General features: G+C 36.8%; 3 protein-coding genes across 3 annotated transcripts; 2 read left to right on the plus strand and 1 right to left on the minus strand.

Annotated features, from left to right (window-relative positions):
- Positions 5,775-6,563, plus strand: LOC110266923 (protein FAR1-RELATED SEQUENCE 5-like). The gene is made up of 3 exons (XM_021112003.1): positions 5,775-5,873; positions 5,979-6,268; positions 6,422-6,563. Exons 1-3 carry the CDS (start codon positions 5,775-5,777, stop codon positions 6,561-6,563), a joined length of 531 nt encoding a protein of 176 aa, XP_020967662.1.
- Positions 31,778-32,388, plus strand: LOC107615882. Its single transcript, XM_016317901.1, has 2 exons — positions 31,778-31,966; positions 32,056-32,388. Exons 1-2 carry the CDS (start codon positions 31,778-31,780, stop codon positions 32,386-32,388), a joined length of 522 nt encoding a protein of 173 aa, XP_016173387.1.
- LOC107615881 lies at positions 38,485-39,333 on the minus strand. Its single transcript, XM_016317900.1, has one exon. It carries the CDS (start codon positions 39,331-39,333, stop codon positions 38,485-38,487), a length of 849 nt encoding a protein of 282 aa, XP_016173386.1.

A 62,076-nucleotide genomic window follows, 5' to 3' on the forward strand; every position in this document is an offset into this window, starting at 1 on the left:
ATCACTTAGTTCATTGATGAACAAGGGAGGTTCAACTTCCCAAGTATCAATGCCAAATAATTTGGCATTCAGCTTCATGATTGCACCAAGAAACTTGGCAGTTTGCCCTTTAGTAACATCCTCATTCTCTTCAAAAGAGGAATACTCATCAGAGCTCATGAAGGGTATAAGAAGGTTCAATGGAATCTCTATGGTCTCTAGATGAGCCTCAGAGTCCTTTGGTTCCTCGGAGGGAAGCTCCTTATTGACCACTGGACGTCCCAGGAGGTCTTCCTCCTTGGGATTCACGTCCTCTCCTCTCCTCACAGGTTCGGCCATGGTGCTTATGTCAATGGCCTTGCACTCTCCTTTTGGATTCTCTTCTGTATTGCTTGGGAGAGTACTTGGAGGGATTTCAGTGATCCTTTTACTCAGCTGGCCCACTTGTGCTTCCAAATTTCTAATGGAAGACCTGGTTTCATTCATGAAACTCACAGTGGCCTTAGATAGATCAGAGACTAGATTTGCTAAATTAGAAGCATTTTGTTCAGAGTTCTCTGTCTGTTGCTGAGTGGATGATGGAAAAGGTTTATTATTGTTAAACCTGTTTCTTCCACCATTATTAAAGCCTTGTTGAGGCTTTTGATCCTTCCATGAGAAATTGGAGTGATTTCTCCATGATGAGTTATAGGTGTTTCCATAAGGTTCACCTAAGTAATTTACCTCTGCTATTGCAGGGTTCTCAGGATCATAAGCTTCTTCTGCATAAGAAGCCTCTTGAGTACTGTTGGATGCAGCTTGCATTCCATGCAGACTCTGAGAGATCATATTGACTTGCTGAGTCAATATTTTGTTCTGAGCCAATATGGCATTCAGAGTATCAACTTCAAGAACTCCCTTCTTCATAGGCGTCCCATTACTCACAGGATTCCTTTCAGAAGTGTACATGAACTGGTTATTAGCAACCATGTCAATGAGTTCTTGAGCTTCTGCAGGCGTTTTCTTTAGGTGAATGGATCTACCTGCAAAAGTGTCCAATGACATCTTTGATAGCTCAGATAAACCATCATAGAATATATCCAGGATGGTCCATTCTGAAAGCATGTCAGAAGGACACTTTTTGGTCAACTGTTTGTATCTTTCCCAAGCTTCATAGAGGGATTCACCTTCTTTCTGTCTTAAGGTTTGAACATCAGCTCTAAGCTTGCTCAGCTTTTGAGGATGAAAGTACTTGGCTAAGAAAGCCGTGACCAGCTTATCCCAAGAGTTCAGGCTATCTTTGGGTTGAGAATCCAACCATAATCTAGCTCTGTCTCTTACAGTAAAGGGGAAAAGCATGAGCCTATAGACTTCAGGATCTACTCCATTAGTCTTAACAGTATCACATATCTGCAAGAATTCAGTTAAAAACTGAAAAGGATCTTCAGATGGAAGTCCATGAAACTTGCAGTTCTGCTGCATCAGAGAAACTAATTGAGGTTTCAGCTCAAAGTTGTTTGCTCCAATGGCAGGAATGGAGATGCTTCTTCCATGTAAATTGGAATTAGGTGCAGTAAAGTCACTTCCTTACATTATTATTATTTTCGGCTGCCATCTCCTTTTTCTGTTCGAAAATTTCTGAAAGGTTATTTCTGGATTGTTGTAATTTAGCTTCTCTTAATTTTCTCTTCAGAGTCCTTTCAGGTTCTGGATCTGCTTCCACAAGAATGTTCTTATCCTTGCTCCTTCTCATATGACAAAGAAGAGGGCACAGAAAAATAATAATAATAATAGAGATTCTTTATACCACAGTATAGGGATCCCTGTGTGAGTAGAAGAAGAGGGGGGAGACAAAGAATGTAATATAATGGAAGAAACACAACTGTGAGGATGGCAGAGATGTGAGATGAGATGTTAGGATATGAATGAATAAATAGAATAAGATGGGGGAGGGATACTTTTCGAAAATTATTTTGAAAAAGAGTTAGTGATTTTCGAAAATGGTTTTTGAAAATTGTTAGTATTTTTTTCGAAATTTTTTTTTAAAATTAAAAATAAATATAAGAATAATTAGTTAATTAAAAAGAAATTTTTGAAAAAAAGGAAGATATTTTCGAAAATTAGAGAGAGAGAGAGTTAGTTAGGTAGTTTTGAAAAAGTTAAGAAACAAACAAAAAGTTAGTTAGTTAGTTGAAACAAATTTTGAAAAGATAAGAAGTTAGGAAGTTAGAAAAGATATTTTGAAATTAGATTTTTGAAAAAAAAAAGATAAGATGAGAAGATATTTTGAAAAGATATGATTGAGATTAGTTTTGAAAAAGATTTGATTTTTTTAAAAATCACAATTAATGACTTGATTCACAAGAAATCACAAGATATGATTCTAGAACTCAAAGTTTGGTTTTAGATCAAAACAATGAATGCATGCATGAATGATATGAGTGTCAAGATGAACACCAAGAACACTTTGAATGTCAAGATGAACATCAAGAACATATTTTTGAAAAATTTTTGATGCAAAGAAAACATGTAAGACACCAAACTTAGAATTCTTTAATGCTTAGGCACTAAGAATTCAAGAGTGCATATGATAAACATGAAAAGACACAAAACAAAAAATCATCAAGATCAAACAAGAAGACTTACCAAGAACAACTTGAAGATCATGAAGAACACTATGAATGCATGAAATTTTGGAAAAATGTAAGATGCATATGCAAGTGACACCAAACTTATGATATGACTCAAGACTCAAACAAGAAACACAAAAATATTTTTGATTTTTATGATGTTCTAATTTTTTTGGATTTTTATTTTATATTTTTCGAAAAATTCTTTTGAAAAAGAAAATAAGGATTCCAAAATTTTTTAATATGAAATCCAGGAATCTTACGCCATCATTCTAGCTTACGCCACGAAGATTCCGGTTAAGAGATCTAAGAGATATTCATTCTAGCTTATTTCATGTAGAACGGAAGTGTTTGTCAGGCACGTGTTCATAGGGGAGATGGTGATGAGCGTCACACATAATCATCACCTTCATCACGTTCTTGGGTGCGAATGGATATCTTAGAAGCGAAATAAGATGAATTGAATAGAAAATAGTAGTACTTGCATAAATCTTTGAGGAACAGCAGAGCTCCACACCTTAATCTATGGAGTGTAGAAACTCTACCGTTAAAAATACATAAGTGAAAGTCAAGGCATGGCCGAGATGGCCAGCCCCCTAAAACGTGATCACAGGATCAAAATACAATCCAGGATCTAATACAATAGTAAGAGGTCCTATTTATAATAAACTAGCTACTAGGGTTTACATGAGTAAGTAATTGATGCATAAATCCACTTCTGGGACCCACTTGGTGTGTGCTTGGGCTGGGCTTTGAGTGTTACACGTGCAGAGGTCCTTCTTGGAGTTGAACACCAGCTTTTGTGCCAGTTTGGGCGTTCAACTCTGGTTTTGGCTCCTTTTCTGGCGCTGGACGCCAAATTTGGGTAGAAAGCTGGCGTTGAACGCCAGTTTACGTCGTCTATTCTTGGCCAAAGTATGAACTATTATATATTTCTGGAAAGCCCTGGATGTCTACTTTCCAACGCAATTAGAAGCGCGCCATTTCAGTTCTGTAGCTCCAGAAAATCCACTTTGAGTGCAGGAAGGTCAGAATCCAACAGCATCAGCAGTCCTTCTTCAACCTCTGAATCTGATTTCTGCTCAAGTCCCTCAATTTCAGCCAGAAAATACCTGAAATCACAGAAAAACACACAAACTCATAGTAAAGTCTAGAAATGTGAAGTTAACATAAAAACTAATGAAAACATCCCTAAAAGTAACTAGATCCTACTAAAAACATACTAAAAACAATGCCAAAAAGCGTATAAATTATCCGCTCATCAGCATGTGATAGTAAATAAATATATATTTGTATGGTATAAGATACAATACAAAATCAAATATAACTTTAGCCATTATTAATAAAATTCATCCAAAAAGAATTAGATATTAAATAAACAAATAAGCATTGGCATATGTTTTATATTACACTAACCGTCGTCCAAATAAGTATGTTTGATTCCTCATCTGCCATGCATTTTAGATCCTCATTTCCATCTATTTTATAACATATATTCCACAGTTTCACATTTTCATCCATTTTATAACATATATTCCATAATCCCACATATCCAACACAAACAATAGAAAGCCATGTCAATATATTAAAATTTTGCTTCTATTTCTTTTTTTTTTTACTTTTTTTTCCTCTCGAGTCCACTTACCCATTTGCCTGTTTTAGGATCAATGTTTCATAGCAACACTCAAAAACCTCCTCTGTGAATACTACACTCTCATCTATAGTCACATCCAACTCCTAGAGAAAGATTCCCTATGACAAGCCAAAAAGAAAAGAAGGGAAGAAAATAAAAAAAATATACCGTAAAAGTAGCAAGTAACACCTAAGATATAATCAGCATCACTTCTATTTCACTTACAACATATTATCTATTTTCTTCTGCCACTCGAAGTCTGGTCCATTGTGTATGGTGTCTAACACCTGATAAGCAAAAAGTGAAGCTCACAGATACAGACAAGTGCAACGGATCGTTCAAATAATACCACGGTGAGTGGATATTGTTCCAACTAGGATTAAAAGATTGAGCACGCAAATATCAAATTAAACTACTAATTAGATCAATACAACCTGTGTTGGTGATTGTTGAAAACCCTAGAATGCTTGAAAAATTTAATGCTGAATGCTTTGAGATAATGATTGTTGAATTGGAAGAAATCAATGGCAGTGAATGTCTAGGGTTTTGGAGATGCTCATGTTATAAGGAGAATCAACTTTGTTAACCTAATTCTAAAAGTTGCAAGTCTTTGTTCACAGCGAATCTTAAGTAACCGATTTTTGATGTCTCGACTCCTCGGTTTCTTCTCAATTAACCAACGGCCAATGCCTTGATCAATCAATTAATTGAAAAAGTTAAGTGCAAAATCCGATTCAGTTTCTCATAAGATGAGTACTTAGGTCGGGTGGCATTTACGTAGGTCCCTCATAATGTTTGTCTAACACAATTGATTTTGTTTTTTTTTTTTGCAAAAACACCCATAGTCTATTATTGCAACATTAGTACCATATCTCTTCTTTATTACAAGAATAACTTAATATTGATAATGTCCCTACTTTTTTATTGTGTTATTCAAAAATATATTAATGACTAATTTAAATATTAAATAAAATAATTAGTCTTCTAAATAACAAAACAACAGAAACCTGAAACCTCTTAGGGTTCATATAGAGCACGCAGATTTTAATAGAGGCAGCAATGGCAGTTCAGATGGTGGCACAAGAGAAGTGCGACTACCGGTAAGTTCTCTCTAATGCATGAATATTGTATTTTATCACATAGTTTCTTCTTCCTTCCACATTAATGAATCTCTGTTCATTTTTCGTAGATTTAAATCTGTTTCTTGCACATAGTTATTGATATTTCTTGCTTGGACATTAATGTTTCTTCTTTCTTTTGTTTTTTAATCGATATTGGTGTTTGATAGCATAAGGGAAATTGTCTTCTACAGTTTTAATGCTTTCTTCTATTTTTTATTTTAAAATTTTAAAAAATATAGAACCAGAACAGTGCTATTATTTTCATGTTAGTGGTCTCTGCACTTTGTTTTATTAGAATACTATTTGTTTTATGCTTTTTTTATTACAAATAAAATTGCTGAGCAGGATCTTGAAGTGGATGATAAACTGGAAGAGAGAGTATTCTTTGATGAGATGATGGAAGAGTAAGTTGATACAGAAGAATTTCAAGAAATGTATCAAGATAAAATTGAGCAGGAAGCTGTGAATTCTGAGGATTTAGGGAAGCAAGAATTTCAAGCAATGTTTGATGGGAACGATTTTTCACATCAGGTGGATCAATTATATTGAATAGTAGGTATTGAAAATATTGCCATGGTTGATTTTCTAAACATAGGTGCTCATGAGATGGAATGTTTTTATTTTCCTAATTTTTAGATAGCATTTGATTTCTATAACCATTATGCAAAATCTGTTGGTTTTGGTGCTAGAAAAAGTAAGACTTGGAAAAATAGCAAAGGAGAATATGTGAAGCAATTGTTTGTGTGCTCTCGTGAGGGATTTAGACCAGAGAAATATTATAATATAAAAAACAGAAAAAGAAAACCGAAATCTGAGACTCGTTGTGGTTGCCTGGCTAGGTTTGTAGTTCGTTTTATGGCTTACACTGGAAGATGGCATGTGGCTTTGTTGGTTGAATCGCACAATCATGATTGCCTTAATCCTAGGTTAGTTGGTTTTCTTCCTACACATAGAAAAATAGCAGAAGCTTATGCTAGTCAAATGAACAACATGAAGGATGCAGGCATTAGCACACCCTATATATATGCTATGTTAGTTAATCAAGCAGATGGTTAGGAGAATGTTAATTATACCTTAAGGGATATGTATAATGAGATTGCCAAGCGAAGGCGTCATGTCCTAGGTGATGCTAAAGCAGCATTGCAATACCTCAAAAACAAGAAAGCTGAAGATCTTTGCCTCTATTATGAGCACATAGTTGATGCTAAAGGGGTATCATGAGCTCTATTTTGGTGTGATGGAAGAAGCCAATTAGATTATGAAGTATTTTGAGATGTGCTTACCTTTGATGCGACATACAAGAAGAACAAGTACTTGTGTCCGGTAGTAGTATTTTTCAGTGTGAATCATCACAACCAAACAATGGTATTTGAAAGTGCTCTAGTTACCGATGAGAGTAAGGAGGTCTGTGTGTGGTTATTACAACAACTATTGGCAACCATGAAGGGAAAAATACCTATATCTGTGATTACAGATGGTGCTCCATCAATGAAGTTTGCAATTGAGGTGGTATTCCCAAATGCCCATCATAGATTATGTGCTTGGCACCTCATTCGGAATACCACAAGTAATGCTGGAAACCCAAAATTTACATCTATGTTTAAGAAGCGTATGCTAAGAGATTATGAGATTAGTGTGTTTGAGCAGAAGTGGTTTGGAATGGTTGAGGAGTTTGGTGCAGCTGAAAAGAATTGAATTATTGACATGTACGAGAAAAGGCATATGTGGGCCACTGCACATATTTGAGGCAAGTTTTTTGCAGGATTTAGGACAATTTCTCGATGCGAAGGTTTGCACTCTATTATTGCAAAATATGTTAAATCGCAATACAATTTGGTTGATTTCATAAAGCATTTTAAGCGGTGTCTTACCTACCTACGATATAAGGAGGTTGAAGCTGACTATGTTTCTATATCTGGCCTTCCGGTACCTGAAACAGCATTGGAACCTCTGGAAATGTCTGCATCAAATTTCTATACACAAGAGATTTTTTTATATTTCGAGCAATGCTTGTTAGGGCTACAAAAATGAAGGTTGTGCAAGATGTGGCATTTGAGTAATTTGTACTTTATACAATATCTAAATATGGAAGTCTAAATAGTTCATGGGAGGTGTTTGTGGATAACAAAATGACAAAATTCAATTGTTCATGCTTAAGGATGGGTTCTTTTGGAATTATGTGTGAGCATATAGTTTGTGTACTGGTATTTCTTAGCATCATTGAGCTGCCAAAGTCTCTTGTGTTGACAAGGTGGTCGAAGAATGCCAAGACAAGCACTTTCGATTCAAGTGGCGTTACTTGGAAGTCTATAATATTGAGTCAATATGGATACTTGATGGATTGGTGTCAGCAACTGTCCTATGTCGCTAGTCGAAGGAAGCAGAGATTCCACCTTGTTCGAGACACTATTATGAGCCTAATCGAAGATTTCAATATTGAAGATGAACAAGAAAAGCAAGTTGGTGCTGAAGTTGATGGTTCAGATGGTATTTTTCCTAAGAATCCACAAAATTGTAGGTCTAAGTCTCGTCCAGGTGAGAAGGTAAAACGAAAACCACAATGATGTGGTATTTGTCGCATGGAAGGGCACAATAAAAAATCTTGTCCATTGGCAAAGGACATTCAGTATACCAATGAGAGTTGTACAACTTCTCATGGCATAAATAGGAACCCTTTTGAGGAAGGTTTGAATGCAGATACAGAAATGGTAATATTTGGTTTAATGATTTGTGTACCACAGCATGTTAATTATATTATTTTTATTTATAAGAGTAGAGATTGATTAATATTTTGTTTGCAGGAATTTTGGGCATCTGATATTTAAGAAGATTATGAAGAACAAGGGTTTTGGGCAAGAGGTTCTTATGCAAGTGTCGATATGGAACTTAGTAAAGAGTTCTCATTATAATATTAAATGAATTTTTATTATGTTCTAATTGAATAAAACTTGGGTAATAGAACTTGGTGAATGGATCTCTGAATTTGTTTTGGTGAATGAAACTTGGTGAATAGATTTTTGGGCATCATGCAATAGAATTTTTCTTGCTATCTAATGATTTGCTTATCTTGGAGGAATATGTGCATGATGCATGAAATGTGTGTATTTCATTTTGAATTTCAACATGAAAATTTTTTTATGCATTTCAAAGTTTCGTTCACAAATAAAGTGTGTGTATTTCATTTTGGTATAAGATGGGATTAGAGGAATATGTGCATGATGCATGAAAGGCTTCCTAGCTATGGTATGAGGGTATTATGACGATGTGGTTATGTATTTGTTGAGACACAAGTGTCTGAATGCTGAAATGACAAAAAATTATGTGTGAATCTTTAACTAATCATTTTTAACTTGGAATGGCAAAGAACACATGATGAATATATTCTTAGATATCTAAATACTATTATCATAATATATTCTTAGGTTATGGACACCTCACCAAGGATTTCATAATTTCTTGTCTTGGCTCAACTTGATCGTCATTTAGATTAGAATCAAATTGATATAATTTTCATCCAATAAGCTAATGACCATAAGATACCAGTGGTCACCTTCCTCCTTAATTGGCACATAAATATATAGCAGATAGTTAAGTGTGGGTCATTTCACATTAAACTCGTAAATTTAGATTTAGTGTGGTTTTGCACAGATTAATCCATCAAAGAGTTCACATGCACTCACAAATATAAAATCCGGTGCAACAGGCATAAAGCGATATATATAGGTAGCAATCATTTTATCTAGTGAATGTCCCATGAAATGTTCCACCTAAAAGGATTAAAGAGATCTCATTCTAATGAATTACGCATAATTCAAAGAAAAGTGATATAAGTTAACATGATATGAAGTTTATTTACCGCAAAAGATGGCAGAAGCATCCAAAAAGTCTTATTTTCTTGGTCCCATGTGGCCTTCATTACCACAAACTTGATTATCTACAAATGAGAGGAAAGCAATTTATGATCGGAGACAAATATTCATACACAAAATAAAACATATACATGCAAAAAATAACTTGTGTAGCCATGTGGGTACCTTGTCCGAGATTGGTCTTTTGGGAGCTAGACAAGCAATTTCTTCCCTCGTTACTATCGTGTCATCCACATTAATCATGGTCTCACTGAAATTCAAAGATTTCATATAAGATAGTTCAACAACAATAATCCTACAAGTGTGAGCTGAAAAAGGAGAAACAAAAATTGTTTGTCACAAGTAACAAATCCCTAAAAATAATAACCAAAGTATTCAAACCTCGGGTCGTCTCTTAAGAAATTGCAGGGAAGTGTACTTATAATTGGTTATGAGATTGTATCTTTTGGGGGTTTTGAATAAGGAACAAGAAAAGTAAATTGCAAGAATTAAACTAATAGCTAAGAAAGCTCTTGGCAAGGTATGAAAATTAGAAGTCCTATCATAGTTATTCTTATCAATTGTGATGAGAATTGTCCGTTGCTCCCACTTAGTTAACCTCTAACTATGGAAGAAAGTCAAGTGGACTAATCAATTTGATTCCTCAAGTCCTAGTCAACTCCTAAGGAAAGACTAGCTTTAAGGGGATCCAAATCAACTAGCAACCTTCAATTAACAATCAACAAGGGAGTTTGATAACTCAAGAGTCACCAATTACTCAACCATAGCCAAGAATTTAAAAATCTAACTTAAAACCTGGTGCACGAAATTGTGATCTCTGGTAATGGCTCCAAAGGCTTGGTGCTCTAATCTCAATTCATAATTTGTCACAACTTCGATACAACTAACCAGCAAGTACACTGGGTCGTCCAAGTAATAAACCTTACTCAATCCCACGGAGATTGTTGGTATGAAGCAAGCTATGGTCACCTTATAAATCTCAGTCAGGCGGATATAAAATAATTATGGAGTTTTCGAAAATAGGATAATATAATAAGGATAGAAATACTTATGTAAATCATTGGTGAGAATTTCAGATAAGTGCATAGAGATGCTTTCGTTCCTTTGAACCTTTGCTTTCCTGCTGTCTTCATCCAATCAGTCTTACTCCTTTCTATGGCTGGCTTTTTGTAAGGATGTCACCGGTGCCAATGGCTACTTTCAATCTTCTCGGGAAAATGGTCCAAATGCTCTGTCACAGCACGGCTAATCGTCTGGAGGCATCACCCTTGTCGATGGTTGCATCCTATTCCTCTCTGTGAAAATGGTCCGATGCGCTGTCACTGCATGGCTAATCATCTTTGAGGTTCTCGATCATACTGGAATAGAATTTACTATCCTTTTGCGTCTGTCACTACACCCAGCACTTGCGAGTTTGAAGTTCGTCACAGTCATTCAATCCCAGAGTCCTACTCGAAATACCACGGACAAGGTTTAGACTTTCCGGACTCTCATGAATGCCGCCATCAATCTAGCTTATACCACGAAGATTCTGATTAAGAGATCTAAGAGATACTCATTCAATCTAATGTAGAACGGAAGTGGTTGTCAGGCACGCGTTCATAGGGAATGATGATGATTGTCACGTTCATCACATTCAGGTTGAAGTGTGAATGAATATCTTAGAAGCGAAATAAGATGAATTGAATAGAAAATAGTAGTACTTTGCATTAATCTTTGAGGAACAGCAGAGCTCCACACCTTAATCTATGGAGTGTAGAAACTCTACCGTTTGAAAATATATAAGTGAAGAAGGTCCAGGCATGGCCGAATGGCCAGCTCCCAAACGTGATCACAGATAGCATACAACTGATCAAAGATGTCTAATACAGTAGTAAAAAGTCCTATTTATAATAAACTAGCTACTAGGGTTTACAAAAGTAAGTAAATGATGCATAAATCCACTTCTGGGGCCCACTTGGTGTGTGCTTGAGCTGAGCTTGAAGTCTACATGTGGAGAGGTCATTCTTGGAGTTGAACGCCAGCTTTTCTGCCATTTTGGGTGTTGAACTCCACTTTGCAACTTGTTTCTGGCACTGGACGCCAGAATTGGGCAGAAAACTGGCGTTGAACGCCAGTTTACGTTATCTAAACTTGGGCAAAATATGGACTATTATATATTGCTGGAAAGCCCTGGATGTCTACTTTCCAACGCAATTGGAAGCACGCCATTTTGAGGTCTTTAGCTCCAGAAAATCCACTTTGAGTGCAGGGAGGTCAGAATCCAACAGCATCAGCAGTCCTTCTTCAACCTCTGAATCTGATTTTTGCTCAAGTCCCTCAATTTCAGCCAGAAAATACCTGAAATCACAGAAAAATATACAAACTCATAGTAAAGTCCAGAAATATGAATTTAACATAAAAACTAATAAAAACATCCCTAAAAGTAACTAGATCCTACTAAAAACATACTAAAAACAATGCCAAAAAGCGTATAAATTATCCACTCATCAAAACCCTCCCAAGCATTTTGTCAAACACTTGGAAGGCATAACATAGGAACATAGAAAAGTAACAGAGAATGTAAAATCCAAACAACCAATTGAGAGCATCAATAACATAAAAACAATCATAAATCTGAAATACCTCAAATTGCATTAAATATAAAATCAAATCTAACATGGAGGATTCATAAACCAAATTGAGAAATAAATAAATCAACAAAGAAAATAAATACACTAGAATGCTAGAACAAATAAAAGTATAAGAGAATTAAATTAAAAGAACATTGAACCTGGAATTGGGAAGAAATAAACCTAAAACTAAGAGAAATCCTAAAACCTAGAGAGAGGAGAGAGCCTCTCTCCCTAGAAACTACATCTAAAACCTAAATTTATGTGAATTAAAGTTGTCTACATGAATGATTCAATGTGTGTTGAGTCTTTGCTTGTCCCTGGCTTTAGTCTGTGTTTCTGGGCCGAAAACTGGGTCCAAACTCAGCCCAAAATCGCCCTCAGCATTTTCTGCAATTTCTGCACGTCGCGCATGTCACGCGTACGCGTCAGACACGCGCACGCGTTGTCGTGCAAACTCCAATTCACGCGCACGCGTGGGCCAGGCTTGCGCGTCGCTTCTCGCTGGTTATCTCCTTTATTTCTTGTGCTCCTTCCATTTTTGCAAGTTTCATTTCCATCCTCCAAGCCATTCCTGCCCTATAAAGCCTGAAAACACTTAACGCACAGATCACGGCATCGAATGGTATAAAGAATGATTAAAAATATACAATTTAAAGATCTAGGAAGCGAGTTTTCAATCATAGAACAAAACTAGGAAGGAATTGTAAAATCATGCAATTGTATGAATAAGTGTTGATGACAAGTCATCTTAGCCTAGTTTCACTAGCCTTTTTCTTTAGTTTTCAATTGAATTATGCACTTTCTTGAGCTACAAGCAAGCCAATTTGGGTAGATTTTCATGCTTCCATCTGTTGATTGCTCTTCATCTACTTTCCTTGCAATTTACACTTCCCTTGCAATTGTTCTTGTTGGATCTAGGAAGGCATTGAGATCTAGACTCGGTTTTCTAGTCTCTGGGTCCTGAGATCTGAACTTTCAATTTCTAATTCTCTGTTTACTGTTTTCATGTTCATTTACTTTTCTGCTTCAAGATCCGATTTAACCCAAACCCTCTTCTACTTCTCTGCTTGATGCAAATTTACTTTTCCTTGTTTAATTTCTGCAAATCCAAATCCCAATCCCCCTTACAATTCAAGTCATTTACATTTCTTGCACTTTAAGATTCCGCAATTTACATTTCTTGCACTCTAAGTTTCTGCCATTTAATTTCTTGTTCTTTAAGATTCAGCAATTTATTTTCTGTTCTCTTTAATTCCATGCAATTTAATTTCTGCAAATCACAAAACACTCAACTAAATCTTGATTCGCTTGACTAAATTAACCACTAAGCTAAAATTGATCAGTCCTTCAATCCTTGTGGGATCGACCTCACTCCCGTGAGTTATTACTACTTGATGCGACCCGGTGCACTTGCCGGTTAGATTTGGGTGTTTTGGGAGAAATTCATTTTTCCACCAAAATATCTCATCAAGTTTTTGGCGCCGTTGTCGGGGATTGATTAGATTGACAATGATTAAGTGAGGTGGTGATCTAGATCTAGCATTTTTATTTTCTGTTCCTTTAATTTTCAATTAACCCACTAACTGTTTGAATTTTTGCCTGAGATGACTGAAACTTCGCGTTAGCAACGAAGTGAAGTTTTCCTGGAAATTTCTGGCTATATGCAATGCTCTTGCTTACACAAGAGAAGCAATTTCTGCCATTAATCTCCCAAGTCCATCAACTGTTTGATGCTTTGTGCCAGCTAACCTTCTGAATCACATTCTAAGCTTAAAAATATTCCATCATCACTTGAATTATTTGTGACTGTGCAGATCATGGAGGGGAATTCAAAAAATTCTAGCAATCATGAGAGTAATATCCCCACCTTGGATGATAATGTAACCCATAGTTCGAAGCAACTATCCATAGCCATGAATGATGTTGCCCAATGGTTTGAAGCTTTTCCACAAGGAAGCATTATCGGATGGAAAGAACTGATGAATGGAATCCTAGTCAAAATGAACCCATCACAGAGAGTTGTCAAGCCAGAGGCAGAAGTGCATCCATTCACACAAGAGAAAGAAATTGAAGGTTCTCGTGCAGTAATAAGCCAAAACAAGCAGATACATCAACAGACTCTACAACAACTAGACATGATGGCTAGAAAAATAACTGAGTTGAGACATGCTGTAGTACATACATACAACCTGACTCAAAGCTCATATGGGTGTAATCAAGCTGAACACAGTTTTGGGGCCATTAACCATGAGCAACAAAGTTATGAGCAACTACAATCTCCAAGCAATCACTCTAGCATGCTCCAACACAGGCCTCAGAATGATGTGTACACTCCACCTTGGAGAACTCATTCTAATGGGAGGGGGATTGAGAACCAAAACCAAAGACCAAGGGACTTCAACTGCAACAATCCTAGCTTCAAAAATCAGCTTAAAACACACCCCCACAACAACAATCACACACACTTCCATCCCCGTCCTACCTCACCATTCGCTCAAAATGACCTTCATCAACCACCACAATTGACACAGCCACAACCACTTCCAACCTTTCAAAGAATCTATATTCTAGAAATGCTGATGGAGAGGTCCATAAAAATTCAAGAAATGATGGCAATAGAGCGGGAAGAAATAAAGAAACAGCAAGAGATGATAAGCAAGAACCAAGAGGCTTCACTCAGAAGACTTGAAAGGCAGATGGAACAACTGGTTCAAAACCTTGCTGAATTGGGTGAGAAGAAGGGGACTCTGAACCCAAAGAGCCATGAAGAGGATGCTGTGTTGAAAGAGAAGGGAGTCATGGAGGAAAGTAAAAGGGTTATGGAAAGAGAAATAGAGGGAAGGAAGCCCATAGCAAGAGGAGGAAACCTAAGGCAACAGAAGCCTCAACTTCCATGAGCACAGAGTGAAGGATGTCAAGCTAGTGACAATAAAAGAGCGCTTGTTGGGAGGCAACCCAACCTGAGGTAGTTTTCTGTTCATAACTATTTTAATAAAATGGTTAATTAGTTTTATCTATAATGCAAGAAGCTAAGTTTGGTGTCGCACACCAAAACAATCTAATGGAGAATGCAGGATTCTAAGTTTGGTGTTCCACCAAAATCCCATCATAAAACACATTCTCATTTTCTGCATAATGCTGGCTTCAAGCATGTTAGATGAACTAGTTAACTATTCTGCTATTTCCTAGTTTTCAGTTTTGTCATTTTTGAAAAAGAAAAAGAGTTTTACACATGGTTAATCTGATGCACAAGAACCACTGGCAAGGTACTAAGTTTGGTGCTCTCACACCAAAGTAAGTACAAAGGCCCACAAATAAATCCTGCATGCTAACCATTATTTCTAAGTGCTTGGGGAACAAGCAACTTTCAATATCATTGCAGAATGTCATACAAGCTTTTGGAGGTTTGAACATCATCAAAAAGGAGAAAGATGAACATGAAGGTCAGCAACAATGATGATGAGAAAAAGGAAAGCAATTGAACTCAAATAGGTTGTATTGTTAAGTGATTATTCTACATCAAATATTGCTGTGATTGAAAATTGGATTGTATCCTTAATTGCCCTGCCTGTCTGCATAGTATAGTTTTCTTTCTATATACCCCTGCCTGCCTGCATAGCATAGTTTTTTTTTTCTTATAATTCAATAAGCAAGATGTCTGATCAATCACAACATTCTTATCTTCAAAACTTGTTTGCACTCAATTTTCAAGAATTGCATCACATGAAAGTTCTTTGAAAAGAAGGATTGAGGAATTAAACAATTTTGAGGCAAGCAAAAGATTGGGAGAAGTGGTGGTTCTAGTTGTATGATAATGTATTGAGGTTGCATGCTTGTGAAAATTTGCATGGGAGCTCATAGGCGGGACATGAAGTTCAAAGAAGTATTGTGGATATTCTCAAAAATTTATTGATCCAAGAAGCAGCAAACAAAACAAAAGAAAGAAAAGAAAATACAAAAACAAAAAGAACATGGCCCAAGGCTCTGAGCATCAATTACTAGGCAGAAAAGAAAGAAGAAACAATGACTCAAAGAGTTGTTAGCCTAGTAAAATGCTTGTGGTTGAGTTGTGTCAAAGAAAGAGGCTTCAGCAAGTAAATCCTTAGGGGTGCTTCAACACCTAATTCCTTAAAACCAACTGGTTTAGGAGTATTGATTGAAAGCTTATTTAAAGGTCCGCTTTGAGACATGACACTTAGAGTCAAGGCCAACGCAAAGAAACTATAAGCTGCTTCAAGGTGCCTACATATAAAGAGATCTCCATGATACCATTTGGATGAAAATCCTAAGACCTAAGACTCCTAATATGTGAGGACTAGTAAGCACTGAAGCCCTTGCATGAGCATATGATTTAGAATTTACCCCACTGTTACTTGATCACTTCACTCACAGGACCTTACAATTTATTTTTCAAACCATCTTAATTGAAAGAACCTCTGAGCATAATTCATTTCTTGCTTGGGGACAAGCAAGCTTTAAGTTTGGTGTTGTGATGACAAGTCATCTTAGCCTAGTTTCACTAGCCTTTTTCTTTAGTTTTCAATTGAATTATGCACTTTCTTGAGCTACAAGCAAGCCAATTTGGGTAGATTTTCATGCTTCCTTTGATTGAATCAACCATGTATGAATTCATGCTATTTCATGAGGTTTTATACTATAATTGTCACATATTATGAAAGAATGAATATCTCATGATTTTAAGCATAGCTTTGATGTGTTTGGTTGATTAATGATAGGTGAAGAAAGCTTGGAGAAAGGTTGAAGCAAGAAGGAATAGCTAGGAGTAAAGAGAAGACAATGGAATAAGTGAAATTGAACCAGGAAGCAAAAAGCTGGACCTAAAGTTAGCCTCAAACTTTTGCACAAACTTTTGGATGAAAAGTTAGCCCCAACATTAGCCCCTAACTTTTGGGCTAACGTTGGCGCCTCAAGTGCACCAAGGAAGGCCAACGTTGGTGCAAAAGTTAGACCCCTAACTTTTGCACCAACGTGAGTATCAGCAAGTTATGTTGGCTGATATGAAAAGTTGGACCAAAAGTTAGACCCTAACTTTTGCTCCAACTTTTGGTCCAACTTTTGCAAAACTCCACCCCGGTTCAATTGGTTCACTTTGGTTCTTCTCCAAACTTCAAGAGCAATCAACCAAGGCCTCTTTCAACCCAATTCCACCAAGAGCAAAGACCCAACTCAAGGCTTGAAGATCATTTGAAGAAAGTGTATAAATAGGATAGAATTCAAGTTCTTCAGAGAGCTTTTCCTTTGAATTTTCATAATAGTTTTCGGAGAGCTTTGGATATTGAGTGATCTTTAATTTCTTAGTCTTGAGGAAGGAGAATTCACTTTTCTTCCTCTTAGTTTTATTGCTTTCAATTTCAATTACAATTGTCTTGGATCTTGGGTTGGAGAATTGAAGAAATTCTATTTCAATCTCATCCTTGGATCTCTCTGCTTCATTTACTTCCTGATTGAATTTAATTTCTGTTAATTGCTCTTCATCTACTTTCCTTGCAATTTACAATTCCCTTGCAATTGTTCTTGTTGGATCTAGGAAGGCATTGAGATCTAGACTCGGTTTTCTAGTCTCTGGGTCCTGAGATCTGAACTTTCAATTTCTAATTCTCTGTTTACTGTTTTCATGTTCATTTACTTTTCTGCTTCAAGATCCGATTTAACCCAAACCCTCTTCTACTTCTCTGCTTGATGCAAATTTACTTTTCCTTGTTTAATTTCTGCAAATCACAAAACACTCAACTAAATCTTGATTCGCTTGACTAAATTAACCACTAAGCTAAAATTGATCAATCCTTCAATCCCTGTGGGATCGACCTCACTCCCATGAGTTATTACTACTTGATGCGACCCGGTGCACTTGCCGGTTAGATTTGGGTGTTTTGGGAGAAATTCATTTTTCCACCAAAATATCTCATCAAGTGTGCAAAGACCTGATAAAAACCACTCTAATTAACACAAGATAAACCATAAAATAATGGTTTATCAAGCGCACATCCCCAAGCTCAAAAATCATAATCATTCAATATATATATATATATATCCATGGGGGAGAGCTCATCCGGAAAGGTATAAGTGTCCGGCCACATTTACGACACAGGATCAACAGAATCTCGAATCTCAACCTGGAGCAAGTGGAGCAGACACACTGCATCTACCCAAAGAAATCCAAAACTCAGATAATTTCACAAATCTCAAATCATTCTCGACTGGGAGCAAGTAGGGGCTAACCACTGCATCTACCCCAGGAGACTCAAACCAAACCCGGAGCAAGTGGATCAATGCCACTGTATCTACCCAGGAAGGTGTATTGAATTCAGAATCAAATTCAAATATCAATTTCATAATCATCATCATTCTCTTCGTCAATATCATAATCATCATCATTCTCATCATCAGTCTCATAATCATTATCATCATCTTCATCAATCTCCTAATCATCATCATTCTCATCATCAATCTCATAATCATCATTCTCACTTCACATCTTGTTCATTTCTCTCAATTTTACTAACTCAATTCACTCGGCTTTATCCCTGATTCTTCCATCCTCAATTCCACCGTGTCTAGACTCATATCAAAGTTTATAAAGGTTTAGGAGGCCAAAAGAATGGTTAAAATTCATAAAAATATATTTTTTCCAAATTCTAAGAGGTGTGCGTATGCACATACAGGATGAAAACTTGGGTGTCCGCGTACGCATGCAAAGTCCTGCGTACGCATAAGGTGAAAATTTAATAAGTCGCGTACACATGCATGGTATTGTGTATAAATGACCCCAATTTTGGACCATTCCGTGTACACATGAAGTGTCTGCGTACGTAGAGGCACTTTGTAGAGGCCAATGTCCGCGTACGCATCCATATCAGAAAATAGAAAATCTGATATGTTGCAAAAATCAATTTTTCAGTCTAATTTTCAAAACCTTATAACTTTTTCCACAAAATTTTGTTTTCAACCATTCTTGAACCGTTGGAAAGATCGATAAATAAATTTTCATAAAAATCTAATTTTAAAATTTTTCCAACTCCAAGGGCCGAGTTACGACCCGCCGAAGTTGACCAAAAATCTATTTTTACCAAAAATACACACTTACCAATTTTCCAATAATTCACAAACCTCAATCATTTTTAACCAACAAAATGTACCCAAACCAACTCAAGTCACATATTCACCCACAACTAAATCCGAAACTACTCCATCTATAAATTCCAACTCAAATACATCCATTCCACCTTTCAAAAATCTCATTTTTCACTATTTCATCAATCAATCAAATTCTCATACATTCCATACAATTCTTCATTCAATCTCATATATTATTACATAATTCAATCATCACTACCGTCCTTACCTTTTCCCAGCCTTCGGCCCAAAATCTACAGCCTCCAACCCAAATTCACAATTTCAATGCATATTCCACAAACCAATAATCATTATCCAATTCATCAAATTTCTCAACACACCAAACATGCAATTTCACACAATTCTCAACCCAATCATTAGTTTACACAACATACCAACTATTTACACAATCCAAACCTAATCCTAGGGACATCTAGCCTAGGAATTCTCATCACACCACACAGTACTTAAATAAAACTTAAACAGTACCTTAATGATGGTGGTTCACACCTAAACACATCATAACTTAAGCTTCCAAGGCTCTCAATCATCACCAATAAGCTTTAGCTACCAACACCTTGTTCCAAGTTCTCCAAATACACCCAACAACACTAACATAACCAATTTCACATATACATTAATTTAGGATTCATAAAATTTGATGAATCATAAGGGTTTTGAGGTTTCTTACCTCAACCCACTGAACTTTGTTATGAATATCACCAATGGCTCATACTAGAGTATTCCTAAACAACCAAAATCACAAAATTACTCAACACCCATACCAAATTTTGAATTTAAGGAGGAAAATTGAAAATGGGCAGAGGACAGTGGTATACTCACCACAATGCTTAGATAGAATCGAAGAGGTTGAGAACAGCGATGCATGGCTATAAACGGCTCGTCAATCGGAGCTCTGGATCAAAAGTTATGGTGGTTTGAAGTTTGATGGAGTTAGGGTTTTCTCTCTTCTTCCTCTCTTCTCTATTTCGACACCCCACTCTCTTTCTCTAGGGTTAATCAGCTAAAATACTCATAACTAAAATTTATATATGTTGGATTGATAAACCACTATTTTATGGTTTATCTTGTGCTCAATTGAGTGGATTTTATCAACTCTTTACCCACTTATTCATAATATTTGCATGGTTTTATATTTCCTTCCTGATTTTGTGCTATGATTGAAAACATGCTTCTTTGATCTTATAATTGCTTATTATTAATCCTCTTTTATTACCATTAGATGCCTTGATATGTGTGTTAAGTGCTTTCAGAGATTATAGGGCAGGAATGGCTTGGAGGATGGAAAAGAAGCATGCAAAAGTGGAAGGAATACAAGAAGTTAGAGAAATTGCTAAGCTGTCCAGCCTGACCTCTTCGCACTCAAACGGCTATAACTTTAGCTACAGAGGTCCAAACGATGCGGTTCCAGTTGCGTTGGAAAGCTAACGTTCGGGGCTTCGATTTGATATATAATATGCCATAGTTTCCCTGACACTAGGCGACGCAACTGCGTGATCCATGCGGCCGCGTTGCAGTGACGGAAATCAGCGTGTTTGAATTCTTCTCCAGCGATTTCCGGGCTGTTTTCGACCCAGTTCGCGGCCCAGAAAACACAAATTAGAGACTATAAAGTGGGGGATTGCATCCATTCATAGGAGGGCTCTCATAATTCACTTTTCATGTTTTAGATGTAGTTTTAGAGAGAGAGGTTCTCTCCTCTCTCTCTTAGGATTTAGGACTTCTCTTAGTTTTTAAGAGTGACTCTCGATCCAGGTTCAATGTTCCTTTTTATTTATTTTTCCAATTAAATTTATGAACTTTTCCATGTTATGATTTAAATATTTTATTTAATATAATTGAGGTATTTCAGAATTATGTTTGCTTTCTTTTATAAATAATTTAGATATTTTCCCCCCTTTTGGCTTGGGTCAAGTAATTGGTAACACTTGAGCTGTCAAATAAAATAGTGGTTGAAATTGGCAGATTCTGATTGCACTAGGATTGCTCTAAAGCTAGTCTCTCCACAAGAGTTGACTAGGACTTGAGAATCAAGCTAATCAGTCCACTTAACTTTCCTTTGTTTAGTAAAGGTTAACAAAGTGGGATTAAAATCCAATTCTCATCACAATTGATAAGGATAGGACTTCCAGTTCTTCATACCTTGCCAAGAGATTTTATTAGTATTATTTTATTTTACTTGTCATATAACATATTCTCACCTTACTTCCAAAACCCCAATTTACAAACTCATAACCAATAATAAGAACATACCTCCCTGCAATTCCTTGAGAAGACGACCCGAGGTTTAAATACTCGGTTATCAATTTTAAAGGGGTTTGTTACTTGTGACAACCAAAACGTTTGTACGAAGGAATTTCTGTCGGTTTAGAGACTATATCAACAACGCGACTATTTTTATGAACTTCTTTACTGGCAAAAATCCCAACGTCATGGATCTTAGGCCCACTTGGGTCCCGTTCACTTGGTTTAGCCCGTTGGCCCAATTTTGGGCCAAAACCTTTAAGATTAGCATTTTAAATCGCGCTTTAAAAATTTTTACTTTCTAAATCATAATTTCTAACTTTATAATCTCTCTCACTCATAAATTATTTTTCTCAACTGCAATACCGGATAGAGCTCAGCCGGTACTATCGGTCAAATTTTCATTATGCATTTTCACGCAGAAAACTATGTTTTCGGACTCAGAAAAATTTACTGAGTCCAAATATCATATTTAAATTTTCAAATTATGATTCTAAAATTTTCTAAAGTTGTTTTCCATATTTAATTTATTATTTATTTAATTACGATTTGACCGAGTTTTACAATAAAAGTCTAAGATTAGGATCTCCTTGGGTACATTGTGTTATGGATTTCTTTCCAGGAGCTACTTGTATCTCTTCCAAGATTCATGGAATCTTTCACCATCTTTTTGGGAGAAGCATGCAACATTTTTTCACAATTTTCCCATATTAGCCTTCTCCTCTACCATTTCTTCATTAGCTTCTAGCACTAAAGGTTGATGGTCTTCAAGAGTGTCAGAGAGTAGCCCTTCTCCAATGATCTCTTCTACTAAGACATCAATTAGATAAATTTGCATGCAATTCTCTATCTCACTGGGATATTGCATGGTCTTGAAGTTAAAACTCAATTGCTCATCATGGACTCTTAATGTTAATTCTCCCCTTTGAATATCTATGAGTGAACGTCTATTGGCTAGAAAAGGCCTTCTTAAAATGATAAAAGCATTATCACTTTTCTCCATATCAAGAACCACAAAATCTACAAGGAATATAAAATCTCCTACTTTAACTAACAAGTTCTCCACCACTCCGTAAGGAGGCTTGATTGATCTATTAGCTAGTTGAAAAAAAAATTCTTGTAGGTTTAACTTCCTCTATTTGCATCTTCTTCATCATGGACAGTGACATTAAGTTGATGCTTACTCCTAGGTCACATAGTGCCTTCCCAATATTGATGTCCCAAATAATATATGGGATTTGAAAACTTCCTGGGTCCTTCAATTTCTGAGGCAACTTCCTTTGAATAATGGCATTGCATTCCTTGGTGAGGATCACGGTTTTATCTTCCTTGAAGGTCCTCTTCTTGGTTAGAAACTCCTTCATAAATTTGGCATATAGAGGCATTTGCTCTAAGGCCTCAACAAATGAAATATTAATTTGCAACTTCTTGAAGATTTCTAAAAAGTTGGAGTATTGTTGTTGTTGAGTCTCCTTGTGTAATCTTTGTGGGAAGAGAATTATAGGTGCATACGTTTTCTCCCTTGTGACTTTCCTTGGAGCTTGAGGTGGTGGCGTGTGGATCTCTTCTTCTTGATTCTTTTCCTCCTCTGATGGTTCTTCTTTTCCCTTTCTTTTTGTTGACTCTTTGCCAACCACTTTTCCACTTCTCAGATTGATAACCTTGCACTCCTCTTTAGGATTCGAAATTGTATCACTTGAAAAAGAATTTGGGCGCTTCTCTGTCAATTGCTTGGCAATTTAACAAAGTTGCATCTCCAAATTCCTTATAAAGGCCTCTTGATTCTTGAAATTGGATCTTGTCTCCATTATGAACTCCTTGGTTTGTTGCATAAATTCTTTGGAAAAATTATCCAAGGTGCTCTTAACAATTTGTGTTGAAGATGACCCTTATTGATATGGAGTATTGAAATTTCTCTATCCTTGATTTTTTCACCCAAAATTTGGATGGTTCCTCCAACCTGGATTATATGTCTTTGAGAATGGATTATTTTGTGGATTTCTTGAAAAGTTACCCATATAATTCACTTGTTCCTGAGAGGGTTGATCATCCTTGAATAATTCACAATCTTCATCTTGATGAGCTCCTCCACACAAGTTGCATGTTGTGACTTGTATCCTCATGGCTGAGACTTGCATGTTACCCACTTGTTTAGTGAGTGAATTGATTTGTTGAGACATGGCTTTGTTTTGTGCCAAGAGAGCATCTATCGTGTCTAGCTCCATGACTCCTTTCTTTACTGTTCTCTCACAAGCATACATGTAATGGTTATTAGCCACTGTCTCTATCAAATCCAGAGCTTCCTCGGGTGTCTTCCGGTGCAATGACCCTCCAACTAAAGAATCAATTAAAGTTCTAAAAGCTTGAGACACTCCATCATAAAATGTTTGAAGTTGCAACCATTCAGGGAAAATATGACGAGGGCATTTCCTAAGCATCTCCTTATATCTCTCTATGCCTCATAAAGTGACTCTCTCTCTTTTTGAGTAAACGTGTGAATGTCATTCCTCAACTTTGCTAACTTTTGAAGGGGAAAGTACTTGGTCAGGAACTTATTCACCATGTCATCCCAATTTGTTATAATTCTCAATGGTTGAGATTGGAGCCATCATTTGGCTCTATCCCTTAAAGAAAATAGGAATAATATCAATCTTATAGCTTCGGGAGAAACTCCATTTCTCTTGATCGTGTCACATATTTGCAGAAAACTGGATATGTGCACATTCAAGTCCTCTTGCGGATTTTTACTAAATTAGTCTTGCTATGTCAATTGAATAAAAGAAGGTTTCAACTCAAACTTGTCAGGCCTCATTACACTATTACCACAACTGTTAGTGGTAGGAGTGGTGAAATCTCCAAGAGTTCTCCTTGCATTGTTTTATCCTTTAGCCATCTTCTTTTCCTCTTCTTTTCTGGCTCTTGCTTGCTTTCTTAATTGGAATAGAATCAATTCTATTTTAGGGTAGTATTGAAAAGGTTCAGGAGTGTCAATTCGTTGCATACATAAAGAAACAAGAAGATCAAAGGCACCAGTAGGATAAACGAAGCTTAAAGCAATAAAAGATAAAATTAACAAAACAAAAGAACAACACCAAACTTAATTCAAAGTAACGTGCAAAATAAAAAATGAAACAAAATAAAATCCTAATAGTGAAAAGGAGACTAAACAGTAATGAAAACCCTAATAATAAAGAGTGAATGAAACTAGAATGAAAACAAAAATCAACAAGATCTAATTTAGCGATTTAATCCAAAGTATGATGTGTAAAATCCGGTCAAACTGTGTTAAATTAAATATAAATTAAATATGAGCAAACATGGTTAGAAAATTTAGCAATAGGAATTTAAAGATTTAAATATTATATTTGAACTCAGAGGATTTTTCTGAGTTAGAAAATGTAATTTCTACGAAAAACCGCGTCAGACCGCGAAACAGCAAAATAACCGGCCGAACCAGTTTAAGTCTGTCCAGTACTGTGCGGGAATAATTAAAAATAGTAGAAAACTTTAGAAAAATAATTAGAATACAAAGTCAGGCACTAATTCTAAATGTTTAGCCCAAAATTGGGCCAAACTGGCCAAAAACACTAACGGGTTGGACCGGGACCAAGTTGGACCCAAGCCCAACCTATATATAAGCTTAAATGAACCCCCATTCAGCCACTTCACCCTCATAAACACAACACCACAGCTGAGAAAGGAAGAGAGAAAACCCTAACCCCTCTTGATCTTTAAACTACCGTAACTTTGTCTCTGGTGCTCCGATCGACGAGTCATTTGCAGCCACGCATCGCCCTCGATGAGCTCTTCAAGTATATCTAGGTTATGTGATGAGTTTCTCAACGAACTCTGCCCAGTTTCATTTTTCTTTGGTATTTCAAACTTAGTTTGGGTTTTGAGAAAATCATGTGACTTTGGTTGTTTAGGGGTGCTCTAGTATGAGCCATTGGTGAATTCCATCAACCAAATTTGTGGGTTAAGGTAATGAACCCTCTAACCCTTGTAATTTATGACATTTAGTGAGTCCTGAGTTGATATATGTATGATATTGGTTGTGTTAAAGTTGTTGGGTGAGATTTTGGTGCTCTTGGGAACTTGAATTTTCCTTGCGGAACTCTTGGTGGAGTTTAAAGCTAGTGCTTGGTGGAAATTTACAAGGAAGGATCAAATTATTGTGACTACAAGAGGTACGGTTTAAGCTTCATTTAAGTACCGTGAGATATGATGAGGATTCCTAGGTTAAATGCCCTTAGGAGTAGGTTTGAATTATGTATTTGGATGAATTTGATGTGCATAGATGGTATATTGTGGTAATTGAAGGTTTAGATGAGATTAGTGTTATAGTACATAATTGGTACATTGTTAGATTTTGTATTTGATAAGGAATTATGTGAATTGTGAGTTATACATGTATGTATATATATATATATATTTATTGGTGAATTTTTGGGCCGAAGGCCGGAAGAGGTAAGGAAGGTGAGTTGATGTGTGTATTGCGTGATAATGCATGATGATTTTGATGAGTGTGATATTGTTGTTGATTATTGAGATCAAAGTTGAATGATGATAATGTTGGGTAGTGATATTGGGTTTGTATGCTTGTGGATGTTAATAAATGAAGAGGTTTGGTGATGTGGACATAGGATGGTAGAATGATGTTTTTGTGATGTGTATTGTTGAGGTTCACATTTTTATAAGTAGAATGTGGGTATGGAATGGATGATTTATGTGATGCTAGGCATTGGAATGATGAAAAGGTATATGAATATGAATTAAGCACATTAGGACTGCTTTGAATGTAGAATAAGTGATGTTGGATTGAAAATTTAGTAAAACTGGGGTTTAGAGATTTTTGGTAAAAATAGATTTTTAGTGAACTTTGACGGATCATATCTTGAGCTACGGCCTTTGGAATTTAATGATTTTTGTATCAAAATAAAGACAATTCAAAGAACTTTAAAACGGTATTAATTTTGTAGAAATCTGAATTTTGTAGAGAAAGATATGATCGTCGAAGTTGGTGTCCAAAATCTGAATTCTGTGATGTTGTAGAATTTTTAGTTTCTGGTTTGTGTATGCACGCACAGCCTTGTGCGCACACACACGTTGTGGGCATTTTTGAAAGCGTGCGTACGCACACCCTTGTGCGCAGTGTGCATGCACACACGGGGATATGGCTGATGTTGGGAGCGCTAGCACGTCTTATGCGCACACACAACCAACGAAGTTTTACAAGTTGTGTGCCCACACAGCCCTGTGTGCCCGCACACGCTGGGAAGTGCGTTCTGTTGGGGACGTTCGCACGTTCTGTGCATACACTCAACAATAAAAATTTTACTTTCTGTGCGTACGCACAGCCTTGTGTGCACGCACACTTTCTGAAAATTCTCCTGGGCTTGCATACGCACAGCCCTATGCGTACGTACACTGACCTATTTTTCAATAAAAACTTGTTTTTAACTGTTTGACCTTCCTGATGAGCTTGCAAACTTTCGTAACACTTACTTAACACCTTTTTACTAGTTTTAGGATATTGAATCAAGGGAGAGAATAGCAAAGGAATAAAAAGGGTAATTTTGGTTGAGTTTAGAAGATGGCGATTTAAGCTTGGTAATTTCTGTGGATGAAATCAGAGGAGAATTAATGATGATTCATGAGAATGATGAATGAGTTAAATTGAGGTTGAGTATGAAATTGAGACAAGATTAATGATGAGTGTGATTTAAGAGTGTGATATTGAAATTGAATATGATCTGATTGTGATATACCTGCCTGGGTAGATGCAGTGGAATGATTCTACTTGCTCCGGGTTTGATCTGAACTCCTGGGGTAGATGCAGTGGTTAGCCTCCACTTGCTCCCAGTTGAGGATAATTTGAGATTTGTAAAATTATCTGAGTTTCAGATTTCCTTGGGTAGATGCAGTGGGTCGGCTCCACTTGCTCCAGGTTGAGATCCGAGATTCTGTTGACCCTGTGTCGTAAAATGTATCCGGACACTTATACCTTTCCGAATGAGCTCTCCTCCATGGATATTTTATTTTGATCTTTGAGCTTGGGGATGCGCGCTCACAGGGACTGTCCAATGGTTAGCTACCAGGACATGTCGGCTTGGCTTTGTAACCGACAGATGATATTATCGGCCATAGGGTAGGCATACATCATTTGTATTTGTTTTGACTTGTTTGGGTTTTCCTTTTTGTTTTGGATTACTAAACTGTTCATATATGATATGTTACTTGAGTAAATGCTACTTGCTCTAATTGTACCTTAATTGTGTATTACTTGTCTGTATTGCTTGTGTTTGTACAACTGAGAGGTCTCTCATGCTGGTGTCAGTTGACGCTGAGGGCTGTTCCTGATGAGATGAGTTGATGATATAATTGAATAATGATGTTGGTCATTAAATGAGACAATTTGAGCTCCCTGGGTAGACACAGTGAAGTGATTTCACTTGCTCTAGGAAGAGAATAAGGCAATTGGTATTGAAGTATTGAGTTCGAATTGCTAGTTTTAGTTTTGTTCTGAATTGAGTGTTAAGAGGTTCGGAAATAGGGGAAAGAAGGTGATGATTTGTCTAGTCTTAGTATCCCTTAGAGTAGTTATCTAATTCATGGATTAGAGGGAACCTAAGATGATTAAATGAATGAGGGAAGTTTAGGATGTTTAGTGAGTTTTTATTATAATGCATTGTATTTATTTTGCACTTTTACTATACTGAGAACCCGTGGGTCGGAGGTTCTCATTTTGTATATATCTCTTATTTTTTAGATGAAGGTCCAGGTGCTCAGCAGTGAGCTATGCATCAGAAAAAACTTTTGTTTAGAAAATTATTATATTTTTGAGAGATGGCGAAGATTATTATATTTTTGTTTTATATTGCTTAGATTCTCTCCACTTTTGTTTAGAAAAAACTTCTGTTATGTATTTTATCCTTTTGAAAACTTGCCTATAGAGGCCTTTATGTATATTTTGGGAGAGATAGGACCTGATGTTGTCAAACTGTTTTTATTCTGTACCCTAGCCGACCTAAACTTCGTGGGTCGCTGATGAATGGATTTTTGTGTGGTCTAGAATTCACAAATGAAGTCTCGTTGCAATATAGTTTCTAAACCAACAATAATCCTTTCATACAAATTTTTTTTGTCACAAGTACAAACCCCTAAAATCTATAAACCGAAGTATTTAAACCTTGGGTCATTCTCCCTAGGAATTGTGATAAAGTGTCTTGTTATTGGTTTTGAGGTATGTTTTGGGGTTTTTGAGATATTAGACATGAAATGTAATGGCAATGAAAATAAACTAGTAACTAAAAAAGGTCTTGGCAACGTTTGGTGGTTGAAGAACGAAACTCTCGCACGATCTAAAATTTTCGCAAATAAATTCCCGTTGTAAGTATAGCTTCTAGACCGACAAGAATTCCTTTCTTACAAAAACTTTGGTTGTCACAAGTAACAAAACCCAATAAAATTTATAACCGCAGTATTTAAACCTCGGGTCGTCTCTCAAGGAATTACAGGGCAGTATGATTTATTATTGGTTATGGAAAATTGTATGTTTTTGGGTTTTTGTGATAAGGAACAAGTAATTTAAATGAAAAGAAAATTAAATTAATAATTATAAAAATCTCTTGGCAAGGTATGAGAAATTGAAGTCCTATCCTAGTTATCCTTATCAGGTGTGATGAGAATTAGATTCTGCTCCCACTTTAATTAACCCTTGCTAAACAAAGGAGAGTCAAGTGGACAAATTAATTTGATCCTCAGGTCCTAGTCAACTCCTATGGAAGGACTAGAGTTATTGGAGTACAAATTAATCAGCAAAGAATTCTAATTTCAATCAACAGCTGAGTTTGATAACTCAAGTGTTGCTAATTATTTAACCAAAGCCAAAAGGGGAAAATAAATCTGAATTGAATTGAAACCATCATAATTAAAACAATCATTAATCTGAAATACCTCAAATTGCATTTAAACATAAATTCAAATCCTAACATGGAAAGTTTGTAAATCAATAATGAAAAGATAAATGACAATTAAAGTAATAGAATAAATAAAAGTAGAAAATAAATTAAAGGAATATTGAACCTGTGATTGAAGAGATCATAGCTTAAACATAATAGAAATCCTAAATCCTAATCCTAAGAAAGAGGAGAGAGCCTCTCTCTCTAAAACTACATCTAATCCTAAAAAAATGAGAGTTGTATATTGTCTCTTTTTTTTTATTCCTCCATTCCCTGGCTTATATTCTGTGTTTCTGACTTGGATTTGGGCCGAAAAAGGGTCCAGAAATCGCTGGGGGCGTTTTCTGCAGATTCTTATACGTGGCGTCTGTCACGCGTTCGCGTGGGTCACGCGTACGCGTCATTCACGCGTACGCATCATTTGCGTTCTGCTCAAGGCACGCGTCCGTGTCTTCCACGCGTTTGTGTCGATGCCATTTCGTACTAGGCACGCGTTTGCGTCGTCCATGCGTTCGCGTCGCTGCCTTTTCTTCAAAACTCCATTTTTGTGTTTTCTTCCATTTTTGTAGGTTTTCTTTTTGTCCTTCAAGCCATTCCTGCCTTATGAGATCTGAAAATACTTAACACACAAATCACGACATCGAATGGTAATAAAGGATAATTAAAATTAATATTTTTAAAGTATAGGAAACATGTTTTTCACATATATCATAAAATAAGGAAGGAATAGTAAAACCATGCAATTTACATGAATAAGTGGGTGAAGGATTGAATAAATCATTCAATTTAAGCACAAAATACATCATAAAATATGGGTTTATCAGTGGTCAAGGATCTCTATCCTAATCACTAACCACAACATGAGAATTGGCAAGGATCAACCCCATTAAGTCATCCTCCAACTAATAAAGGAAAGTCAAATGAGCTATGTCAATCCAAGTCCATAAGTCCTAGTTTTCCACCAAATCAATTAGTGAGATCTAGCGTTAATGGCTCCCAATCGTCAATCACTTGGACATTAGTAACTCAAGAGTTCCTAAGTTACCTTCCCAAGCCAAGAGAACTAAAATCTACTCTAAAATCCAACCAAGCATTTCATCAAACACTTGAAAGGCACAAAAGGAAAGCATAGTAAAATTGCAAGGAAAGTAAATCTACTCTACTCAATTGCAAGGAATTAAACAACAACAAATCAAATGAACAATAAAGGAACATGAATCATAAAAATGCATTAAAGAAAAATGGAAAGAACAAAAGTGCATCAATATAAAAGTAGAGAATTACAAGAATTAAATGCTAAACTATAGAGAAGGGATGTAGAAGAAGAAGAATTACAAAAAGAAAAGTAAATCAAAGTATGAAATTAACATAGAACTAAGAAATTCTAATCTAGATCTAAAACCTACTCCTAATTCTAGAGAGAAAAGAGAGCCTCTCTCTATAGAAACTAACTAAAGCATCATAAAACTAAAATAAAACTCACTAACTAACTAGATGCCTCATCCCTCTTCAATCCTTGGGTCAAATAGCATCAGAAATGAGTTGGATTGGGCCCAAAATGCCTTAGAATTCGCTGGCCACGAATTTGCATTTAATGAATCACGTGCAAATCAGCGTGTACGCGTACAGTGCGCGTGCGTGACCCTAAACGTGATGCAACTATGGAAACTTTTATATCATTTCGAAGCCCCGGATGTTAGCTTTCCAACGCAACTGGAACCGCATCATTTGGACCTCTGTAGCCCAAGTTATGGTCAATTAAGTGCGAAGAGGTCGGCTTGACAGCTTTTGCGATTCCTTCATTTCTTCATGAGTTCTCCATTTTTACATGCTTTTCCTTCATTCCCTTGATCCAATCTTTGCCTCCTAAATCTAAAATCACTTAACAAATATATCAAGGCATCTAATGAAATCAAGGTGAATTAATTTTAGCTATCTTAAGACCTAAAAGGCATGTTTTCACTCTTAAGCACAATTAAAGGAGAATTTACAAAACCATGCTATTTCATTGAATAAATGTGGGAGAAGGCGATAAAATCCTCTAAATTCAACACAAGATAAACCCTCCAACTGGGGTTTCTCAGTCGCGACTAGTGACTAATTACTTATGCTATATATCTATATTCCGACTTTATCATATTCTTCTTCATGGATTTAACTCTATATCGTCTTCAATTTACGCTTTATGTTCCGTTTGACAATACGTGGGTGTTATGACCTTGTGATTTTATTTTTACTCTTTTTAGGCTTCTCGATTAATACTCCCTTCAATTATACTTATAATTATGTATTAAAAATCTACCTGAGAGTCGTACCACCTTATTATCATTGACTTATAACTCGAGCATAAGGATTTGAATATTAGGATGTTATATTTATGGTATCAGAGCAGTTCGTCCTCGTGAGCCTGAGGGGTGGATTGCTTATGCTTCAATGCATACTCTGAATTGTGCATGTGCTACTTAGGATATCTGATTGATATGTTTAGCATGAAGTCTATGAGTATACTTTTGGGGGGATTGAAGTACTTAACTTGAGATATTGAGACTAATCACCTTGATATCGCTTGTTTTGTGTGGATATGACCCGAAATGGAAACTCATGGACGAGGTCGCGGATGGAGAGGAAATGAGGAACCCACTCCTACTGGCAATCAAGCTGGCTTTCTAGCTGTAATGACCCAACTTATCAACACTATGCAAGCTAATGTGGCGGCTGTCAACCAAGCGACGGGAAGGATGAACGAAATAGTAATAGAGCTGGAGGAAGTTCAGTTGCAGGTCCGATGACATTGGAAACCTTTCTAAAGGTCAATCCTCCCACATTTAGAGGATCGACTGATCCGACGAAGGCCGATAATTAGTTCCAGGCTGTAGAGAGGGCAATGCAAGTACAACATGTACCAGAGGATCAGCTAGTCGAATTCACTGCTTACCAACTGCGTGGGGAAGCACAACATTGGTGGCAAGGAGCTCACCATTTGCTTCAACAAGGGAATGAAGATGAGGCTATCACCTGGGAGAGATTCAGGGAGGAGTTTTACAAGAAGTACTTCCTGAACTCCGCGAGACAGGCTAAAGAATTGGAATTACTACAACTGAAGCAAGGATCTATGACTGTGGCGGCTTACACAAGCAAATTTGAGGAGTTGTGCCAATTTTCAAGGGTTTATCAAGGTGCCCCTGCAAGGTATGAGGAATGAAAATGCATGAAGTACCAAGATAGCCTGAAGGATGACATTATGAGAGCTGTGGCACCTCTTGAAGTCAAGAGCTTTGCAGAATTAGTCAACAAGAGCCGTGTGGTGGAAGATAGCTTAAGGAGGAATGCAACTGCTAACACCAAACATGGTGGGAACCATGGTCGAGAGGGTGCGAGGTATCTTGCCCCAATGGGTCAGGATTTTAAGAGAGGAGGTCATAACCAGCAGCCCCAGCAAGGCTAAGACAATTTCCGAAGAAACAACAATAATATCCATCAAGGAAGGAAGTATGGGAAGCAACCTCATAATGAAATGACTTGTAGGCAGTGTAGAAGCTATCATCCAGGAACTCCATGTCGAGCTGGATTGGGACTTTATTATAGTTGCGGAGGAGTTGGACACATGTCTTGGAACTGTCCTAAGAAGGTCAACCTGAATGCTGCCAAGGCCCAACAACCAGGTCGTGTGTTTACTATGACGACGGAGGATGCCGTTAGATCCGACGGGATGGGAAGAGGTAAGTGAATGATTGGCAACAACGTGCTAAAAGTACGCTTAAGTTGGTAATTGATTTTGGCTATCATAGATAGAAATCTAGTGAATGTCGGTTATGCTAAGTTGTGGTTTAGTACTTGAGGAAATAAGTGATAGGTTTAGTGAGCTAATGCCAATAGTGATTCACAAGTAGTTAAGTTTAATTGTGGCTATGAGGTTAGATTGATTCTAAAATAGCTGTATAAATGACTAGAGGTGTAATTGGATTCGTGCTTAAATTTTTATGGATAAATTATTGGACCTTGGATGATGGATTTGGAAGACAGTAAATTGAAACATTGAGGTTGTAGTGCGGTTAATTTGAAGGAAACGGTGAAGGGTGGTGAGTTTCGGTTTAAGGGAAGGTTTTATGATGGGTGTGATGAACATAACATCTGATTAGTTATTGAGAGAACTTATATGAAGATTTGATATCGAACATTTTTTAGGACAAAAATTTTTGTTAGGTGGGAAGGACGTAAAATCCGGTCAAACCGTGTTTAATTAAATATAAATTAAATATGAGCAAATATGGTTAGAAAATTTAGCAACAGGAATTTGAAGATTTAAATATGATATTTGAACTCAGAGGATTTTTCAGATTTAGAAAATGTAATTTTGGCTAAAAACCGCGTCAGACCGTGAAATGGCAAAATAACCGGCCGAATCGGTTTAAGTCTGTCCGATACTGTGCGAGAATAATTAAAACAGTAGAAAACCTTAGAAAAATAATTAGAATTCAAAACCGAGCACTAATTCTAAAGGTTTGGCCCAAAATTAGGTCAAACGGGCCAAAAACACTAACGGGTTCACCACAGCTTAAATTAACCCCGATTTAGCCACTTCACCCTCATAAACACAACACCACAGCTAAGAAAGGAAGAGAGAAAACCCTAACCCCTCTTGATCTTCAAACTACCATAACTTTCTCTCCAGTGCTCCGATCGATGAGCCTTTTGCAGCCACGCATCGTCCTCGACGAGCTCTTCAAGTCTATCTAGGTTATGTGGTGAGTTTCTCAATGAAATATTCCCAGTTTCATTTTTTCTTTGGTATTTCAAATTTGGTTTGGGTTTTGAGAAAATCTTGTGACTTTGATTGTTTAGGGGTGCTCTAGTATGAGCCATTGGTGAATTCCATCAACCAATTTCGTGGGTTAAGGTCATGAGCCTTCTAACCCTTGTAATTTATGACATTTAGTGAGCCCTAAGTTGATGTATGTATGATATTAGTTGTGTTAGAGTTGTTGGGTGAGATTTTGGTGCTCTTGGGAACTTGAATTTGGCTTGCGAAACTCTTGGTGGAGTTTCGGCGTCGAATGGAAATAAAGGTAATTAAAACAATTAATTTTTAAAGCTTAGGAAACATGTTTTTCACAATATGACATAATAAGGAAGGGAAAGTAAAACCATGCAGTTAATATGAATAAGTAGGTGGAGGATTGAATAAATCACTCAAATTAAGCACAAAAGAACTCATGAAATATGGGTTTATCAATGAGCCATTGGGGAATTCCATCAACCAATTTCGTGGATTAAGGTAAAGAGCCCTCTAACCCTTGTAATTTATGACATTTAGTGAGCCCTAAGTTGATGTATGTATGATATTGGTTGTGTTAGAGTTGTTGGGTGAGATTTTGGTGCTCTTGGGAACTTGAATTTGGCTTGCGAAACTCTTGGTGGAGTTTAAAGCTAGTGCTTGGTGGAAATTTACAAGGAAGGATCAAATTATTGTGACTACAAGAGGTATGGTTTAAGTTTCATTTAAGTACCATAAGATGTGATGAGGATTCCAAGGTTAAATTTCCTTAGGATTAGGTTTGAATTATGTATTTGGATGAATTTGATGTGCATAGATGGTATATTGTGGTAATTGAAGGTTTGGATGAGATTAGTGTAATAGTGCATAATTAGTGCATTGTTGGATTTTGTATTTGATAAGGAATTGTTTGAATTATGAGTTATACATGTATGTATATATATATTGATTGGTGAATTTTGGACCAGAGGCTGTGAATTTTGGGTCGGAGGCTAGAAGAGGTAAGGAAGGTAAGTTGAAGTGTGTATTGTGTGATAATGCATGATAATTTTGATGAGTGTGATATTGTTTTTGATTATAGAGATGGAAGTTGAATGATGATAATGTTGGGTAGTGATATTGGGTTTGTATGCTTGTGGATATTTATAAATGAAAAAGCTTGGTGATGTGGACATATGATGGTGGAATGATGTTTTTGTGATGTATATTGTTGAGGTTTACATTTTTATAAGTAGAATGTGGGTATGGAATGAAAGATCTATGTGATGCTAGGAGTTGGAAAGATGAAAAGGTGTATGAATATGAATTAATTAAGCACATTAGGACTACTTTGAATGTGGAATAAGTGATGTTGGATTGAAAATTTGGTAAAACTGAGGTTTAGAGATCATATCTTGAGCTACGGTTTTTGAAATTTAAGGATTTTTGTATCAAAATAAAGACAATTCAAAGAGCTTTAAAACGGTATCAATTTTATAGAAATCTAAAATTTGTAGAGAAAGATATGATCGTCGAAATTTGGTGTCCGAAATCTGAATTCTGTGATGTTGCAGAATTTTTGGTTTCTGGTTTGTGTGTGCACGCACACACTGTGTGCATTTTTAAAAGCGTGCGTACACACACCATCTTCACTGTGTGGCACGCCCTCTTGGGCTGAGCAAAGGCGTGGCATGCCCTGCATCTAACGTGGCACGCCTGATTTGGGATTGCTATCAGGGATCCTGCTTGCCTTCATTGTAACACCCTACCACACAAAGCTTTACGCTTAAGCCATAAAACAGAGGTGGTGTTGTATTATGACCTCTAAAACAAAATATATACATAATAGTATCTGAAAAAGAGTAATATATGAGGAGCCCTGGAAAACAGATAAAACAAAATTACAAAATAAAAAGCGCATCGCTCAGAAAACGAGATTACTTGCGAGCTAAGAAACCTAGAGATCATAGGTGTAACTAAGTAGAAAGCGGGAATGGAGAGTCAAAAGTACAGAATAACAAGCTCCTAACTCAACCTGCGAAGCTAAGGTTGGCAGGAGAATATTTACATATATATACATATCCCGAAAACCCAAAATACATAACTAAAAACTTAACTCTCCTTAACCCTCTAGGAGGGACAAAATAAACAAGTTTCTTTGAGAGAAAGCTAAGTACATATACATAAAGCTGTACATCAAAATAAACACAGAGACTACTCTGCTTCAAAAGTCCAGACGCCTAGCGAGGAACCTCTCGACCTGCATCTGAAAACAACAACACAGTATGGGGTGAGAACCAGAGGTTCTCAGCACGGTAAAGGTGCCACGTATATAATATATAAGGTCCTGGGAATGCCAGAGGCAATCCTAGAACGCCGACACTTAGATTTTAAAACTTAAGTTACTAAATAGAAACCACAAAGGGGTAAGTATTCTAAGGAATTCCAAATTCATCTTAAACCTAACTTTAATACTAACTTGTCCACCTTTCCTCCGTTCCTCCATCACCAATGTTATTTCACAGACAGTCAAGCAGATAAAGACAAACACAAATAGAATACAAGTTCTGCAGTTAATAGTTATACATTTAGCATAGCAAGTACATTCAGGCACACCCAGTTAATGCACAACAAGTAATTCAAGCAATATGCATACGATGCATGCCTTCCCTATGGCTGATGAGGCTCATCTGTCGGTTATCAAGCCAACCCGACAAGTCCGGTTTTCTAAACCATGGACTGCCCCTGACGCGCATCCCCAAGAGTCTATATATAGCTTTTTCTCAAATATATATGAAATTGCTCAATGGGAGTCAACCTTCCTGGGAATTTAGAGTGCCCGGTCACATCTTACGTTGTAGGGTCAACAGAGTATCGAGTGTCGACCTGGAACACGTGGGGGCAAGTCACAGTACTTTACCCAGGAAAACTCGTATCTCAAATAAATTGAGTATATAATGCCAAAACAATATTCATAACCATTGTAATCTTCGCAAAATCATATCATACATGCGTTAATATCATATATACTCCAATTTATACTCATTTCCATATTTATTTCACCAATTTTTCTACTTTACTTCACCCCCAAGTTATCTCAATTTCCTATCTCCATCCTAATACTAGACCTCATAGTATGATCTGAGACTAAAAGGATGAAAATAGAGGTTTAGAAGTTTAAAATCCAGTTTAAAAACTCAAAATCTAGTTTTGCAGAAAATAGGGTCACGCGTACGCCTTGCTCAATCACCGGCAAAATCTTATACAATTCTTCGTCATTCTGATGAGCCTTTAGGAGTTCAGCTTTGAAATCACTTGAAATCTGTAGCTGACTTAAGCAAAAAGTCCCAAACTCTTCTCTAACTCCTAGTTTCAAACCTTGGAATGCTTTTAGTAACTCTTCCTCTTGCAGCATCATCCAAGTAGCACATAGAGATTTTCGACTCAAGGCATCTGCCACAACATTTGCCTTCCAGGATGGTAGTTGAACTCGAAGTCATAGTCTTTCAGAAGCTCTATCCACCTTCTCTAATGCATATTTAACTCTTTCTACTTAAAGAGGTACTTTAAGCTCTTGTGATCTGAGAAAACTTAAAACTTAACGCCATAGAGATAGTGTCTCCAGATCTTCAGAGCAAACACTACAGCAGCAAGTTCTAAGTTGTGAGTCAGATAGTTCATCTCATGCGACCTTAACTACCGCGAGGCATATGCCACGACCTTACGGTGCTGCATCAGCACGCATCCTAAACCCTTCAGTGATTCATCACAGTACACTTCGAACGGTTCACTCGGCTCAGGCAACACCAACACGGGTGCGGTAGTCAATCTCTGCTTCAATGCTAGAAAACTCTCCTCGCACTCAGGAGTCCAAACAAAAGGTACATCCTTCCTAGTCAGCTTGGTTAAAGGTTAGGCGATCTGTGAAAACCCCTTTAATGAATCTCCGATAATAGTCCGCCAAACTTAGGAAACTCCTGATCTCCGTCACTGAAGTTGGTCGCTCCCAATTCATCACTACTTCAACCTTAACAGGATCTACTGCTATCCCCTGCTTGCTCACCACGTGGCCAAGAAACTTCACTTCAGTCTTCCAGAACTCACACTTAGATAGCTTAGCATACAACTTCCTACCTTTCAAGATTTGCAGCACATGTAAACCATGATCATCTTCTGCATGATCATCTTCTGTCTTAGAGTAAATAAGAATGTCATCGATGAATACGACAACAAACTTATCCAGATACGGATGGAAAATTCTATTCATGTAAACCATGAATATCTCCGGAGCATTAGTCAATCCAAAAGACATCACTGTTTACTCACAATGACCATAGCGCGTCCTAAAGGCAGTTTTGGGAATATCCTTATTCCTAATCCTTATCTGGTGGTATCCGGATCGTAGATCAATCTTAGAAAATACACCGGCTCCTTGTAACTGGTCCATTAGGTCGTCAATTCTTGGCAATGGATATTTATTCTTTACAGTAATCTTATTCAGCTGCCGATAATCAACACACAAGCGCATATTTTTGTCTTTCTTCTTTACCAGCAGTACTGGCGCTCCCCATGAGAAACACTCGATCGAATATAGTGTTTACCCAATAGATCTTCTAGCTGAGCCTTCAGCTTGGCCATTTCTAGAGGTGACATCCTATAAGGAGCACACGAGATTGGACCAGCTCCAGTCACCAACTCAATAGCGAATTCAACCTCTCGGTTAGGTAAAAATTTGTCAATATCATCCGGAAACACCTCTGGGAACTCACAAACAATCGGAATCTGCTCCAAGCTTTGGTCATCACCCGAAACACCCATAGTTAATAGCATAATGCCCTGATATTTAGCCCCAAAATAATTCACCATAATCGAGTTCAAATAATAGTGATTCACCATGACAGACGCTTCGGACCCTTCCGGCATAAAGCATACCGTTTTCTCAGAACAATCAAGCAAGACATGGTTCTTGGACAACCAATCTAGTTCCAAGATGAGATCAAGACCAGTCATCGGCAGACAAATCAGATCATGCACGAATTCACATTGTTTTACTCGAAATGGAACTTGTGGACATCCTAACCTAGTCACCATAGCTTCATGGGTAGCATTATACACCTTTAAATCATAACCCAAGATCCCTATTTTCAATCTTAACTCATCATCCTTTTCAAACGCAATGAATGAATGTGTTGCTCCAAAATCAAACAATGCACTTAAAATTTTACCGGCTATCTCACAATTACCTCTAATCAGTGTCTCTGACCCCTCAGTGCCTGCTGCAGATGTGGTATATACTCTCCCTGGCTGCTGCACTCTACCAGTCTCATATTTCTTCTTTTCTGGGCTACTCCAAGCTAAGTGCCTGGGTTGCCGGCAGAAATAGCACACTCCCATACCCAATTTGCATGGAACTCCTAGATGATGCTTCCTGCACCTCTGACAGTTCAAGTCCTGCTATGGCTGTTTCCCAAATCTTCTTCCTTGATTAGTATTGTGAGTTGGCCTCCTGAAGTTGCCTCGCCCCTAATTGTTTTGAGGGACAAAGCCTCCATGTTTGAAGCTCCTGCCCCTCGGTGCAAAGTTTCTCCCCTGATTCCTCTGAAAAGGCATTCTCATGCTTCCTTTCTCTGCTGTCACCTTCATCACACATTCTTCAGCCACCCTACTCTTGTTTACAAGTTCAGAGAACACTCTGATCTCCATTGGTGTCATGAAGTTCAGAATCTCACTCCGAAGACCTCCCTCATACTTGATGCACTTCTATTCCACAAAATCCCCTAGAGCGCCTTGACAGATGCGAGAGAATTGGCATAATTTCTCAAACTTATTGGTATACTAAGTAATCGTCGTCTGCCCTTGCTTTAATTGCATCAATTCAAGTTCCTTGGCATTCCTAGCCAAACTGGGAAAATAATTCTTGTAGTATTCTGTTCGGAAAAGTTCCCAGGAAATCATGACACCATCTGACTGCAGGATTCGTCGTATTCCCTGCCACCAATACTGTAGCGCCCATTCTATTTCTTGGACCCACTTATCAGCCTCAATGGGGTTCGAGGTTCCCCGGAAGGTCGGAGGGTGAACCTTCAAGAATGTGGCAAGCGTAATAGGGCCATCTTCATTATTATTCCCATGGTTCCCATTGTTTATCTGGTTTTCCAGAGCTTTGGCTGTTGCCTGCATAGCCGCAGCCATGTTTCCTAAGGCAGTCATAAAGTCTACAGGGTTATGATTATTACCTGTCGCTTCAGGAATAGCATTTCCTATTCTGCCACTACCTCGCCGACATCTGGTCCCTATACACACAAACAACTGATATCAAGTTGATCAGTCTCAATATCGTAGGTCTAGTACTTTATGTTCCAAATGCATGCTCATGAACGTTTCTGCCACATATATCAGTTAGATATCCTAATAGCACATAAACACATACACAGAGAATGCACAGAAGCATAGTCAGTCCGTCCCTCAGGCTCTATAGGAACGAACTGCTCTGATACCATAATGTAACTCCCTACCACACAAATCTTTACGCTTAAGCCGTAAAATAGAGGTGGTGTGGAATTACAACCTCTAAAACAAAATATATACATAATAGTATCCAAAAAAGAAAAATATACGAGGAGGCTTAGAAAACAGATAAAACAAAATCGCAAAATAAAAAGTGCATCGCTCAGAAAACGAGATTACTTATGTGCTAAGAAACCTAGAGATCATAGGTGTAACTAAGTAGAAAGCGGGAATGGAGGGTCAAAAGTACAGAATAACAAGCTCCTAACTCACCCTGCGAAGTTAAGGCTAGCCGGAGAATATTTACATATATATACAAATCCCAAAAACCCAAAATACATAACTGAAAACTTAACTCTCCTCAACCCTCTAGGAGGGACAAAATAAACAAATTTTTTGAAAAGAAAGCTAACTACATATATATAAAGTTATACATCAAAGTATACCTAGAGACTACTCTGCTTCAGAAGTCCAGACGCCTAGTGAGGAGCCTCTCGACCTGCATCTAAAAATAACAACACAATATGGGGGTGAGAACCGGAGGTTCTCAGTATGGTAAAGGTGCCACGTATATAATATATAAGGTCCTGGGAATACCAGAGGCAATCCTAGAACTCCGACACTCAGATTTTAAAACTTAAGTTACTAAACAGAAACCACAAAGGGGTAGGTATTCTAAGGAATTCCAAATTCAACTTAAACCTAACTTTAACACTAACCTATCCATTTCCTCCGTTCCTCCATCACCAATGTTATTTCACAGACAGTCAAGCAGATAAAGACAAACACAAATAGAGTACAAGTTCTGCAATTAACAGTTATACATTTAGCATAGCAAGTACATTCAGGCACACCCAATTAATGCACAACAATTAATTCATGCAATATGCATAGATGCATGCCTTCCCTATGACTGATGAGGCTCATCTATCGGTTATCAAGCCAACCCAACAAATCTGATTTGCTAAACCATGGACTGTCTCCCGACGCGCATCCCCAAGAGTATATGCATAGCTTTTTCTCAAATATATATAAAATTGCTCAATAGGGGTCAACCTTCCCGGGAATTTAGAGTGTCCGATCACATCTTACGTCGTAGGGTTAACAGAGTATCGAGTGTTGACCTGGAACACGTGGGGAGAAGCCACGGTACTTTACCCTAGGAAACTCGTATCTCATATCAATTGAGTATATAATGTCAAAAAAATATTCATAACTATTGTAATCTTTGCAACATCATCTCATACATGCCTTAATATCATATATAATCCAATTTATACTCATTTCCATATTTATTTCACCACTTTTTCTACTTTACTTCAGCCCCAAGTTATCTCAATTTCCTATCTCCATCCTAATACTAGACCTCATACTATGATCTGAGATTAAAAGGATGAAAATAGAGGTTTAGAAGTTTAAAATCTGATTTAAAAACTCAAAATCTAGTTTTGCAGAAAACAAGGCCACGTGTACGCGTGGGTATGCGTTTAGGCCAATACGCATACGCATCCCATGATCGTGCGTACGCATTAGTGCCAGACAGTAGCACATGGTCGCGCATGAAGATCTTGCGTACGCATAAACCCCAAGTCACGCGCACGCGTCGGCCACGCATACGTGTGGGCGAGCAAATTTTAGCCCATTACGCGTACACATAGGCATGTTCGCACACGCATGCGCAAGAGGCAATAGCTACCATATGCGAATGAGGGTTATGCGTACGCGAAAGTCTCATGTCACCGTACGCATGAGCATACGTTTTTCCAAAAATTTTACCAAGTTTGAAATCTACAGATTTGCCATTTTAAATCCCAAACTTTTAACGTGCATAACTTTTCCGTTTTAAATAATTTTTCCTCCGTTCTTCAAAAATCAAATTTCATAAAAACCTCAAAACCTCATTTTCTTTTTAAAACTCTTTCCAACCCAACTCATCATACCTATAATCATCAATATAACACAATTTTGACAATATCACAATAATCTCTGCAATCCTACCATTTCTCAATTCAATAACATCTCACTTCAACCTAAACTTCACAAGTTTATCATCAAACATCAACAAACCAACCCATATTTATATAATGCCATAATCACAAGTTCTGTAAACATCATCACATCATCATTCATCATTCCAATACCAACCAAACCAAAGGAACACCATACATACTCAAACCATATCATTGTTACTAAACATCCAATACACATAATCATTCCAGCTTATCCTATGGTTCTCTAGCCTAAGTTTTCACACGATATTATATATTATACATGAAAAACCTAAACCATACCTTGGCCGATTTCAATGTATTAACCAAGGCAATCCACAAGAAAAAAGGGCAAGACTTCAATCACTAAGATTCAACTCTAACTCCACCAAGCTCTCAAATCAAGCTTCCAATGATTTCAATGTCTCCAAATCATGCATTCATACACCTAACACATATATATACATACATATACCCAACAATTCAATATCCAACATAATCCAATCAAGAAATAACTAGGGTTTAGGACTCTCACCATGCCCACGAACTAAATGAACTAAATTCGTCAAGTTCCACAAGCTAAATTGAACCTAGAGTACCAAATTAAACAAAATCTCAACATGGGTTCTCTTTAATTTTGAAAATTGAGGGATAGAGAGGCTGGGGTAAGATTGAAGCTTACCTATAAAATTGATCCGATAGAATCGTAGAGGTCGATGCGGTGGACGCGTGGCCGCAGACGATGCGGCGATCGGAGCTCGGATGAAGAAGTTATGGTGGATTAAGGTTGTGGTGAGGGTTTGGAAGCTCTCCTCTCCCATTGGCTATTCAGCGTGCTTCTTTGCTGAATGGGGAAGAAGATGGGCTTCTGTCCATTTAAGTGATGGGTCCGGTTGGGCCCACGGTCCCGGTTTGGGCCCGATTCAGTCGATTAGGCCCGTTCGGCCCAATCTTGGGCCAAATTCTTCGAAATTAGTGTCAAAATTTTTTATTTTAAAGGGCTCTATCCTATTTTAATATAATATTTTTATTTCTAATTTTTCTTATTAAAAATTCAATTTATTGACTATTTATTTACTAATTTTAGCGGGATTTACATTCATGTGTGACACGCCTGGTGTTGCTCGTGGCACGCCCCTGCCTAAGCATGGCACGCCTGTGTCTCAACATTCAAGGCATGGCACGCCCCTACTTGGCCTTCCAGGGTGTGTCATGCCTCAGCCTTCCTTGTCTCCTGCATGGCTTGATCTTAAGTGCTTAACTCTTGACTCTTTATGCAATACTTTGCCTCTTGATTATCTTCCTTTACTACTTGATTTGCCTTCGTTTTAACTATATTTTCTTGAAAAATCTTAGCAAATACCTTAGTAGCAAAAGATAGCTAAAAGTAATGAGATTAGAAGCTGAAACTATAATTAAACCTATGAAAACAAGAATCAAAAGCAAAAAAAATAACAAAAGATGTGAATGCATTAACACCCATAGGTTATCGGTATGTCGGTAGAGCACATATAGCCACCAATGATCATTTTGATATACTAGAACAAATCACTTCATAGTTGAAAAAGCATGTTAGCATATAATTTTTTTTATGAAATGATTGTAAAGAAAAAAAGATTTTGTGTAGAGTTGTTAAGGAGTTAATTACATAGTTCATATCTTTCACCTTTTCCTCATCAAACCAGTGCTATCTGCGACTTGTGGTCCGACAAAGAACAATAATGAATCCTTTTTTGTGCCCACACATCGTTCAATATTTTCATTAGTCCATATTAGCCGCTACAAACCCACTTTTTGATTATTTAAACAATTGTTTAGAGTTATTATATTATCTAACTAATTACAATTTACCACTTAGTAAGTAACAACCAAATATCATCAAGATATCCAAATAACATCCTTATTATACCCAAAAGTCATAACTAAAGATTTAGTAGATCATCAAAATTTCTCTTTACTAAGGCAGTTATAAGCACTAGTGATATTAGTTGGTTAAGGACAATTTGTACTAACCATTAATCTCGGCAAAAGACAGTAAAAATTCTTGCAAAACCTTATGATGCTCGAAGTAATTAACATGACACATCAGTAATCAACCACCTGAATAAAATAGAATAATGTATTTTATAGCTCTATAACACACAATCCATATTCATCAAATTTTGACGCCATTTTTTTCCATCACATCGCATTGCTTACTCTTCTCTGCCAACCTAATATTTGCAGGTCTGCTCGTCGCAACCCAACATCATCACCATTTCAAATCCACGCGAGTGTGGTATGTTGTGCCGTCCTAAGATTTGTCACCCACCTGTATATCCTGTTTATGTCATCACTTGTAGGCATTGCAACACTCCCTGATGGCGTTGGTGTTTTTACCATATCTTTCGATTTCTTTATATTTTCTAGTGTTCTAGGTTCCAGCATCACATTCTGGTGAGTCTGGTAGGTGCTTCTGAGTGATGCCAAGTAAGAATGATGGGATTGAAAAGTCGACCTGAATTGATATTCTGGCACAACATAAATACCATTGCAAGTTCTCCAAAATCCCTGCACATAAATTAGCACTTAAGTCATTTTAAGTTAGTCCCTATTGCAAGTTCTCATGCAAGTCTTTTATACTTTATTTTATTAGGAAAACTTGTCTTTTCCAAAGTGTTTTTGTTGTAGACTAAAGTAAAATATGAAAAGTAACACCCGTATTTTCATACATTTAATATCCATAATGTTATATGAATAACATCCTATGTAAAATACACATAATATCCAAATTTAAAGAAATTAGAAGTAACAAATACTAATTTTGACTATAACTATCAATGTTTCGTATCAATTCATTATCAAACCATTTTACTTAAAGGCGAATCAAGAGCAAGAATATTAGTTGTTGGATTCGTATTAAAGCTAAATGTAATTAACTTGCCTTTTTCTCTAAAGGACATTCATCAAATTTACCATCTGCTTCCTTTCCAGCAATTGTGTTAGGCATAGGCTCAACCCTCTTGAGCGTTCCCTTACAAGTCTTCTTCTTAGAGCTGGGATTCCTCCCAACACATCCTTTTCTTGATGCGTAAATGCGCTTTCTATTTAAATAAATTTGTGGTGGAGTAAAAGAAGGAGATAAAAATAAAGGAAGTAACACAAATCTAACCTGCTCAAGTAAAGCTAGTGCTCTCAAATCTATATAGGGTTTGAATTCGAAAATTTTTCCAAATTATTTTAGTGTAGAATAAAGTAAAGGAGGAAGATTAACACCTTGCAGTTTCATGAGTTTAACATCCATAAGGTCATACATATAAGATCTTTTGTTAAATACACATAACATTTGAATTTTAAAAAAAAGTAATAAATACAAAAAACTTATTCTAAACAAAAATATCAAAAATCAATATCAATTAATTATCAAACTAGTAATAGCAAATCAAAAAGAAGAATATTATCTATTCTAATTTGTAGTAATGCTAGAATATCATTAACTTGCCTTTTATCTGAAGGACCTTCATCAAAATTATTATCTGCTACCTTTCTAGCCATTGTGTCGATCATAGACACGTCCCTCGTGGGTGTTTCCTTATGTCTTCTGCTTACACCTTTGATTCCTCCCAACACATCTTTTCTTGGATACGCAATTGTTCTTTCTATTTAAATAAATTTGAGGTTGAGCAAAAACGGGAGAAAAAAATAAAGAAACTAACACAAATCTAACTTGATCAAGTAAAGGTAGAACTCTCAAAACTATTTAGGGTTTGAATTCGATAGTTTTCCAAAACTATTTTAATGCAGAATAAAGTAAAAGATGAATAATAACACTCGTAGTTTTATGAATTTAATATCCATAAGGACATACATATAACAACCTTTGTTAAATACACATAATATCCAAATTTTAAAAAATCATAAATACAAAAAGCTGATTCTGAACATAAATATAAAAAAATTAGAATTAATTTATTAGCAAACCAATAATGGCAAATCAAAAGAAAAAGAATATTAGCTATTCTAATTTGTATTAATGCTAGAATAACATTAACTTGCCTTTTATCTAAAGGACCTTCATCAAAATTATTATTTGTTGCCTTTCTAGCCAGTATGTCGGTCATAGATAGATGAGAAAAAATTAAAGCTCACGGATACCAGCAAGTATACCGGATCATTCAAGTAATACTACGGTGAGTGGATATCGTTCTCAAGAGGATTAATGGAATGAGGCAAGCAACATCTAATTAAATTTCTAATTAGATTGATCAAACCTTAGATTTTGGATTGTGGATCTTGAAAAAAAGTAGAAATGGAGAATGAAAGACTTAAGAGAATGCTTGAAGTCGGAAGAAAATCAATAGATGAGAATGTTGAAGGCTTCAGAGATGTTTGATTCTTGGAAGAACAACGCTTATGCTTTCTTATTTAATTCATGCAAACATCTTTTCACAGCAAATCATTTATAATCAAACCCTCAACCCCTTGGTGTTTTAATTTCTCTGAACCCAATTTGTTGCCAATCCCTTGGTTACATAATCGAAAGAAGAGGTGAAGAACGGTTTTGATTTCAAGCCACATAATCTTCAAGAACTATCACTAGCCGAATTATATGTCACTTATTCAAACTAGATCTAGATAAGTGAAGATTATGAGATGAGTTTTAAGTTGATTCCAAAATTTTTCCCAAATATAAAATCAGAATCCAAGACAGATTTAGAATATTTTCCAATAGTTCTAACCTTTATTGATGAAGAACAAAACTCAATCTTGAAAAAGTACAGAAGCATGAATTAAAATAAATGAAACACTTACATTATTAATCCTTAAACCAAACAGAGCTCCTAACCTTCAACAGAGGACGTTTAATAACTCATGATAGAAAAGAAACTAATCCTAATGATGAGAGAGATTTGTGATCCGATGGATTCGGATCCGAAGATCCTCCTTTTGATTGGATGATCCCCTTGTGAACCTTGTTCACTTATTTATATCCTAAGTTCTATCTAGAATTCAAATTCAAAAACTCAATCTAATATTATCTTTGGGAAAGATAAGATAACTAACTATCTACTTCAAATTTAAATCAAAACAATCATTCAAATCTAACCTAGAAACAAATCCTAACAACCAAATTTTTATATTTCTAGAAGGAATTAATGATAACTAATCTTCTTGAATTTTGAATCTTCAATATTTGGAAGTGATTAAGACTTCTAATGATTTGTATAATGGATTTGGGCCTTAATTGTTGCATCCTGGAAAGTTGAAAGGTGTTAAACACTGGTGCACGAAATTGTGATACATATCCATGGCTTCAAAGGCCTGGTGCTCTGATCTAATTTTATTGTCTGTCACAACTTTGCACAACTAACCAGCAAGTGCACTGGGTCGTCCAAGTAATACCTTACGTGAGTAAGGGTCGAATCCCACGGAGATTGTTGGCTTGAAGCAAGCTATGGTCATCTTGTAAATCTCAGTCAGACGGATAATAATTGATTATGGAGTTTTCGAAAATAGATAATAAACTAAGGATAGAAATACTTATGTAATTCATTGGCGAGAATTTCAGATAAGCGTGTAGAGGTGCTTTCGTTCCTCTGAATCTCTACTTTCCCGTTGTCTTCATCCAATCAGTCTTACTCCTTTCTATGGCTGGCTTTATGCAAGGGCATCACCGTTGTCAGTGGCTACATCCCCTCCTCTTGTGAAAATGGTCCAAAATGCCCTGTCACGGCACGGCTAATCATTTGAGGTTCCCGATCATGCTGGAATAGGATTCACCCTCCTTTTGCGTCTGTCACTACGCCCAGCACTCGCGAGTTTGAAGCTCGTCACAGTCATTCAATCATTGAATCCTACTCGGAATACCACAGACAAGGTTTAGACTTTCCGAATTCTCTTGAATGCCGCCATCATTCTAGCTTACACCATGAAGATTCTGATTAAGAGATCTAAGAGATACTCATTCAAACTAATGTAGAACAGAAGTGGTTGTCAAGAACGCGTTCATAAGGAATGATGATGATTGTCATGTTCATCACATTCAGGTTGGAGTGCGAATGAATATCTTAGAAGCGAAATAAGATGAATTGAATAGAAAACAGTAGTACTTTGCATTAATCTTTGAGGAACAGCAGAGCTCCACACCTTAATCTATGGAGTGTAGAAACTCTACCATTGAAAATACATAAGTGATAATGGAGTTCATTGGTCTCCGCCCCAGAGGGGAACCGGAGTAACCAAGACTACGAATACAATGATAAAAACTTCTATTTATACTAAACTAGTCACTAGGGTTTACAAAAGTAAGTAATTGATGCACAAATCCACTTCCGGGGCCCACTTGGTGTGTGCTTGGGCTGAGCTAGAATTTTACACGTGCAGAGGCACTTTCTGGAGTTGAATGCCAGGTTGTAACGTATTTCTGGCGTTCAACTCTGGTTTGTGACTTGTTTCTGGCGTTTAACTCCAGACAGCAGCATAAAACTGGCGTTCAACGCCCTTTTACGTCATCTAAACTCGGCCAAAGTATGGACTATTCTACATTTCTGGAAAGCCCTGGATGTCTACTTTTTAACGCAATTGGAAGCGCGCTATTTGGAGTAACCAAGACTACGAATACAATGATAAAAAGTTCTATTTATACTAAACTAGTCACTCTGGTTTGCAGAAGTAAGTAATTGATGCATAAATCCACTTCCGGGGCCCACTTGGTGTGTGCTTGGGCTGAGCTATAATGTTACACGTGCAGAGGCTCTTTCTGGAGTTGAACGCCAGGTTGTAACGTATTTCTGGCGTTCAACTCTGGTTTGTGACTTGTTTCTGGCGTTTAACTCCAGACAGCAGCATAGAACTGGCGTTCAACACCCTTTTACATCGTCTAAACTCGGCTAAAGTATGGACTATTATACATTGCTGGAAAGCCCTGGATGTCTACTTTCCAACGCAATTGGAAGCGCGTTATTTTGAGTTCTGTAGCTCCAGAAAATCCATTTTGAGTGCAGGGAGGTCAGAATCCAACAGCATCAGCAGTCCTTCTTCAACCTCTGAATCTGATTTTTGCTCAAGTCCCTCAATTTCAGCCAGAAAATACCTGAAATCACAGAAAAACACACAAACTCATAGTAAAGTCCAGAAATGTGAATTTAACATAAAAACTAATGGAAACATCCCTAAAAGTAACTAGATCCTACTAAAAACATACTAAAAACAATGCCAAAAAGTGTATAAATTATCCGCTCATCACAACACCAAAAACTTGGTGCACGAAATTGTGATACATATCCATGGCTTCAAAGGCCTGGTGCTATGATCTAATTTTATTGTCTGTCACAACTTCGCACAACTAACCAGCAAGTGCACTGGGTCGTCCAAGTAATACCTTACGTGAGTAATGGTCGAATCCCAAGGAGATTGTTGGCTTGAAGCAAGCTATGATCATCTTGTAAATCTCAGTCAGGCGGATAATAATTGATTATGGAGTTTTCGAAAATAGATAATATACTAAGGATAGAAATACTTATGTAATTCAATGGCGAGAATTTCAGATAAGCGTGTAGAGGTGCTTTCGTTCCTCTGAATCTCTACTTTCCCGCTGTCTTCATCCAATCAGTCTTACTCCTTTCTATGGCTGGCTTTATGTAAGGATGTCACCGGTGCCAATGGCTACTTTCGATCTCTCTCGGGAAAATGGTCCAAATGCTCTGTCACAGCACGGCTAATCGTCTAGAGGCATCATCCTTGTCGTTGGTTGCATCCTATTCCTCTCTGTGAAAATGGTCCGATGCGCTGTCACTGCATGGCTAATCATCTTGGAGGTTCTCGATCGTACTGGAATAGGATTTACTATCCTTTTGCGTCTGTCACTACGCCCAGTACTCACGAGTTTTGAGTACTACTCGGAATACCACAGACAAGGTTTAGACTTTCCGGATTCTCTTGAATGCCGCCATCATTCTAGCTTACACCACGAAGATTCTGATTAAGAGATCTAAGAGATACTCATTCAATCTAATGTAGAACGGAAGTGGTTGTCAGGCACGCATTTATAAGGAATGATGATGATTGTCACGTTCATCACATTCAGGTTGGAGTGCGAATGAATATCTTAGAAGCGAAATAAGATGAATTGAATAGAAAACAGTAGTACTTTGCATTAATCTTTGAGGAACAACAGAGCTCCACACCTTAATCTATGGAGTGTAGAAACTCTACCATTGAAAATACATAAGTGATAATGGAGTTCATTGGTCTCGGCCCCAAAGGGGAACCGGAGTAACCAAGACTACGAATACAATGATAAAAAGTTCTATTTATACTAAACTAGTCACTAGGGTTTGCAGAAGTAAGTAATTGATGCATAAATCCACTTCCGGGGCCCACTTGGTGTGTGCTTGGGCTGAGCTATAATGTTACACGTGCAGAGGCTCTTTCTGGAGTTGAACGCCAGGTTGTAACGTATTTCTGGCGTTCAACTCTGGTTTGTGACTTGTTTCTGGCGTTTAACTCCAGACAGCAGCATAGAACTGGCGTTCAACACCCTTTTACGTCGTCTAAACTCGGCTAAAGTATGGACTATTATACATTGCTGGAAAGCCCTGGATGTCTACTTTCCAACGCAATTGGAAGCGCGTTATTTTGAGTTCTGTAGCTCCAGAAAATCCATTTTGAGTGCAGGGAGGTTAGAATCCAACAGCATCAGCAGTCCTTCTTCAACCTCTGAATCTGATTTTTGCTCAAGTCCCTCAATTTCAGCCAGAAAATACCTGAAATCACAGAAAAACATACAAACTCATAGTAAAGTCCAGAAATGTGAATTTAACATAAAAACTAATGAAAACATCCCTAAAAGTAACTAGATCCTACTAAAAACATACTAAAAACAATGCCAAAAAGCGTATAAATTATCCGCTCATCAAACACCGGGCTTGCATCTTCATCTTTGGGCATTTGCCCAAGTAATCCTCCAGGGCTTGATGGCCGTCAGGCTTGGGTTGATAGACGTTTGGATTGTGTTTGGAAGCAAAGAGGGACACCGGGCTTGTTGAGGCACGCCGGGCTTGCATGCCATTTGGAGGAGGGCCATATGTTGTGAAATGAAAGGTGGATAGAGAAGAAGGAAATATGAACATGTATGTGTGTAGTGTCTGGATGCATGTTTGCATGTGAGGTATGATAACAGAAATAGAGAAGAGTGGTATGGACAAGGGTGACATGCATGCATGCAGAGTGGTCTTTGGAAGATAACAATGATGGTAGTTATAAAGCAAAACTTTTTGAAAACTAGTTTTGAAAAATTAAAATCAATAAAAAAAATTTAAGTAGAGAGCAGAATCTAATAAAAAAATTTTATTGAAAATTTTTGAAAAATAAGGTAAACCAAAAAGAGGTGAAAAAAATACAAAGCAACAAAAAAGAAGAAAAATGCAACTATGGGATGTTTAAATGAAAAAGAAAAGAAAAAGTTTTTTTTCAATTAATTAAAAGAAAACACTTAAATGGAAAAGAGGAGAAAAATATATTCACTAATTAGATTGCCTCCCACATCTTTATTACCTCTTTGTGAACAACTTGTTTCATTGTTGCATTAATCCTTCTTTTGTGTTTGCACTATGGTTTTAGAATCTTCTTCCAGTGAGATTTTGTACACACACATGGTGGAGCTTATTTCCTTGGTCTTGTTTGAGAATGTCTTCTCTATTGAACAAATATCTGCTGACTTCTTTTCTTTTTCCTCCTTGAATTGTTATGGAAAATTAGTTAGAGCCTTTTTATTGTGCACTTCTTAACTTAATGGATTAGCCAAATCGCTCTCTATCGTTTCTTCTTATTTACTAAGATATGGACCCCTTCTATTAGTTTCTTTGCATTCCTCTGTAGGATTTTGTTCGTCGGCCATTGATCAACAATATGCTTCACTTGCCCATCTAGTTTCTTGATGGAATATCCATGGTTTTTGAAATTCTCTTTTATCTCTTGTATGAAGTCTTCGGTTTTTTGAATAAACTCATCAGTGAATTGAGATAGTTTCTCTATAACAAGTTCAAGAGGACCATGTAGTTACATCTGGCTTTCTTGTTGTTGGCAGGCGACATTAGAGTACGCTTGTCTTTGATTCCACCAATTATCATTAGGATATTTCCTTTGTCTAGGGAAGTAAGGATTGTTCCCTAGCCTTGATGAATATTCTATGTAATTGACTTATTTGGTGGTGAATAGTTCACATCTTTCTCTCTTGTGTGCTCCTCCACGCAAACCACATGTAGCAATTTGTGAAGCTTGCAAGTATTCCACTTGTATTCTGAAAGACGTGAGTTGTCAGCCCAAGAGTTTATTGACTACTAGGATTGTGTCCATAGCATTTGATTCCATGATTCTTTAACAAGAAAAGATCAAACGCATCTTGTGGAGTAAAAGAGAAATAAAGAAGGAAGAAAGATTTAAACAAAATAAAGAAAAGGAAAGAACAGAAAATAAAATTAAACAAGATCTAATTTAGGATTTAATCTGATGTATATTATCAATCTCAATTAATCCCTAGTAACAGCACCAAAAACTTGATGAGCGAAAATTAAAGCTCACGGATATCGGCAAGTGCTATGATTAATAGATTAATGGATTGAGGCAAGAAACATCTAATTAAATTTCTAATTAGATCAATCAAACTTTAGATTTTGGATTGTGGATCTTGAAAAAAATTAGAAACAGAGAAGGAAAGACTTGGGAGAATGCTTGAAGTTGAAAAAAAATCAATACATGAGAATGTTGAAGGGTTCGGAGATGTTTGATTCTTGGAAGAATAATGCTGATGCTTTCTTATTTAATTCATGCAAAAATCTTTTCACAACAAATCATTTATAATTAAACTCAATCCCTTGGTGATTTAATTTCTCTAAACCCAATTAATCGCCAATCTTTTGATCAACTAATCGAGAGAAAAAGTGAAGAACGGTTTCAATTTTAAGCCACACAATTTTCAAGAACTATCACTAGCCGAATTATATGTCACTTATTTGAAATAGATCTAGATAAGTGAAGATTATGAGATGAGTTTTAAGCTAATTTTCTGAAATTAACTTTTCCAAATATAAAATCAGAATCCAAGAAAGATTTAGAATATTTTCCAATAGTTCTAACCCTTATTGATGAAGGACATAACTCAATCTTGAAAAAGTAAAGAAGCATGAATTAAAATAAAGAAAATACTTACATTATTAATCCTTAAACCAAATAGAGCTCCTAAACTTCGACGGAAGTGGTTTAGTAACTCATGACAAAAAAGAAACTAATTCTAATGATGAGAGAAATTTGTGATCCGATGAATTGGGATCTGAAGATCCTCCTCCTGATTGGATGATTCCCCTTGTGAACCTTGTTCACTTATTTATATCATAAGTTCTATCTAGAATTCAAATTCAAAAATTCAATCTAATCTTATCTTTGGAAAAGATAAGTTAACTAACTACCTACTTCAAATTCAAATCAAAACAATCATTCAAATCTAATATAGAAACAAATCCTAACAGCTAAATCATTATATTTTTAGAAGGAATTAATGATAACTAATCTTCTTGAATCTCGAATCTTCAATCTTCGGATGCGTTTAATCCTCCAGGGCTTCAAGGCCACTGGGCTTGGCTTGATGGACGTCGGGATCGTGTTTGGAAACAAGGAGGGATGTCAGGGCTTGTGGAGGCATGTCGAGCTTGCATGCCATTAGGAGGAGGACCGCCGGGCTTGTGGTGCAACCGTTGGGCTTTTATGCTGGGCTTCCAAGCATCCATGCTAAAGGATGGGCATCCGGTTCTTATACTCTTTGGGCCTGGTTGGATCGTCCTTGAACCGATTTTATGTTTTCTTGCTAAAAAGACCTTAATTCTTGATTATTTTGAGTCAAAAACTCCTGAAAATGCAACAACACTAACACAACTCCAAATACTTTATTATTTATGAAAGTCCACTAGAAAACATAAGAAATTTGATTAAAATCTAAGAAAAAAGATGAAAAAGGACAATAAAAACTGCTTAAGATAACGTGTCATAATAGACTCATCTCTCGTGGGCATTTTCTTATATGTCTTCTGCTTACACCTTTGATTCCTCCTAACACATCTATTCTTGGATATGCAATTGCGCTTTCCTAATGGAGCAATCTTCATTCCCATGAATTTTAGAAGATCTTGTAGTAGACTATTTAATCTCTATTTCATTGGAGCATAAAAGAGGTGATCATGTAAACATATATTTTACAGTTAACACTCTTAAAAAAGTTATATTTAGTCTATGACTTATCGAATGACATGTGCTTTCTTATTTATTCATCATCTTCAGATCTGCAAATGTCCAGTCTCTGATCCACGGTTCTCTCCCATTGTATTTTTCAAAATCTCTGTTCTTATTAGCATGGAGATATATTATCTGAAACTTAGAGCAATAAGTATCATCAAAGTATATTATAAGCTAGTAGACAACCATTCGAAAATAGGGATCTATGGCTCACCAGCCACGTGTACATACAACTATCCACTGTCCTCTTTCCTGCGTCCTGAAATCTCTCAACCCCCGCAATAAGCTTATTGTAAATGTACCTGGCCCAATAGATCAGTATTGTGTTCGATACATTGATCACAGCACGTACATGTGATTTTAAAGTGGGTAGCCTTTGGCAAGGGAAAGAAAAAATACTTTGATACTAGCATGATAAAGTGTCTCCGAAAAATAATTCTATCATTATCGGTCTCCGTGGAGCATATGGTAACATCCTTTTTCAATTGGGCCTGTGTCTTTCCCTTAAAGATATAAAAAATTTGGTGCTCTTTTAGTATTTTTGGTTTCTTGAAACTTGTCCCTACAAAACAGAAAAATGAGTAATCGCACAAATCTTTATTGGTTTATTTTCTATAGAACATATAATCAAAGAGATTGCTGTGATATTTTTTTTTTTGCTTCTTTTTCTATTTTTTTTAGGCTTACTTACTATGCTTCGATAGACCGAAATACTCCGCAATTAATTCAACCATAATCGAAATTTTTCTCAAGAGGACCATGTAGTTACATCTGGCTTTCTTGTTGTTGGCAGGCGACATTAGAGTACGCTTGTCTTTGATTCCACCAATTATCATTAGGATATTTCCTTTGTCTAGGGAAGTAAGGATTGTTCCCTAGCCTTGATGAATATTCTATGTAATTGACTTATTTGGTGGTGAATAGTTCACATCTTTCTCTCTTGTGTGCTCCTCCACGCAAACCACATGTAGCAATTTGTGAAGCTTGCAAGTATTCCACTTGTATTCTGAAAGACGTGAGTTGTCAGCCCAAGAGTTTATTGACTACTAGGATTGTGTCCATAGCATTTGATTCCATGATTCTTTAACAAGAAAAGATCAAACGCATCTTGTGGAGTAAAAGAGAAATAAAGAAGGAAGAAAGATTTAAACAAAATAAAGAAAAGGAAAGAACAGAAAATAAAATTAAACAAGATCTAATTTAGGATTTAATCTGATGTATATTATCAATCTCAATTAATCCCTAGTAACAGCACCAAAAACTTGATGAGCGAAAATTAAAGCTCACGGATATCGGCAAGTGCTATGATTAATAGATTAATGGATTGAGGCAAGAAACATCTAATTAAATTTCTAATTAGATCAATCAAACTTTAGATTTTGGATTGTGGATCTTGAAAAAAATTAGAAACAGAGAAGGAAAGACTTGGGAGAATGCTTGAAGTTGAAAAAAAATCAATACATGAGAATGTTGAAGGGTTCGGAGATGTTTGATTCTTGGAAGAATAATGCTGATGCTTTCTTATTTAATTCATGCAAAAATCTTTTCACAACAAATCATTTATAATTAAACTCAATCCCTTGGTGATTTAATTTCTCTAAACCCAATTAATCGCCAATCTTTTGATCAACTAATCGAGAGAAAAAGTGAAGAACGGTTTCAATTTTAAGCCACACAATTTTCAAGAACTATCACTAGCCGAATTATATGTCACTTATTTGAAATAGATCTAGATAAGTGAAGATTATGAGATGAGTTTTAAGCTAATTTTCTGAAATTAACTTTTCCAAATATAAAATCAGAATCCAAGAAAGATTTAGAATATTTTCCAATAGTTCTAACCCTTATTGATGAAGGACATAACTCAATCTTGAAAAAGTAAAGAAGCATGAATTAAAATAAAGAAAATACTTACATTATTAATCCTTAAACCAAATAGAGCTCCTAAACTTCGACGGAAGTGGTTTAGTAACTCATGACAAAAAAGAAACTAATTCTAATGATGAGAGAAATTTGTGATCCGATGAATTGGGATCTGAAGATCCTCCTCCTGATTGGATGATTCCCCTTGTGAACCTTGTTCACTTATTTATATCATAAGTTCTATCTAGAATTCAAATTCAAAAATTCAATCTAATCTTATCTTTGGAAAAGATAAGTTAACTAACTACCTACTTCAAATTCAAATCAAAACAATCATTCAAATCTAATATAGAAACAAATCCTAACAGCTAAATCATTATATTTTTAGAAGGAATTAATGATAACTAATCTTCTTGAATCTCGAATCTTCAATCTTCGGATGCGTTTAATCCTCCAGGGCTTCAAGGCCACTGGGCTTGGCTTGATGGACGTCGGGATCGTGTTTGGAAACAAGGAGGGATGTCAGGGCTTGTGGAGGCATGTCGAGCTTGCATGCCATTAGGAGGAGGACCGCCGGGCTTGTGGTGCAACCGTTGGGCTTTTATGCTGGGCTTCCAAGCATCCATGCTAAAGGATGGGCATCCGGTTCTTATACTCTTTGGGCCTGGTTGGATCGTCCTTGAACCGATTTTATGTTTTCTTGCTAAAAAGACCTTAATTCTTGATTATTTTGAGTCAAAAACTCCTGAAAATGCAACAACACTAACACAACTCCAAATACTTTATTATTTATGAAAGTCCACTAGAAAACATAAGAAATTTGATTAAAATCTAAGAAAAAAGATGAAAAAGGACAATAAAAACTGCTTAAGATAACGTGTCATAATAGACTCATCTCTCGTGGGCATTTTCTTATATGTCTTCTGCTTACACCTTTGATTCCTCCTAACACATCTATTCTTGGATATGCAATTGCGCTTTCCTAATGGAGCAATCTTCATTCCCATGAATTTTAGAAGATCTTGTAGTAGACTATTTAATCTCTATTTCATTGGAGCATAAAAGAGGTGATCATGTAAACATATATTTTACAGTTAACACTCTTAAAAAAGTTATATTTAGTCTATGACTTATCGAATGACATGTGCTTTCTTATTTATTCATCATCTTCAGATCTGCAAATGTCCAGTCTCTGATCCACGGTTCTCTCCCATTGTATTTTTCAAAATCTCTGTTCTTATTAGCATGGAGATATATTATCTGAAACTTAGAGCAATAAGTATCATCAAAGTATATTATAAGCTAGTAGACAACCATTCGAAAATAGGGATCTATGGCTCACCAGCCACGTGTACATACAACTATCCACTGTCCTCTTTCCTGCGTCCTGAAATCTCTCAACCCCCGCAATAAGCTTATTGTAAATGTACCTGGCCCAATAGATCAGTATTGTGTTCGATACATTGATCACAGCACGTACATGTGATTTTAAAGTGGGTAGCCTTTGGCAAGGGAAAGAAAAAATACTTTGATACTAGCATGATAAAGTGTCTCCGAAAAATAATTCTATCATTATCGGTCTCCGTGGAGCATATGGTAACATCCTTTTTCAATTGGGCCTGTGTCTTTCCCTTAAAGATATAAAGTGCTCTTTGCTCTTTTAGTATTTTTGGTTTCTTGAAACTTGTCCCTACAAAACAGAAAAATGAGTAATCGCACAAATCTTTATTGGTTTATAGAACATATCAAGGGAGTTTTCTAATCCAAATCCTTTTCAATTCAGCTTTAATAATGTTTGTCATCAAGGGGGAGATTGTTGAGTTTGGAAAACTTATATTTAATTAAATGATGATCAAACATTATTAAAATATAAATTAAAAAATTATTAAAATTAAGTGTCTTATTTAATGCTTCCAATGGTCTGTTTGATATGTTTATTAGTGTGCAGGAGGAAGAAATTAATTTTCTATTGGGTCAAAAAGATAGAGCAGCCCATTTTGGTCAAAGAATTATTTTAGTTGTGTGCAAAATCAATTCAAACATAAAGTAGCTGAAATTTGAAATGAAGATAAGCCCAAATCATAAGCCCATATTGATAAAACAAATAAAGAAGGAAATGGCCCAAGGATGCCATACGTTGATCACAAAAACAAAGGGCCCAATTTTGTTGAAGCATGTTTTGGTTACAAATTCACTTTGGTGGAATCCAAATTTTAATCAAATTGAATGCATGCCTTCCACGGATGCCTTTCTCAATGGGTGATGGAATTTAAATTTTAATTAACTTGAATTTATTGCATGCCTTGGAAACAGGAAAGAGAAAGTTCAATTTGATTTGATGGCCTTTAATATTTTACACGTTACTAGGCAAAGACTATAGGAAGTTGGTTTTAATTGATTTTATTTGATTTCATTCATTACTTCCATTTGAAAGCTTATGGCCCTTCTCTCACTTCTCTTTCTTTGCATTCAGTCACCTCACTGTCAGAGAAGAAAATAGTAGAAGCAAGCTATCAGATGAAGGAAGAAGAAGCTAGAAGAAAGAAAAGGGCTAAGCTGATGATGTCCTTAGCAAAAAGAAGATCCACAGTATGGTGTGGCTGAGATCTTTGCCACTTATGGTAAGATATGGTGAGGAAGTCTCAAGCTCTCCATAACCAAAAATGGAAGAGATACAACTCGGTCAAAGAAGAAGATCCATTGGGTATGGCTCGTCTCTACTTTTGATCAACCATCACAGAAGGTAGCTACTGTAGCTACATGGAGGAAGAGGCAGAAGATAGAGCAGATGGAGCTGTCAAGCATCAAGGAATCATCAAGGGTCAGGAATCCTTCTTGGAGAACAAGTCAAGATAGAAGGCCCGGATTGATGAAGCTTGGTGAGAAGGGATGAAGAATAGGTAATTGCATGTTGGATTTTACATTCGGTTCTCTCTCTTCTCTTTCTGGCCGAACCGGTTTTGTATTGAAGAAGAAGAAGATTAGCTCGGTTGAACCGTTTCAACCTTAGAGGCTTCCCCTTCTATAATAAGGGTGAACAACCAAGGCTTGAAGCAAGGAGACAGTGAATGAAAAGCACAGAGTTCTCATAGCTACCCAAGCTAACAGAAGTTCTTCTCCTTTAATGTTTTTCATGTTGTATTTCTCTGTTTAATTTTGTCTATCTTGAGTCTCATGGAAAAAGGAAAACAGTGAGGTTTGTATGAAAAAGCCATAGAGCAAAAAAAGGCAGAGTATACAAAATTAAAATAAAAAGCCATAGATGTCCTTGAGGTCCATTGTACATATGTGTTGTGTTTCATGATTATGTGGGAATCCCCTTGCAAGTTGGGTTAGCACTTAGCAGTTGAAAGCTTGGTAGGTGACCAAGTCAAGTTCAGGATTGGGAATAGATTCTGGACTTGTCCCGAATAGGAAGGGTAGTTCCTAGGGAGAATTGGTGACTGTAATCTGTTTGATTATGGTAAAATTCCATCATTGTTGTGATGGAGACTAAATGTAGGCTGCACTGCACTTAGCAGCTGAACCAGGATACTTCTGGGTGTGAATCTCTCTTTCTATTCTACTCAATTTCTGATTCTGTTCGTAAGAGACAAAACTGAAAAATATCACCTCACTGGTTACGAGACAAAAAGAAAAAGTCTCTTGACTTGTGACGAGACAAAAAGCAGAAATATCTCCTAAAATATTTTAAAAGGGCAGAAAAAGTTACTCAGCAAAAAGGGCTAAGATTTAACCCCCCTTCTCTTAGCCACTGATAACCATCAATTGGTATCAGATCTTGGTCTCAAAGAGATCAAGCTTTACAGCTTGGAGAAAAGATCCTGATGGCAGAAAGCAGTGGCTCAAACCTGGTGGCCTACACTCTGACAGAAGGGTAGTCAAGCAACAGACCTCCTCTCTTCAATAGAAAGAACTACACGTATTGGAAGGAAAGAATGAAGATTTTTGTCCAATCAGTAGATTACAGACTCGGGAAGATAATCTTAGAAGGTCCTCAATTCCCAACCACCACAGGGGCTGATGGTGTGGTCTCTCTCAAGGGTAAAGCCAGCTGGACCGAAGAAGACAGAAAGAAGGTGGAGCTCAACGCCAAGGCTATCAACTTGCTTAACTGTGCAATCAGCTTCGAGGATATCAAGATGCACAACAGCAAAGGAAATCTGGGACAAATTACAAGTTACTCATGAAGGCACAACCCTAGTGAAGAAGACCAGAATTGACATGCTAAACAGAGAGAAAATTTAATTGCGTTTGAAAAAACATATTTAAAAAAAGATACTAAAAGAAAAGGAATAGCTCTCAAATCTGTTACTGACCCCCTGGATGATGAATCCAGTGATTATTCTTCTGAAAATGAATTTGTTTTGTTTGCAAAAAAATTCAGGAAAATGGTGAAGCTAAAAGAAAGGAGCAAAGGATGTGGTTCAAGGAAAGCAAGGAAAGATTCTAGTAAAGTAATTTGCTACAACTGCAAAGAAATAAGGCACTTTAAATCTGACTTCCCGAAACTGAAGAAGGAGGAGAAGCCAATGAAGGAAAAGAGGAAATAACTCATGGCTTCTTGGGAAGACTTGGAGAACGATTCTGATGAAGATGAAGAATCAGAAACCAAGTCTCAAACCTGCCTTATGGCTGATCATGTTGAGCAGGTGATGACAAGTCATCCTAGCCTATTTTAACTAGTCTTTTTCTTTTGTTTTCATTAGAATTATGCACTTTCTTGAGCTACAAGCAAGCTAATTGAGTAGATTTTCATGTTTCCCTTGATTGAACCAACCATATATGAATTCATTCCATTTCATGAGGTTTTATGCTATATTTGTTGCATATTATGAAAGAATGAATATCTCATGATTTTGAGCATAGCTTTGATGAGTTTGGTTGATTAATGATAGGTGAAGAAAGCTTGGAAAAAGGTTGAAGCAAGAAGGAATGGCTAGGAGTGAAGAGAGAACAATGGAATAAGTGAAATTGAACCACGAAGCAAAAAATTGGACCTAAAGTTAGCCTCAAAGTTAGACCCCTAACTTGAAGGCTAACGTTAGGCATGAAGACTACTCCCTGGGCTCCCCACGTTTGAGCCAACGTTAGCCCCCTAACTTGGAGGCTAACGTTGGCGCCACTAGCATATAAGCAAGGCCAACGTTAGGGTCAAAGTTAGACCCCTAACATTGGCACCAACGTGCATACCAGTAAATTTTGCTTGCTGCTATGAAAAGTTGGAGCCAAAGTTAGACCAAACTTTTGGTCCAACTTTGGCTAACCTCAAAACCGGTTCAATTGGTTCACTTTGGTTCTTCTTCAAACTTCAAGGGCAATCAACCAAGGCCTCTTTCAACCCAATTCTACCAAGAACAAAGGCCCAACTCAAGGCTTGAATATCATTTTAGAAAGTGTATAAATAGGATAGAATTCAAGTTATTTGGAGAGCTTTCCTTTTAGAATTTTGATAAGAATTTTTGGGAAGCTTTTGTTACTGAGTGAACTTTAATTTCTTTGTTTCCATTGCTTT

This window comes from Arachis ipaensis, chromosome B09 (assembly GCF_000816755.2).
Source record: "Arachis ipaensis cultivar K30076 chromosome B09, Araip1.1, whole genome shotgun sequence".
NCBI lineage: Eukaryota > Viridiplantae > Streptophyta > Magnoliopsida > Fabales > Fabaceae > Arachis > Arachis ipaensis.

Coding starts and splice junctions, on each gene's coding strand:
- LOC110266923 (XM_021112003.1), top strand. CDS start 5,775: ATGTATCAAGATAAAATTGAGCAGGAAGCTGTGAATTCTGAGGATTTA. Junction 5,874..5,978: donor GGAACGATTTTTCACATCAG/GTGGATCAATTA, acceptor CCTAATTTTTAG/ATAGCATTTGATTTCTATAA. Junction 6,269..6,421: donor CATGATTGCCTTAATCCTAG/GTTAGTTGGTTT, acceptor TTATACCTTAAG/GGATATGTATAATGAGATTG.
- LOC107615882 (XM_016317901.1), top strand. CDS start 31,778: ATGGAAACTCATGGACGAGGTCGCGGATGGAGAGGAAATGAGGAACCC. Junction 31,967..32,055: donor TGGAGGAAGTTCAGTTGCAG/GTCCGATGACAT, acceptor AATTAGTTCCAG/GCTGTAGAGAGGGCAATGCA.
- LOC107615881 (XM_016317900.1), bottom strand. CDS start 39,333: ATGGGAGTGTGCTATTTCTGCCGGCAACCCAGGCACTTAGCTTGGAGT.